The 67,777-nt window shown below is 30.4% G+C and overlaps 12 protein-coding genes across 20 annotated transcripts; 9 read left to right on the top strand and 3 right to left on the bottom strand.

Moving 5' to 3' along the window:
- The first annotated feature begins 3,266 nt into the window (after positions 1-3,266).
- LOC106786687 (60S ribosomal protein L22-like) lies at positions 3,267-4,583 on the top strand. Its single transcript, XM_014748341.1, has 4 exons — positions 3,267-3,358; positions 3,623-3,763; positions 4,080-4,201; positions 4,367-4,583. Exons 1-4 carry the CDS (start codon positions 3,350-3,352, stop codon positions 4,512-4,514), a joined length of 420 nt encoding a protein of 139 aa, XP_014603827.1. The 5' UTR covers positions 3,267-3,349; the 3' UTR covers positions 4,515-4,583.
- A 791-nt stretch (positions 4,584-5,374) lies between these two features.
- LOC106786705 (gamma-aminobutyric acid receptor-associated protein) lies at positions 5,375-7,985 on the top strand. Of its 2 annotated transcripts, XM_014748384.1 has the most exons (4): positions 5,375-5,550; positions 5,726-5,972; positions 6,831-7,028; positions 7,163-7,985. In XM_014748384.1, exons 2-4 carry the CDS (start codon positions 5,883-5,885, stop codon positions 7,226-7,228), a joined length of 354 nt encoding a protein of 117 aa, XP_014603870.1. In that variant the 5' UTR covers positions 5,375-5,550; positions 5,726-5,882; the 3' UTR covers positions 7,229-7,985. The 2 variants fall into 2 exon arrangements, with proteins under 2 accessions (XP_014603870.1, XP_014603868.1); XM_014748382.1 differs by having other exon boundaries at positions 5,375-5,972.
- Positions 7,986-8,084: 99 nt separating this feature from the next.
- LOC106786702 (putative ammonium transporter 3) lies at positions 8,085-10,815 on the top strand. Its single transcript, XM_014748378.1, has 11 exons — positions 8,085-8,363; positions 8,459-8,744; positions 8,806-8,963; positions 9,037-9,148; positions 9,229-9,434; positions 9,505-9,636; positions 9,723-9,818; positions 9,911-9,999; positions 10,065-10,154; positions 10,227-10,314; positions 10,402-10,815. The coding sequence occupies exons 1-11, from the start codon at positions 8,225-8,227 to the stop codon at positions 10,560-10,562; spliced, it is 1,557 nt and encodes a 518-aa protein (XP_014603864.1). The 5' UTR covers positions 8,085-8,224; the 3' UTR covers positions 10,563-10,815.
- Positions 10,816-11,234: 419 nt separating this feature from the next.
- On the bottom strand, positions 11,235-13,846 carry LOC106786704 (origin recognition complex subunit 4). Of its 3 annotated transcripts, XM_014748381.1 has the most exons (7): positions 13,767-13,846; positions 13,492-13,616; positions 12,796-13,025; positions 12,382-12,708; positions 11,802-12,299; positions 11,576-11,728; positions 11,235-11,505 (listed from the first exon to the last, which is right to left on the bottom strand). In XM_014748381.1, the coding sequence occupies exons 3-7, from the start codon at positions 13,009-13,011 to the stop codon at positions 11,344-11,346; spliced, it is 1,356 nt and encodes a 451-aa protein (XP_014603867.1). In that variant the 5' UTR covers positions 13,012-13,025; positions 13,492-13,616; positions 13,767-13,846; the 3' UTR covers positions 11,235-11,343. The 3 variants fall into 3 exon arrangements, with proteins under 3 accessions (XP_014603867.1, XP_014603865.1, XP_014603866.1); XM_014748379.1 differs by lacking the exon at positions 13,492-13,616; XM_014748380.1 differs by lacking the exons at positions 13,492-13,616; positions 13,767-13,846 and adding an exon at positions 13,248-13,483.
- Positions 13,847-13,861: 15 nt separating this feature from the next.
- Positions 13,862-15,361, top strand: LOC106786685 (RING finger protein 113A). The gene is made up of 6 exons (XM_014748339.1): positions 13,862-13,970; positions 14,109-14,182; positions 14,340-14,512; positions 14,693-14,838; positions 14,915-15,107; positions 15,184-15,361. The coding sequence occupies exons 1-6, from the start codon at positions 13,862-13,864 to the stop codon at positions 15,359-15,361; spliced, it is 873 nt and encodes a 290-aa protein (XP_014603825.1).
- Positions 15,362-15,415: 54 nt separating this feature from the next.
- On the top strand, positions 15,416-29,140 carry LOC106786701 (synaptic vesicle glycoprotein 2C-like). 3 transcript variants are annotated; one of them, XM_014748377.1, is made up of 15 exons: positions 15,416-15,545; positions 15,703-16,703; positions 17,054-17,306; positions 21,281-21,566; positions 22,294-22,441; positions 22,515-22,695; positions 22,782-23,103; positions 23,183-23,341; positions 23,437-23,525; positions 23,606-23,770; positions 23,852-23,971; positions 24,050-24,270; positions 24,364-24,526; positions 24,615-26,528; positions 28,527-29,140. In XM_014748377.1, exons 4-14 carry the CDS (start codon positions 21,297-21,299, stop codon positions 24,793-24,795), a joined length of 2,019 nt encoding a protein of 672 aa, XP_014603863.1. In that variant the 5' UTR covers positions 15,416-15,545; positions 15,703-16,703; positions 17,054-17,306; positions 21,281-21,296; the 3' UTR covers positions 24,796-26,528; positions 28,527-29,140. The 3 variants fall into 3 exon arrangements, with proteins under 3 accessions (XP_014603863.1, XP_014603861.1, XP_014603862.1); XM_014748375.1 differs by having other exon boundaries at positions 15,703-15,897; positions 16,017-17,306; XM_014748376.1 differs by having other exon boundaries at positions 15,703-17,306; positions 24,615-26,002.
- A 7,104-nt stretch (positions 29,141-36,244) lies between these two features.
- On the top strand, positions 36,245-37,954 carry LOC106786725 (translin). Its single transcript, XM_014748430.1, has 5 exons — positions 36,245-36,425; positions 36,745-36,844; positions 37,018-37,233; positions 37,308-37,387; positions 37,462-37,954. Exons 1-5 carry the CDS (start codon positions 36,354-36,356, stop codon positions 37,696-37,698), a joined length of 705 nt encoding a protein of 234 aa, XP_014603916.1. The 5' UTR covers positions 36,245-36,353; the 3' UTR covers positions 37,699-37,954.
- A 254-nt stretch (positions 37,955-38,208) lies between these two features.
- On the bottom strand, positions 38,209-40,075 carry LOC106786724 (glyoxylate/hydroxypyruvate reductase A-like). 2 transcript variants are annotated; one of them, XM_014748428.1, is made up of 4 exons: positions 39,754-40,075; positions 39,028-39,417; positions 38,575-38,939; positions 38,209-38,489 (listed from the first exon to the last, which is right to left on the bottom strand). In XM_014748428.1, exons 1-4 carry the CDS (start codon positions 39,848-39,850, stop codon positions 38,358-38,360), a joined length of 984 nt encoding a protein of 327 aa, XP_014603914.1. In that variant the 5' UTR covers positions 39,851-40,075; the 3' UTR covers positions 38,209-38,357. The 2 variants fall into 2 exon arrangements, with proteins under 2 accessions (XP_014603914.1, XP_014603915.1); XM_014748429.1 differs by having other exon boundaries at positions 39,028-39,402; positions 39,754-39,884.
- LOC106786722 (enhancer of polycomb homolog 1) lies at positions 39,630-48,767 on the top strand. The gene is made up of 11 exons (XM_014748427.1): positions 39,630-39,714; positions 40,486-41,185; positions 42,314-42,452; positions 42,616-42,857; positions 43,121-43,377; positions 43,461-43,596; positions 43,684-43,986; positions 44,193-44,344; positions 44,422-44,556; positions 44,674-45,642; positions 45,857-48,767. Exons 2-11 carry the CDS (start codon positions 41,033-41,035, stop codon positions 45,972-45,974), a joined length of 2,604 nt encoding a protein of 867 aa, XP_014603913.1. The 5' UTR covers positions 39,630-39,714; positions 40,486-41,032; the 3' UTR covers positions 45,975-48,767.
- A 3,291-nt stretch (positions 48,768-52,058) lies between these two features.
- On the top strand, positions 52,059-56,764 carry LOC106786726 (fanconi-associated nuclease 1-like). 2 transcript variants are annotated; one of them, XM_014748432.1, is made up of 8 exons: positions 52,059-52,418; positions 52,636-54,143; positions 54,220-54,351; positions 54,477-54,926; positions 55,007-55,421; positions 55,509-55,631; positions 55,702-55,813; positions 56,018-56,764. In XM_014748432.1, the coding sequence occupies exons 1-8, from the start codon at positions 52,308-52,310 to the stop codon at positions 56,047-56,049; spliced, it is 2,883 nt and encodes a 960-aa protein (XP_014603918.1). In that variant the 5' UTR covers positions 52,059-52,307; the 3' UTR covers positions 56,050-56,764. The 2 variants fall into 2 exon arrangements, with proteins under 2 accessions (XP_014603918.1, XP_014603919.1); XM_014748433.1 differs by lacking the exons at positions 55,702-55,813; positions 56,018-56,764 and having other exon boundaries at positions 55,493-55,625.
- A 128-nt stretch (positions 56,765-56,892) lies between these two features.
- Positions 56,893-59,154, top strand: LOC106786727 (methionine aminopeptidase 1D, mitochondrial). 2 transcript variants are annotated; one of them, XM_014748435.1, is made up of 6 exons: positions 56,893-57,298; positions 57,381-57,626; positions 58,016-58,207; positions 58,291-58,441; positions 58,621-58,680; positions 58,753-59,154. In XM_014748435.1, the coding sequence occupies exons 1-6, from the start codon at positions 57,236-57,238 to the stop codon at positions 58,941-58,943; spliced, it is 903 nt and encodes a 300-aa protein (XP_014603921.1). In that variant the 5' UTR covers positions 56,893-57,235; the 3' UTR covers positions 58,944-59,154. The 2 variants fall into 2 exon arrangements, with proteins under 2 accessions (XP_014603921.1, XP_014603920.1); XM_014748434.1 differs by having other exon boundaries at positions 56,895-57,298; positions 58,570-58,680.
- On the bottom strand, positions 58,712-60,389 carry LOC106786728 (proteasome subunit beta type-4). Its single transcript, XM_014748436.1, has 6 exons — positions 60,201-60,389; positions 59,773-59,979; positions 59,554-59,700; positions 59,274-59,472; positions 59,090-59,187; positions 58,712-58,857 (listed from the first exon to the last, which is right to left on the bottom strand). The coding sequence occupies exons 1-5, from the start codon at positions 60,332-60,334 to the stop codon at positions 59,092-59,094; spliced, it is 783 nt and encodes a 260-aa protein (XP_014603922.1). The 5' UTR covers positions 60,335-60,389; the 3' UTR covers positions 58,712-58,857; positions 59,090-59,091.
- Positions 60,390-67,777: the final 7,388 nt, after the last annotated feature.

Raw genomic sequence — 67,777 nt, forward strand, 5'->3', positions numbered from 1 at the left:
TTATTAAAAATTGTCAGTGTAAGAATAAACAGATATAAGTATATAAATTTAACAAATATTAAACGAAAGAACGTGTGTTACAAGAGACACGTACATAACGAAAAAAAATAATGGGTGAAGAGTTGTTAGTGTTAAATTTATTATATCCTTCATTATTATATATATAAATACATAGTAATAGTTGTATATATACATACATAAATACAACTGTTACTACCTAACAAATTATCTATACACGTTGTACCGCCATTGTCATCGGAGCTCGACATTTTTGCGCGTCTGAAAAATAAATATCACGTCAAAGTAGAAAATTCGTTATTGTCTATAAGGCACGTTTTACATAATTGTATTCCTTTTTAGTTCCTCTAATTCTTTTATTCTCGCGAGCCTAAAGAATATATAAATATATATTCTAATGAGGAGGATATTATATATATTACGAAATAGCCAAAATCTATAAAAGCTTCTTTTTTTCTGATCTATAATTTATATTAAACAAAATGTGCGATCGTAATATTTGCCTTGAGATCGCAATGTATTTCTACCAATAGAAACATTCATTATATTCATTTAGTCTCTAAGAATTATTATTATTATTTATTTATTTCGTTTACACATTTCTACGTATAATTCGCGATAAATAGAGATCTTGAAACTCGAATAATTCAATGATCCTTATATCCAGTTTCATATTGGCCTAATTAAGCTTGAACGTACATAAAAATCTAAATAAAAACGATTGAGCGTGCAATATACTATGCGAACAAGAAGTGAAACTTCTTTTTCTTTTTTAAATTAGTGTAAAAATAAAGATAAAAGATTAAATTATTATTATTATTTTATTGATTCAAGTATTCGAAAAAAAGATATATAATAATATATTATGTTCGCGTGATACAACGAGGTTCATACGTCGTCAATTATTGATTCTTAAAAATCAGATACAAATGTTTAGAAATCATAGTTGTGAAGACACAATTAAAAAATTCCATTTGCGGACTCTCTAATTTCTTTTACGAAAAATGCTTTTATTGTGTAGAATATGAATCACTCGGTTTCTAAGCAGGTTATTACTGATCGAACGTATAGAGGATTTAGTCAGGAAAATTTGTACGAAGCATAGATGAAATTGATAAGTTGTTTGCTAGCAACTGCGCTCTCCAAATATTTCAATTTGAATTATAAAAATCAATAAACGACGACATACGATATTTGCTAAGTTGCATAAACATGCTGGGCAACATTTTTTTATTGCTTTTCCATGGTTATACATTTTTTGTGCGCGTCGTTTCCATTTTCCTGATGATATTGAAAAATCACACTCAATGCGACTAAAGAAATTTCACTTCGACAAGAAAAAATGAAAAAGAAAAAAGCAAGAAAAACGTTGTTGATCAAATAAAAAAAGTGTCGTGTGTATGTAGTTGCATTTATGACGGCGCCATTAAACGATGTTACGATTAAATGTCCTCTCCTCATATTGTATGATTGTACACACATACCACATACGTGTATACATGTACAAAAAGCCTATTTATTGTTAAATGGTATTGCCAGGACGATCCTTTGATTCCTACATTTTCAGAATAAAAAAGAATAAAATAAAAGGTTAGTAAGATATATATTATATATAGTATATATAATATATAATAATAATAATAATAAAATACTAAGAGAGACATCACGTTATGCTTATGCCAAATTTTCGAAAATTAATGAGCGACAGTAAACCGATTGAAGAATAAAATCTTTCCAATTTACGTATTCTTCGCAAAATGAAATATATAAAAATATCGTTAAATGAAATTTTATAGAAAAATCTTTCTTTCGCTGACACGTGCGATGATCATTCTTCGAAGAAAATCAATTTTTCCTATCGTAGTAAATGGAAAGATTTGGAAATATCAAAATTAAGATACTTTAAATTAGTATTTTCGAAAATTCTGGCTTCAAAAATTTGCTTATTACACTCTATTCACAAGAAAACATCATATACGTCCTCGTACACCCACACACACATACACACATTACATTATCCCCTCTACTTTTATTATAATCTTATTATAGTTTTAAATACACACACACACACGATTCTATATATATATATACATACATACACGCGCGTATGGCGATAAAAATAAAAAAAATAAAGAGAAACCAATAAAATAAACAGATTTGTAAGTATAGTTAGAATAATTATGTAAGACGAACTCCAAAAAACTTAGGCAGGTTAACAGATTATTGTGTATAATTGATAGAATTATCATCGCAATATTTATTGAGTTAAATGCATCATAAATCTGCGTTGATCTAGCCATATTTTGACGTAGATGTTATTGTACCTTAGGCTTAAATAAAGTTATGAGGAAGATTAATGTACAAATGATAAAGTTAACTTTTTCCATTCATCCTCTGTCATGTTTGTGAATATATCAGGGTAAGTTGAAAAGTTTAGAACCTTAGCAAAAAGAAACCTTTTTCTTTTTCAAGTTATACTTCTTTTAAATAAAAATGAGTGTCGCCAATAAAAATTTATTTCTATGTTAAGTTTAGAACTTTTCAACCCACCCATTTATAAAAATTGATAATTTTACCATAGGTAATTGAATATCTATTTATTGCTTAACAAGTTGAACAAAAAATCGTTTATTAAATTATATTATTTAAAACTATATCATTTATATATATAATTCTTTTTATTACTAGTGACCCATATAGGTGTCGTATACCATGCAACAATATGTATGTATAAACAAATTTATATTAAACGATACCGCGCCAAAGTATGCTATAACGAAAGGGTTAAATGTGGAAATTTCTTAAGGAACTTGCATTATACAGAGATCTACTGTACATATTTATAAAAAAAATTGATAACAACATACCTATTGTCTAGCATCTCAGTTCGATTCTTCAACTTCCCGCGAAGACACAAACGTAAGTACGTATACACCTGTCCAAATATACACACACTAACAATAAATGATATCATTCGAGAAAAGAAGTTAAATTTTCCTAGCGCACTTTTAGTTCCTTCTTATCCGCATCTGGCGCTGAAGTTCCACATCTTGAGCGATATGATCAAACAGTAAAAAGATTTTATTTTTTATATCGCAAATTTAATACCTGCATTTTCTTTATGTATTATAAAAAGTTGATTAACTAATATAAACTTTTTTACTTATATACATGTCGCTTACAAGTAATGCTTACATTCAAATCTTAAGAGTTGGCAACCCTTTTTTTTGTTGTGTTTTTTTGTCTAGGGAGAAAAGTTAGCAACCCTGATACAAACGACAGTGTCGCAACGAAGCGGAAGATTCTTTTTAATTTCTCTTAAACTGGAAATATGGCTTTGGTAAGTTTGATCTTGAACAAAATAATAAGTATAAGGATTACATATGCTATTTAATGATAAAACTATAATTGCAATGTAAAAGATTTAATTGTACTTTAACGTCGTGCATTAATTAACGTCGATTATTTGGAAAGATGACGTGAAATAAAATCGATATACTTTTGGCTATGAAAACACTTTGATGGCTTTATCACGTGTTACTTCAGAATTAGTATGTCTTTTTAATATTAATAAATCCTGTTTTATTTGATATTTTTATTTCAGACGGTTGCCAAAAAAGCCAAAGGCTCAAACAGCAAAAAGCAAGCCCTTCGGGGTAAGGGCCAGAAGAAGAAAGTGTCAGTCAAATTTACGATCGACTGCACGCATCCTGTGGAGGATAATATTATGGATGTAGCTAATTTTGTAAGTTTTATAATATCTATTGTTATGTATATATTTTTATAAGTCTATTATTTAGTCAACAAACATTTAGATTGTATCTAACCTCAATTTCAACTACAACAATTATAACCTTTCATACCTTTAGAGAATCATAATTTTACAAATATGTTTTAATTTTTATACATTACTAGTAGCCTACTATCGATATTATTTGTTCTATTTACATATTATTAATCATACATTCATGCCTACTATATTCGTTGTTCAGTTTTGCTTAGTTTTTATTTATATGTCTGGTAAAGAAGTTATTAATCGATCACAAATTTTAAACTTTTAGGAAAAATACCTCCAAGAAAGAATAAAAGTAAGCGGGAAGACAGGTAACTTTGGAAACAATGTTTCCATTGAGCGTAACAAAATGAAGCTTTCAGTTAACAGCGACATTGATTTTTCTAAAAGGTATGTACTATATATAAATGAGATATTCTATAGTGTGTATATTTAATAATTATTTATGTGAGATTAAGCATCTCCATTCCAAATAAAGTAGACATTCGTAAGGAATATTTAATATATATATATATATATATTTATCAATTTACACTAACACATTTATTAACACAGGTATCTTAAATATTTAACGAAGAAATATTTGAAGAAGAACAAATTGCGTGACTGGTTACGCGTAGTGTCTCAAGATAAGGAGACATACGAATTAAGATACTTCCAGATTAACAGTCAAGAAGATGACGATGAGGAGGATGCAGAGTAAAGTTTTTATTACAATCTATTGCAGATCAATCTGTATATATTAATTAAAATAAAATCAGCAAAAAATTCATCGCATTTTAATCAATATATAAAACGTATATAAATATTAATTAGTTGAAATTCAAAAAGACTATAAGATATAGTAGGATAAGCAAAATGGGATAGAAGTCGTTCTATTTATTTTAGAATTTTTTAATATTAAAAATAATAGTCAACAACTTTGTCTGATTGAAAAAACTAATTCTTGTTCAATAACTAAAGATAAATGATTATGGTTATGCTTAGTATTTGGATGGATGACTATTTTGAAACAGTGTATGTGTTAACTTCAAAGAGAAACATAAAGGATGTGATGATCCCACTACACAGTGATTTAATTAAAACACATTTCTTCAGTTCAGTCCTGAACTGAAAAATTGTTATAAATTTTCCAACTAAGGCATATTAAAGTTTTAATTCGTTGGAAAGATGAAATAAGACTTACAATTAATAGTAAAGGCCAGTTTTCAATTGTATATTTGTAATAATAAGTAATAGTAAATTCCAATCATTTTTTTAATTATTTAACAATATATTTATATTAAAATTGATTATTTTGTTACAAAAGTTTATGAAACAAAAAATTGAATCTAGAGTACATAACCTGTATCATGAACAAGAACGACTTAATAAAAGGTAGTTACACTTACTTAGCACACACCTAAAAAATAAGAATAGATAAAAAACAATCTATATAGATATATAACAATAATTTTGCTAAATTGTATATTTACATTAAAAAAAGTCCTATGTATCTAAAAACAAAACAAAAACCCCCTAAAAAAAATAGTTTCGTTAGAAGTGAAGTTGGTATGAGTGTCTGAGCCTAGTTTATCCGCTTGTTCATTTACAGGCGATCTTTATATCGTTGATTCGTATTCGGTAATACGTAAAACGTGACTCTGCCAATTAGATACAAATCGTTCGAAAAGGCGATCGTACGGTGATTCATCGTGAGATCGTAGAATTTTCCTATTAAATCGTCGAGTATTATTAAGGTAATCAAAAGTCAGACATTAAGGCGCAGTCCAAGTGGCGTACAAGAATTGTTGTGACAGAAGCGTTGTTGAAAGTTGTCTGTTTCGTCGTTGCTGTCGTATTTCCTTCCTGTTCTCTTTCCTTATTTTTTTCTTTCTCTAGCGATCTCCTATTCTAAACCTATTCGAAATTTAGTAAAACAGATATTTCATCCATCGACGTGCAAAAAGTATTAGAGAGAAAGAAGAGTACAACATACGCGCATTTGTAGCGAAAGAAGAAGGAGGAAGGGAAAGAAAGTCGCTGTGTCAGAGGTTTTACGTCTCGTGCCGTTCGCACGAGAAGAAGAACGATGAAGTTTGAATACAAGGAGGGCCACCCTTTCGAGAAGAGAAAGGCAGAAGGTGAAAAAATAAGACGAAAGTATCCGGACAGGGTCCCTGTAAGTACATTTATTTAGGTATTAAGAAGAGGCCAAATATTACGTTTCATTCCCAATCTATAGAAAGAGAGAGAGAGAGAGAGAGAGAGAGAAAGAGAAAGAGAAAGGCAGAGAGACAAACAAACAGACAGCAGGACACAGAGAAAGCAGTGAAAAGAAAAGAACTTGTCAAACATTTTTGATAAGATAAACGAGTCTAAGCGATACATTTCTTCACTTCTTTTCTTTCATTACATTGTTCTTTACTTCTTTTTTCTCTCTCTTTCTCTCTCCCTCTCTCTCTCTCTCTCTCTCTCTTTCTCTCTCTCTCTCTCTTTCTTTCTCTTTCCCCATTTTTATTCTTTCAAAATTAAACGCTTAAATACTGCGTCCGATATTTAATATCTCTACGATTTCTTTTCTTTCGTCAAGGTCATTCTATTGCGCCGTGTATAAACATTTTTTTTTTATACCAAGAAAGAATTTCTTTCTTTTTTCAATTCCTCATGAATCGATATCGAGACGGTAAAATGAAGTATCGTTTACCGTCCAGACGACCTACGATTATTCAAGTTTATCGATCCTACGGTTACACTTATTGTTCATTTGCGATAGGCTAAAATTAAAATATTTGTTTTTCTTCTTGATTTAATTAATTATTTCTTCTTTTTCTTTTTTCATTTTTTTCATTGGAAATACTTGGAAAAATATTTAATAAAAGAGTTGTTAATTATATTCTTGATATGCTTAAAATGCAATTGTTGAATCATTTCGAATTCAGGCAACTTGCCAATGATAGAAATGAGTTAGAAACAATAAGATAATGATACAACCTTGAATTTTGTTGACTAAGAATTGACACGATAAATGTGATGACAGGTGATCGTTGAAAAGGCACCCAAAGCCAAAATTAGTGATCTGGATAAACAAAAATATCTTGTACCATCTGATCTGACTGTTGGACAATTTTACTTTTTAATCCGCAAGAGGATTCATCTTCGTCCAGAAGATGCCTTGTTCTTCTTTGTTAACAATATCATTCCTCCTACAAGTGCTACCATGGGATCTCTTTATGCGGTAATAAAATAATCTTTACAAATTTGGATAATATTAAGGCAGCGTTTTGTTTATAGATTTAATTTATTTCTTATCCAAGTAACTACACATATGGTAAAAATAAGTTTAATACAAGTTTTTGAATTCTTTATTAGGAACATCACGAGGAGGACTTCTTCCTGTACATAGCTTACAGCGATGAAAATGTCTATGGACATTAAAAATAATTGGAATCTTGGTTAATGCTGAGAACTAAAAAAAAAAAAATTAAAAAGAAAAAAAAAGAAACAGCAAAGAATCTATCATCTACGATGTAGTCTTCATAGACGCTTTTGAAAGTGTAATCAAATTAAAAGCCCTCAGTAATCTGATGATGTTTAAAAAGATGTTAGCGCTGCACTCTTTGGTCTTGCTTTCTCTACAAATTTTATGCGATTCTCGTATGAAGACAAAAACACTTTACTTTAATTACGCTTTTTTTTAATTTATATATTTATCATTGACACACATTGATTACAAGAAATATTCAATAATCACACCACAATAATATCAGCGCTGATCACACTTGATTGCTCATTTATTTTGTCGAACGATATTAAAGAAATTACTAAATAATCATATTCATGGAAAGGAAATATTCTATATATATACATATGTATTGTGTGATATTAATTTTGTTTTTATAATTACTGATGTTTTTAGTGCAAATTAATAATCATGTATAAACGAAATTTAACTACATAGACATTGTCTAATAATGTATTTTAAAAATATTCTTAAATGAAAAGAAAAAATCGTATATTTACACAGTCTATATGATATCATCATTTTCTTGTATTTAGGCTAGTATTATTATATTGACATAATTTGTTGTTATTTCAGTTAATAAAGAAGGAAAAGAAATTGCTACTTGTATGGTAAGGTGGAAAATTTAATGTAACGGCTGGATGTGGGCCAATAAAAAAAGATTAAAAAGGATCAATTTGAAAACTCAATAAGTTTCATGACCATGCTCTTTCAATGCATCTATCTCATTTCCTGCTTCCATTCTAGCTTTAACATGCAACCATACTTAGAGACGTCCTATTAATATTTAACCTGTTTGTCCAAACCTTTTGAATTTTTAACTTGTTTTTCCTGAAAGAGTTCTACTTAGTTATTTCTTCGGAAGTGAAAAGAAGTCTTTCTTTCAGCATTGAAAGAATCCTTTGCAGAACATGGAGATAGATAGTTATGAACGCAATATTACTAACACTACTACCATTTATGAATATGTAAGTTCGATATACAATCTTACTCAAGAAGATAGTAATTGGATAGTTACCAGTTCTTTTATTATTTTCACTATGCAAACAGGTAAATCATTATTATATTTTGAAGTTATAGTAAACAGCTAATATAAAATAAAAATATCTGTGATTTTTACAAAAAAACAAAAAAAATTCATTTAGGCTTTGGTATGTTAGAATCAGGATGCGTTTCTTTAAAAAATGAAGTTAATATAATGATGAAAAATGTGGTAGACATAGTTCTTGGTGGACTAACTTATTGGCTATTTGGATTTGGTATAAGCTTTGGCTTGAATAAACCCACTAATCCTTTTGCTGGAAGCGGAGGTTTTTTAATTGATCCACCCGTAGGTAGCGAACTTATGGGTCCAATATGTGCTGCGTTCTTATTTCAATTAAGCTTTGCTACCACATCTACAACTATTGTTAGTGGGGCAATGGCTGAAAGGTACTTTCGGTATTTAATATAAATGATGATACCAACATAATTATGTAATATTTATTTTCAGATGTAATTTTAAAGCTTATTGCCTTTTCTCATTTTTAAATACAATTGTATATTGTATACCAGCAGGATGGGTATGGGGTGATCATGGATTTTTAAAATCCTTGGGTGTGGTTGATATAGCTGGATCAGGGCCAGTACATCTTGTGGGTGGAGTTTCAGGTAAAGTGTATTATGTAATTGAACAAATTTAAGAGAGATTATTAATAAATGTTTAAGTATTATATAAATACAGCTCTTGCATGTGCTATCATGCTTGGACCAAGATTAGGTAGATATGATTTCGGAATAGAACCTTTACCTCTGGGCTGTCCTGTAAATGCTATAATGGGGCTCTTTGTATTATGGTAATAGCAAGCATTAATCTATCTTTGTAAATTTCGACTAACTTTATATAATACGATATAAATGACATATATTATAATAGGTGGGGATGGTTAGCATTTAACAGTGGCAGTACATATGGTGTAAGTGGTCAACGCTGGCAATATGCTGCAAGAGCAGCTGTTTCTACGATGATGGCTAGTATGGGTGGTGGTTTAGTTGGCCTTGGATTTAGTTTGACTAATCCGAATGGGATTGATATCTTGAGTCAAATAAACGGAATTCTCGGAGCATTGGTTGCTGTTACAGGTTAAAGATGACAATATAAGAGTGTTAAACTTGAAACAAGAAAATCTTAACTTTTGTACCTTCTTAATAGGTGGATGTTTTTTATATTGCGCTTGGGAAGCAATAATAATAGGGATGATAGGTGGATTTATTACTTGTTTTATGATGCCGATTTTAGATAGAATACACATTGACGATCCTGTTGGAGCATCCGCTACACATGGTATATTTATGTTAATAACAATAATTCCATCAATCATCCATAGAAAATTATACTATTTTATATTATTATAAGAACATTTATATTAGGAGCAAGTGGTGTATGGGGTGTTATAGCTATTGGCTTGTTCGCCGATAATCCGTATCCTCTAGGCACTACCAGTGGCAGAAGTGGTTTATTCAAGGGTTTGTACAGTAGAGATACTTTTTATGAAATATGTATAAGTATGTATAAAAAAAGAAAAAAAAGATAAGTGAATAGACACTCTCTTATTTAGGCGGAGGTTGGTACTTGTTAGGTGTGCAAAGTTTATCTGTATTATGTTTGTCCAGTTGGAGTTTTATTACTTCCATAATATTGCTGTGGGTAAGATATAAAGCTATTTCTTTTTTATGTAGTTTTGACTTAAATAAGTTATATATATGTTTCAGTTAATTGATAAAATCTTACCGATAAGAATGAAAGAAGATGAAGAATTACTCGGTGCAGATCTAGTAGAACATAGAATACGACACATGCAGGTGCATCTTTACAAAGTCAATAATTAATATTTGAAACTATTAATGTTTTATATTATATGTATACATTTTTAGATCGGAGTGAGTAGAGCAATGTCTGCTTTTGATTCTTCTAAGTTAGTTGATACTTTAAGTAAAGTGAATCCTGTTGGAATAAATCCAGGTAAATAAAAAGTACAAATATAACTAATTGTGAACATATTTAATATATTACGTAGAATACTCTTATATGTTATTATATTTATAATAGGTCATAATTCATACATTACAAAAAAACAACGTAAAGGAAATTTGATAAGCATTAACAGTTTAGGTATCAAAAAAAAATCTTTGAATTCTCCAATACATGCAGTGACGAATTCTATGGCACCTATAAGAAATATACCATCACACTTGGCGTGGATCAATTAAAAACTAGTTAAAAATAGATCTTTCTCGTGTGAATATAAATTTATTAAAAATGTATAAACATTTTTTTAAATGTCTATTCATACATGCTTCAAGGTAACGTATACAACCAGCACACATTCTTTAATAAATATTCAAATTTGTTCACACTCTTTCCTATAATATAATTATGAATTACACGTATTAATAATAAATAGGAAGAACAAAGTTCACATAATATTTAGTCTATATGTGATTTCACTTGATTATTTTTGTCACATTTCATATATATTTCAATCAAAATATTTTTCCTGTTTCCAAATTTGTTAGTTTAAATATAATTCAATTATTACTGACGTTTATAATGGACGTTTTTATATTGAATTTTGTGGCAGGAATTGATTGGAAACTGACGAGCCTATATTTCATAAGACTTTAATAGAATTCTTATTGTTAGACAAAAAGATAAACGTACAGTATATTTACAATTGTTAGATATGATAATATTTGATATGTATTATGAAAAAATTGATTTCTATAAAAGAAACGAGTTGAAGTATCATATTGGTTATTTAAAGTCATTATGAAATATAAAACAAGAATATACATTGTTATAATGTTGTTAATACGAATGATACATTAATATATCATACATACCATCTTAATCTCCTTTCTAAAGAAATTATTTTTACACGATGCGAAAATTTACTAAAGGAAACAATATGTAAAGTACATTAAAATACAATGAAATTACAGATCTGAAAGTCTTAGCGTATGCAATATTTTGTACAAAGTCATATTTTCATTATAGACTGCTTAATGCCCATTGGGAGACTTCTGTAGGAAGTCCTGGATAATTTTTCACAGCATCCATTACTTGTTGAGATGTCAAAGAAAATTTATACCTTTGATATTCTTTATCGATTCTTGTATTTGCATTACTTATAGGTATTATAAATTCTAAATTCTAAAAAATGTATGCAAGTTTATATTGCAATGTAATCGTTATAATAATTGTCTTTAATAGAATAGCTTACCTTAATATGTTCAAAGGCTTTCATGATGACTGGTCTTTGAACAGAATGAATGAAAGAATTTTGATTTGTAAATTTAACATATCGATTATAGACACTTTCAAAAGTTAATGGTTCACCATCATATACTTCTGTTTCGTGTTTCATAGCTATGATCTGTAATGATTGTATTTTAAAATCATATATTCTAATTTATCTAATCTATAATACTTGTAACATTGCTACTTACTAAACACATTTCTAATACAGATAAACCTTCAAGCATTAATATTTTATCATCTTGAGAAAACATTTTACTTGCTTCTACAAAATCGTTTACTTCTAATTTTTGATGCTTTTCTGATAATGTTGAAACAGCGACTGCTAAGAAATTTCTGAAACTTCTCTCGCTAATATCAATCTGATACATTCTTTTCAACAAGTTTACCATTGTAACATTACTAATTAAACTTTTAATATATTCATTCCACATCGAACCAAAGTGTGGATCTATTGTACAGTCATCATATTGTTGCTCTATTTTATTTACATTTTCATCATCAGGTAAACTAAGAAGATGTTGAAAAAGTTCTAAACGATTATCAAAAGCAGACGTTGGTTGTTCAGCAGAGGAAGTGTCACCAGGAAAAATAAATATTTGCCTATGCGAAAATCTTGATTTTACTCTTTTCTCTAAAAGTTCCATAACATCCAATCTACATGTTATGCCTAATACGCAGATAGGAGCCTAAAACACAATTATTTGTAAATATTTAAGAAAAGATTTTTATACCAAGAACATATGCATACATTATTTCATTTATACTCACTTGGACAGACTGAGCAACATCAAAAAGATTATACAACAGAGTCTGATTATGATGCTCGCAGAACAAGTCAAACTCATCTAGTATGAAAATAACCGGCTTAGTGTGTTTCTTGTCACCAGATTTTAAGGATTCTAATAGAAAACTTAAATTTTCTGCAAATGTGCCAAATACTTTATCATTTACTACATTTTCTAATTGCATTTGACGCGTAGCATCTTTCAATGCTATACGATCATCGGTATGTACTAAACCATGCAGATTTACTATTAGAGCATTGTCTTTAAAAAACTTCAAAGTGGACAATTCTACTAATACGCTGTTGATGAGCTAAAAAATGCATAGATATCTATAAAAGAAATCTATAGGATTGGCAATCGCTTGCATAAATATATGAGGAAACATTAAAATACATACTGTAGTTTTTCCACTGCCTCTTGGACCGATCAGTAGCGCAGAATTACTTTCACCCATTTCTACAGTTCGTTTCAATAAATCCAATATATGTAAACGTTCTTTCATGTGATGTCGAAATTTTGTTTCAGGACACATTATTTTGCGTTTCAAATATTTTCTTGTTAACAATATCATATTATCTTGGAAATCAATTGCCATGTTCTTCTTATTACTCATGATTTTAAGGGAATCTACAATAATATTAAATAAAGATTAAGGTATATTTAATTATACACTCTTATAACTGCCATTATGAAATAATATATGTATGTAGGATTTGGTTCGGTGTAAAGGTGTGTAGTGAACCTACACCCCCGCCCCCCGAGGTTAATTCTACTGTAAAAATATTTAATAAAACAGAAAATATAGAAATAAACGCTACAAAAATTTTTCACGATCATTAGACAACTTACGTTGTCTCGAAGTGATTCGATTTAAATTCAACTTCGCTTTCTGACCGACCCGATATACGCTCGTTATATTACTCTCTATTACTCTTTTTACTCTTGTCAACGAACATATCTTAAATCAAACGTTATCCTTCACCTTACACATCTTGTAAATAAAGACATTTGAACTAAAACGTTATCCTTCATCTTATACATCTTGTAAATACAAATTTTTAACTAAAACGATCTTCTTCATCTTACAACGTACTTTTATACACATACTCTTTTTCCCCAATGACTGTCAGCTCTTTATCTCATGTTCTTTCTTTTCCTCATGAATCTTTACCGTTTATTCATGCCGCTTTATTCTTAAACTACTGTTACCATTCCTACCTGCATGTATATAGAAACATAATATAACCTAATAAGAATACCGCATATATGGAATGAATTGAAAGATACTTAATTAATGAATGATAATAAATACCTTTAATTAAGAGTAATACTATCATAATTATTTTATAGAATATCGGAAATACATACCCTGAGTTCTCTGTGAAATATCAACTAATTAATATATATATATAAGTAGCGTCTGATTAGAAAGACGCACGACCACAGTTGTTTACAAAACAAATATGGAAGACGTGCAGCAAGAGGTAGACAAAAAGAATTGTACTTTTTTATTTAAAAAAAGAAAAGTACGAGGTAAAGTGTCAAGAAAGCGTAAAGGAGACGAAGAAGATGGTAAGAAAATATTTAAAAGATTAAACGTCACTTTCAAATTGTTTTAAGAATCTTTTAATTTTATTACGTAAATTCGATTAACTATTTTATAGGTTATGTGCGTTTTCCTTATTTTAATTTCAATATTTTATCTTATAGAAAGTAGCGAAGATGAAACTACGATTGTCAAAAAAGAGAAAAAGTTCGATGAACGTAATCCGATGAGACAAAGTGTAAGTAAATATTAAAAGGATGTATTTAAGTTATTAATCTCAATATAATATCAGGAAGTATTAACGTCATGCCTTAAAGACTTTTAAAGATTAGTTTTTTATTAAGTTCATATTATAATAAGGATTAGGAAATTAGTATAATCGTAGTAATTTACAGACAAACACAAAGCGGTATCATCAGAAATCTACCAATGATGATAGTAGCGAGGATGATAGTGTAACTGTTTCTTATAAAAGCAACAGGACGCCTATGCCAGCAGGACCAAGCGATCAGGGGGCAACTGCTGTTCTGGAAACAGAAACCGAAAAGGATAAGGATGCTCAAGCTTTGTTCGAGAAAGCTCAGAAGATTAATGAGGTCATTTTTATATAATTCTTTTTAGTACTCCATTGTAACTGTTAACATATTGTTAATAGATCGGTGTAATATCTTTTTTAGGAGCTTGAAGGAAAAGAAGATGATAAAATTTATAGAGGTCTTAATAATTATGCAACGTATTATAAAAAAAGAGATACTGCGGCAGGAAATGCATCCAGTGGTATGGTTCGCAAAGGACCAATCCGTGCTCCGGCTAATCTCAGAGCAACGGTTAGATGGGACTATCAACCCGACATATGCAAGGATTATAAAGAGACTGGGTTTTGTGGATTTGGAGGTTGGCAAGAATTGCTATTAATTTAAATGATTAGTTACGTTTATAGTTATCTATAAAACTATATTATTATTCGCAGACAGTTGTAAATTTCTTCACGATCGTTCGGATTATAAACTGGGATGGCAATTAGAAAGAGAAGCAGCTACCGGAGAATACAACAACAGCGGAGATGAAGATGACAAGAAATATGAGATTGATAGTGATGAAGAATCTCTGCCATTTAAATGTTTTATTTGTAGAAACAGTTTTACCGATCCAGTTATTACAAAGTACTTATTCTAAAATTTATAATTATATATTTCAATTGAATGACGAGAGATAACTAAATGATTATTTCTTTTACAGATGTAAACATTATTTCTGTGAAAAGTGTGCTTTAGAACACTATAAGAAGACTACGAGATGTTATATTTGCAATGTACAGACAAATGGTGTTTTTAATCCAGCTAAACAGTTAATTGCACGAACTAAATTAGAAGAAAAGGAAAAACTGCTAGAGGAAGATAGTATGTCTGACGATTAATGGGAATATATATATATATATATATATATATATATATATATATATGTATGCTTTTAATAAGGATTTTTATGCATAGTTTTATCATCTATCCTCGTAAACAAAGTTTAATAGCCTAAAGAGAATGTATACAAGAAGAATGTTTTTTTTCGACGTAAAGTTTTAAACAATGGATTAGCATTCCACGGTAAGAAACTTCTATCGAAATAAAATTTTGTAAAAAATGTATTACTCGACAGGGGAATAGTTCTTATTTATCGTCGATGCATATTAAAATATGCACAACTAAATTGTTCGTAAATACTAGTGATTAGACTAGAAAACAATTTTCTATCATAATACAGGGATCGTATTTTGGGAGAAGGGCGATATCGACTTTCGGGTAAGTCGAAATTAAACCTTCAGCGAAGAGCCAAAGACGATGATTCATCCGTCTACTATGAATTCAAGATACCGGTACTTGGCTCTCGACTAAAAACGAGCAACGCGATGAAAACACGTCCAGAATTATTTCTTAACGACTTTGAAAGGAGAAAAAAGTAAGGATTTGTGAAGTACGAATTTAAAATAAAAAAATAGTGCTATTAATTAGAAAGAAAAGGTGTTGAAATAATGAACATTACTAGTTTCAATTTTTTTTTTAAATCGTTGCATAAAGATTGAACAGCGAGTCGCAGAGTGGGGGAAGCAACGAGAGATACTGGTGGGGATAACAGGAGGGCGCCAGAGTTCTCTCTCTCTCTCTCTCTTCCCCCTTGGACGGGTAGGAAGGTGATCTCGTCGGTTTCGTAGGCGTAGCGTCAAATCGATACGCACAGAGTGTTGTTTCCTTCCTAGCGCGAAAATGTCAGCGAGTCGCGAGCTTTTCACGGGTAAACGAAGAATAAGCCGTAGTTAGCGTGTTTGCATCCTCCCGCCAACGGGTTACCGCATAAAAAAAACTTTCAAGGTTCTTCTCGTGTCGTTAACAAAGAGGAGAGAGAGAGAAAAAAGGGCTAACTATCTTTCTCTCTTTTTCTCTTGAGTATATTCCTACGTCGCTTATCATTCGTAAATCGTCGGCGTTTTATCTACCCTTTAATCAAAATTATTCCTTAACGAGACGGTGTATAACTGAAAGAAGAAGAAGAAGAAGAAGAAGAAGAAGGACAGTGTTAAGGCAAGTGTTTAAGTAGTACAAGGATATAAGTAAAGAAGAAAAAAAGAAGAAGAATTGTCGAATGAGAAGAGAGGAAATTTTGTAATATAATAAAGGAAAAAAAAGGGGGAGAAGAAAAATGCAAGAAAATCCTTAACTCGATCAGTAAAAGAAGCTTTCGTCCTTGCACAATAGGGATGCCTTGAGGTAGGACAATGATTGGACGGGAAGCGACCTTCAAAATATTATCCGTAAAAAAGTTTCTTTCGCGTAACGATGTAACGTAGTTTCTTTAAAAAAAAAACAAAACATAAACTACGATAATGTTCTCGTATCTCGTGTTTATCTAATACTATAGGTCGTATTTCTTTTTCTTTTCCTTTTCTTATTATTTTCTTTCCTTTTTTTCTTTAGTCGTAAGAAAATACGTGAAAAATAGGAAATTCGAATAAATATAATGAAAGTTTGATTATCGCGTAAATGACGAAACACACACACATTTAAAACGTGAAATCGTAGTTATAAATAAGGGTGAGTTATCGTGTTCGGTCCATTAGGCGATTGGAAGCTACGAATTCTCGTTTGGGTTGTGTTTTATCGTCGATCAATAAAAAGGAGTGCTGTAAAGAAGGATCGACGACTGTTGTACGAAGTAGTCAGTGGAATTGATCAACGCTAGAGCCGTACACAATTTCTACTTTGTCAGAAGAGAGGTGCTTCCTAGAAGAAACAAGAGAAAACAAGAAAGAAAGAGAAGAAAATTGTGACGTGTTCGGTGCCGGTTTCCGCAGACGACTTTTTATTAACCAGGTAAGAATAACTCGGATCATCAAATTGTCTTATTTTCAAATAGTATTCTATTGTCTTATTTCAAATCAATCTCGTAATTGGAAATATTTATTCTTTCATTTATACGTCAAGTTTATTAAACAAGAGTCGCAAGTGTGCGTTAATATAGAAAGATAAACGATCGTATCGAGGCATGATGTATGAGATATTAATGATATTTATCTTTTCATCTTTCTTTTTTCTTTTTTAATGGGATTAACAAAAAGAAAAAGTAGCAAAGAAATCGTTAATAATAAAGAAAAAAGAAAATACGAATAGAAGTAATCAATATGTCGTAGCACAGTGGTAGATAAAGGTATGAAAATTGATCTAAAGTGTCGTGATAAAAAGAAATATTTATCATGTAAGTACGTATACAAGTGATAACTGGCAATTGAGTCAGAGTTTATCGCGTCGTCGTAGTTGCACAGGTGAAAACGTGAGTTTTTGTTTAGGACAAAAAATGAGTTAGTGTTAGACGCGTGCGCATCTGCGTCTCGTGTGCAAGAGATTCGTACAATATTTGAAGTAGAACGATCGTTATAATAAACAGAAATTTATATGACCGTATATACACATACATACGTGTGTAGTGTGGTAGATGCACACACGCGCATACACACATCCAACTAACGTAGGAAGAAGAGATGAATGCATCATCTGTAAGTACGACGAGTATCGTTAACGAGAAACGTAGGCCGGCATATTTGATAGCGTTGCCAGCAAATGAGGGGGAGCTTGCTTTAAAACAAGGAGGTTATCGGATTATTACGCTTAAAACATCGTCGCGTTTTTCAATGTCACGCGAGCTTTCCTCTTCTCGAAACTATTTTATTATTTTACACTTGTATTTGATTTTAATTATAATTAAAACATTTGTTTTCTTCGATCGATCCAAATTATTCGAATAATTTCTTGTAAATCATCGTTTTTCTTTCCCCCTCCCAAAATTCTTTTGTTTCGTTCATTTTTTATTTAACATTGAGCAAGATAAAAGATATCTTTGGCCAACGATATTTTTATCGCTTGCGACTCTTTAAATATTTGCGCGTAGAACGATATCTCGAAAGATCTTCGTCTCCGATGCCACTTATTATCGTTAATGATCGATATGCGTCAAAATAATTTTATTTATACGATGTCTATGGTACAATTCTGCGTGATAAACGATTCTTATCAGATTATATCGAGACGGAGGGAAATTTAAATGTATCGATTGTGAAATGCATTTTTCCATTTGTCACGAACGATACTTTCTATGCAAACATGTGTGTACGCATGTGTCTGAGTATAAAGTTGAGAGTGTGCGTAAAACTATAGAAAAAATTAAAAGTTCAAAGGAAAGAGCGATGTTGAAGAAGTTTCATTAAAAAAAAAAGAAGGAGAAAGGTAAAGTCGAAGTTACAGAAAAAGTTAAAGTTGACGTTGAATTCATTATTCTCGTTGTATTTGGCTATTTTGACTTAATAAACAATACTAAGATAGAAAAGATAGAACAAGATATACTTGTATAATAATAAATGTTTCGAAAATATATCCTTCATAAAATATTTCGGGGGTAGAAAAGAAAAACTTTGAACAGTGTTCGTACTTAAGCACAACCATACCGCGATTTGAATTACAATTAACAAATGATGTTACTTTTATGTGTGTATAATTTGACAAGTATTTTTTATTTCTTTTTCTAACTGTTAAATCTTTACAAAATTTCTCTTTCTCTCTACAATAAATGAATCGTTTTCTTTATTATTTATAAATTTTTTACTCGTATCTTTTACTCGATAAACTTGTGTATGTATGCATGCCTATTTATACGTGTGTATATATATTTTGCTCTTTATCGATCGTATAAAGTATTGCCAGTAGCGAGCTAAGTTTGTCAAGATAGTCTTTATGTTCGAAACTTTTCCGAAGATGGAAATTTAGATGTATGAGTAACAAACTAGAATTCGACTTCCGTATATAGAAGATTAAATAGCGTCGTAGTTTATACGTTGCACCTATTTTTGTCATCTCTACTTGATCTCTACGCGTTCTCTCTCTCTCATAGTTTGATTTTATTAATCTTAAAATTCAACTACTGTATCTACACTCTTTTTACATTATTTCAATTATCTCTTTATTTCTAAAACAAAATTCAAACAAAGATGTAACGAGCATATTGTTATATGAACTTTTTTCTTATTTTAGTATCCTTGAAGTTATATTCCCATATTTGAAAACATCCTGTGTATACATAAACGAATCCTTTTTTCTCTTGACTTGAATCTATTTCTATCTATATTCATTATCAGTATGTCTAATAATTTTGCACTTCCTTCTATGCGAACTTGAGGAGTTTTTTCGTTACTGAAAAGGCATTCACCAAGGAACGGGAAAGCTGCGCGTTTGTAGGATCATTACTAGCTTAAAAGAAGAGAAGGGTAAGATTCCTGCAACATTCAAAAATAACTTCTTCCTCTGAGAAGAACCCCATACTGATATTCTTCATCATAAGTAAAAGTCGTTGATCTATAATATATATAGAAATATATGTGCCGGTAATTATGACAGTAGACTAAGTTAACAAATCTTACATACAAATTTATTTTATAATATAAATAATTTTAATATGAAATATATTTCTTTTATGTTTTGGACTTATTGTTTATTAGTTTATTATCATAAATTACCGTTGTGTTCTTTCTTTAAGATCTTTCGAACTTACTATTGTTTTTGAAATGAAAGAAAAATGAAATATTATCGACTATCTCGCAATTAGAATACACAGCAATGTATATAATTAGTATCTGGAGCATGCGCTATTTAGTTAAATTCTTTTCTCTCTTCGTTTTATGCCATAGGTCAATTCAATTATATCGCCCATGTAACCTTTATTCGTCTCGGAAGAGAGAATCTAAATGTACACATACATAACATAAATCCGATAAAAATATCGATAACGGGTGCGCCAAAGTTAGACGTCAATTTGGTCTTCTCTGTTTTTGTTCACACAAATTTTCCTACTGATCGGAATGACAAAGAGATAGAGGGAGAAAGAGTTACTCTTTCGACCCAAAAGGGATATAACATGTATCAAATGTCTAGAGCGATTTAAAAATGACGATAAAAGTCTACTGTAAGGAAGTGAAATTTGTTATAAGCTCCATTCCGTAAATCTAGGTAAAAATAAATTTTATTTAATTTATTACTGGTAATACAATAGGGAGAATAATAATTATAGGTTTTATCTGAATCTTTTTGTTTATATATAGAATCATTATTAGTCAATCGAACATTGAATAATAAAAAACATTACTACGTGATGAAATTTCCATATTATTGAACAAATAATAAGTACATATAGGCTGTAAAGTCAGACATCATTTCCCTCCCCTATCCTCTCGTTTGCTTGCTGCTGGCCTATTCGGCATTGATGCAAGGTTGACACGTGTCTTTCGTGCACGTAGTTATGTATAACACATATGCCATTACGAGAGAAACGCGTCACGCTTTCGCGTGTGCGAAGAACGTAAATACGTGCGACATTTACGTGCAAAGGATATCACTGCGAGAGAGAGAGAGAGAGTGAGGGGAGAAAATTTGCATACGTAAGCTAATGCTAATCGATGTGGAGAAGCATACAATAGGGTTGACTGCCGTATTAAATACGTAACACGTTTCTAAGTCGAAAAATCCATAAGCATGGTATTAATATAGGCAAGTTTATGAATGACGTAACATCAAATTACTATAATAATTTTTGTTTAGTTTATCTATCGATTATATCGTATTTCTTCATGAATTCATATCTGGCGCCATTTCTAGTCTCCATTTTTTCGGCAGTATTATCTCATTGATTGGTTTTTATCGTTATCCAATCAAAAAGAGGATCGAAAGAAAAGGATAAAAAATATTGTATCTTTATTTTTTGTATTATATAATATTAAGGATTTTTGGAATGATATGTGTTTTAGATGAGTTGTGGCAGTAATGCCCCCATCGGAGGAGGAAAGCCAGTGGCTCGTTGGCAGCGGGGGTGGTGTAATGTCCTCCTCTGGTGGCGTGATGACAACCGGAACTGGAGATCGTTCCCTGAATGCTAGGGGTGGCCTCTATACCGAAGAAATGACGACACAAACAGCTAATTCGGCCAATGCCAATGCGAACGCCCCCTCGGCCGATTCCGCCGAGCATGATTTGATCGATTCCACAGCCGATGCTACGCTCCTCGCACAATTTCACGAGGATGCGATTAAGCAGGTACAAAATCGATATCTATTTGTAAATACTCCATTTTTATTATTCGTCTCATTCCAAAAATAATAAATTGGGCGGCATCGATTGGCTATCAGCCAATAATAAATCAGTAAGCTCCATTCCATTTTTTTCATTGGCTATTCGTTCGTAGTTCTTTGTACTACGAATGAGTACGAAGAAAAACGAACTAATACGAACGGTACAGCGGCGCGCTGTATGTTTCTTTTTTTACGGGTGAATGAACTGAGATAAACACTATCGAATCGAACTAATGGATTAACTAAACTGACGTTTGCGAACGAACGACATCGTTTCTGTCTAACTGATCACACATTTTTTTTTATCTATAGAAATAATATAGAATTTTTCATTCGGTTTGACGTGAAATTTGTGACAACGATATGGATAAAGTTTTAGATGAATCAATCGTTAAGACGAAATATACGTCGCGAAGGCTCGATGGTTATTTACAGGATATCCCAGTAAATATCTTTACGTGAATTACAAAGATATCGTATAATTATTATCTCGATACAATAATTGCATATAACAAATATGAAGAAAAATTTCTTCAAATTGTTTTTATTCATTCCATCATTGTATAATTGGTTTCACAAATGTTTACATAGTGCCTTTTATAAGTGAATGCTTTCCAATTCATTTTGAAGGTGAAAATTTGCATAAATTTTCTTTCCTCCCTTTTTTCTATAACATTTCCATTTTATTTTAGGCTGGCGTTGGTTACTTCCAATTATTAGCAACATTATGTACAGGTCTAAGTCTTGCTGCTGATACTGTTGAATTTTTTGTTGTCCCATATATATTACCAAGTGCTGAAGTTGAATTATGTATTGAAGATAACGAAAAAGGATGGCTCGGTTAGTGAAGTTTAGGTTTCATATTGATTCATTGTGATAATCCTAATTTCATTAATATATGTATATATCATAGGTAATATTACTCTCATGGGTCTCGCATTGGGAGGATTGTTTTGGGGAGGTCTCGGGGACAGAATTGGAAGGCATAGGTCATTGTTATCGGCTATGTCTGTACATGCTTTATTTAGCGGAGTTGCTACATTTATGCCAACATATGGTACTTTTATGACAGCAAGATTCTGTTCCGCCATTGGGTGAGCACGAATATATATTTCTTTGAATAATATTTTCATTTAATTTCTGTAATATATTATCAATATATTTTGTTATCTCATTATAGAGTCGGAGGATCTATTCCCTTAGCATTTGCATATCTCGCAGAGTGCTGTCCAAGATTGAGTAGAGGCAAATGGACAGGCATACTCGTAGCAGCAGGAGCATTAGGCGGCGTGTATGCTGCTCTTCTTGCATGGACAATTGTACCAACGACCGGTGAGATGGTTGTTCTGGAAAATAAAGAACACTTCAGTGCCTGGCATCGTTTCCTGTTATTGTGTTGTTTACCTGCATTATGTTCTACTGTTGGACTTATCTTTCTGCCAGAAAGTCCAAGATATCTTGTTGAGGCAGGAAGAGACGTCGAAGCAATGATGGTTTATCAGGTAGTCATTAAATTATTATATTGTATTTTTTTTTATTTTTATCTATTCTTATTCTGAAAATCTTTGATTTTTGATGTAGAGAATATACAAAAAAAATAATGCAAGAAAAGGGGCTGCGGGTGCGCAGTATCAACTCTCCGAACTAGAACTTCCAACTAAACGACCACGTGGTTTGGCACCTCCGTCGCCTAGTACTCATACTAGCGTTTTGGCAGATATAATGTATTCCATTGAAATGGTAAATAAATTAGCATAATTACTTGCATAATTTTTCTTATATACAAAGATCTTAATATCTTTAATATAAAATATGATATTTTGTTATAATCTTAGTTTTGGAGTTCTTTCCTGGAATTATTTGCAACGCCACATTTACGTGTGACTATAGTACTTTTAATTATTTGGTCAACCGCATCATTTGGGTAAGATTTCTCCCGCTGATTATAGTCTTAATATCTATCTTTGTTATGAATATTTTTAATCGATATCATTTTTGTTTAAGTCTATATGGTCTTATGGTATGGTGTCCAGAATATCTTAAACTTTTAAGATCCACGGAATATGAAGCTCAAACTGCACAAATTTCTGGAAAGGATTTTAATAATCGTATATTTAGTGGTTCTATGGAAAATTGTCAATATAAAGATTCAACTTTTTCGTACTGCAAGTAAGCTGGCGTTTTTAAATCTTTGACGAATTAAATATTTAAATGTCTTATGTTATATATCAAAATTTCTTTATATTGTAGGTTTACAAAAATGGTACTCAGTCATGTGGACTTTGACAATTGTACTTTCCAGTTTGTAGAATTTAGCAGCATCAAATCTAGCAAAACACATTTTACCAACAGCATTATCGTGCACTCCAAGTATGTTTATTATCAAAACATTAGATGGTACATCATAAAGTGTTAATATTTTAATATATCTTTTTGTGTTTTTCGAAGATTTGTAGATACAGATCTGTCAGCCCAAGCTTTTACAAAATGTAAAATGGAAAATAACACAAAGTTGAGTCTTAGTGGTCCATGTCCAACTCTTGATCTTGATTATAATATTTATATCGAAGAAGCATTACATGGTCATCTGGTTGCTCAACTAGCTTTTATACCTGCAGCCACATTAGCAGGACTTGCACTTACAGTTTTACAACGGCCAAAAATGATAGGTTTGTTTCATCTTTTACCTTTTTTAACTTATTTTAAACAATTTAGTATAGTTGAAGAATATTAATCATTTGATTTTTCACATCTGTACACAGGGATCTCTTTATTTTTCTCTTCCGTTACGGCACTTTGCCTAATACTAGTTGGTACAAATAGTTCTGCAGTTTTAGGATTTGAAGGAGGATTTATCGCAGTTTTTGCGGTTGCCTGGACATCACTTACTTTGGTTACAGTTGAAAGTTTTCCTACACATTTAAGGTAATCCTTTTCTTTTAATTTCATAAAATATTCTGACATATAATTAAATATATATTATGAAAATTAATTAATTATATTATTTATACAGATGCACCGGCTTTGGCTTTATCGCAGCTGTTATAAGAATATCAGGTCTGATAGGGACTATAACTTTTCAAACGTTAATTGGTGCACCTTTGGTTGCTCCAGCATTACTCACTGCTTTGACATTGCTCATAGCTAGTATTACAACTTTGGAGTTGCCTCATACTCATTCGGTATTTTTATAAATACCATAGACAGTTAAATACAAAATGAAAAATAGAATGGTAAATATAGAAATAGAATATATATAAACAGGAAGGTAATAAGTGGGATGCATTGATACTTGTGATTATTAGTATCAGCATTATAAAGTAAAAACAATTTTGGACACGACGATACCTTGACGATATAATATTTATTTTATTGAAATTAAAAGATATAATGAAATGAAAAGACAGATAAAATCATGTGAACATAATGTGGAACACTGAAAAGCACTTTGTAAAAGACCACGATTTTTACAAAGTCAATTATATATGGCAAGAAAAAGATATTTCTTTCTTTGTAATCCAGACTTCGTACAAAGTGACATATCTTAAAGCTATAACAAAGTGTGTGAATGTTATATATGCAAATGTTTAAAGTACCAATGCGCACAGAAAATTAATGGCAAATTTTTGAATGGTAACAAAGAGAGATTTTCCATGGAGTAAAGTGTGTGTACTTGTATGTATGTGCATTCAAGAGATCAATCAAACTTTCTATATTGAAAAGTTTCAAAAAAATAAGAAGTTTAAAAAAAGTTACTAATCTAAGTGACATAATGCAAATAGCATAAAAAGTTGGAAGTTAATAACAGTCCTTAAGAAAACTTTAAGGCAAAGTTTCAATATCTTGATGATAAATAAAATTATGCTATTTACAGGCATGTATTGACAGAAGTGTTCTATTAAGGCATTCCTTGCGAAAAGTGTCAATTCTAATGGATAAAGTTAATTGAACATTAAAAACTAACACTTAGCCGGGCAAGAAGAAAAGAAGGGAGAAATAATGAATCACTAAATACTGAATATTACGACATGTATTACAACATCTATCTAAATGCAAAGAAGATACACGAGTAATGTTGAATTTCACTAGTCAAACAAAAGAAAAATGTACAATATTGGAAACTCTGCAGTGCTTTATTGGCGCCGAATAGATGAAAATGCAGACTTTGACATTCGCATGAAATTTTGTTCATATTTTTCATATAAAAAATGGGTATATATAATAATATTTTTGTTTGGAAAACTGTGTTATTTCTAGTATGCCAAAAGAGTTGTATGATGAAAAGTTATTATCGACGAGAAATCTACATACAGCAAAGTTCTCCATGAAGAATATAAAATGTATATCCAGTACTTCCGCTTCATACCGATTACTAGTTCACAGTAGCTGTATAAGCAAAAGGTTAGTTAAAAGTAATCAAGAGGCACATTATCGATATAATAAAAAAGCTGCCGCATAAATCTTACATTTCTAGCTAAAGATTTCAGTCATGAGCATTATTAGTATAAATCCAAGAGATTATTGCCTCTAGTCAATTTTCAATCTTTATTGAAAGCAATGATGTATTAAATAATGAAGTATCTAATTGTCCAATGCGTAGCATACATAGTCGAATGTTTTGTTCGAAATATATCTCAATTATAAATAATATCAACGAGTGCTCTATAATAGAGTTACGATAATTACTTTTCTAGTTATTTGTATTTTGCAATCTTCGTATCGGCATGAAGTATAACAAAGATAAACATAAGAATATGACGTTCCTTGGAAAAAAAGTACACGTTATTTCTAGGTTATAAGAATTTTTCAGCCTGTCGAGAACAAAATAAAAATATTCTGTTAGGTGTGAGAATTTCAAATATTTCCATCGAGTACTAGGAGAAGTTTATTGAGACAAAAGAAAACTAGACATTTACGTCCCATCATGGTTAGTGAATTTTTTCATATCAGATTATTGTCTTGTAATTTATGCGAGATTATTACCAGACCAGGTTTTGCAAATAATATTATCACGATATGGAAATGAATATTTCAGTAGGATAAATATTGAAACATTCCATTTTAGCGTTGGAATAATATCGTTTTGAATATTACATTATTATTTCGATCAAGAAATTCATTTCCATTTACAAATATTACTATTCTGAACCTGGTTGTGAAGCTTGTGTTGTGTGCATGATGAGTATAATTGAAACGGTTAATATTAGCACAAGAATAGGAAATACAAATAAAATATAGAATCCCTTTTAATTGGCACGTGCAGTTTCACATAATTATATCGATGCTATACCATTAAAGTTTATCATTGCCTATAGAATAATATACTTTGATTGACATATCACATACTTACATGCTAGCACTATAGATGAGTAAATTTTCGATTAGTCTGCAAATCATAATGTATAGAAGTATGTACCAGTAATTACATGACACCAATCTTTAAATTTATAAAAATAATCAACAACAAAATTTAACTGGTATAATATTTTCTAAATTTACACTTTAGATATTTTCTTTAGTAAGGAATATATATATATATATATATATATGTTACCGGAATAGTGGGAAATCAATGTTAGCAATACCCCCCCTCCCTCCCGGCATTGTCCTCAATGCAAAACGTTTTTTGACAATGTAGGAAACAGAAGAATTTTCCTATTATGTTCAATGCTTAGGAAAAGTCCGTCAAAATTCGGACAATACCGGGGGGTGGGGGGTATTGCTAACATTGTTTGATTTCCCACTCTATTCCAATAACATATATATTCTTTTTTACGCAGTTAGATTATCAACCGGTCAATATGTTGTAACAATAAATAATTATTAAGTGTTTTAATCTGTTAAAAAAGTTACATAAATTGTTATTGTTAAAACAGCAATCAAGTAAGAAGAAGAATCATTAATTATACACACACACGAATCATAGTAAATAATTTAATAATGTATTATTTATACATTGCCACGTGCAATAATAGGTTAACATTGAAAATATTCATACTCTGTTAGTCTAATCATAATAACTCATATAAATGCATTTACGTCGATAATTGTCATATACCTATTTAAAATAGACTGAAAAATCAGGATCAGTTGATAATCACTGTGAGTTGCGAAGAGACTGTACTTTAAAGTTTATAATAGTTAATAAATATAAATTAAGACTTCGCGCGTACATACATAGGTAATATTACTAGCGTAATTAGACCAAAAATACTGTTTTTCTAAATTTGATCCTGCTTGCATTATCTGTTGAATATTTAGACGAATATTTTAAGATATTCATTTATCACATATAAACTTTATCATATTTAATTGCAATATGTTAATTAAATGATAGAATTCGTGACAGTTGTTCTATTGCAACGAATTAAATAGATTATCGATAAAGAAAACTTTTGTAAATAATAACGCAATCAAATTTTTAAATAAATTCAAGTGGCATTGTAATAGAAGATATAAATATATTCGGCGGATCATGCAATCAGTATATTTTAATTAAATTATTCATTTTAATTGTATGATAAATATCAAAATTATTATATAATATTAATATTATAAATATTAATTATTAATATTTTTAAAATGCATTTTTTTTATCGATTAATTTTATTTATGATTTTAATGAAAATTATAGCATGCGTTGTTGATATAAAGTTTTGTACACATTGCTTCTATAAAAGCATAAATTTGAACGTTGTAATCTTTTGGTCATTTTTACAACAAGTTCTCAAATTATACTCATGTATTTCTTTTGGCAACGATTAAAAGGGTCGTGATTGAATTTTCGAATAATTATACTCTTGCAAAGAACATCAAATTTACATTGCTATTTGAACATAAATAGTCAGCTTACATTTCTACAACCAAGTAATTTCTCAATTTAAAATTAAAAAAAGCGTAGCAATAAGATTAACCCTTTTTGCAGAAATCGATGTAAATTATTGAAGAAAGAATAACGAGAAACAAATGTGAGCATAATGGAGTCGAAAAGAAGCGAAACTGATCCGATCATCTTGCTATTTTTTCCTAAACAATCGCACAATTACTATTTCTGCATTGATTCTATATACCAGGTGAGACATTAAAAATAGGCCATTTGAATAATTCGATTGCTATTGATAATAGAAAAAAAATCACAATCAATTTATTCGGATTATTTGTTTTAAATACCTAACCCGGTATATGGCTATATTATAAAATCGATCGAATAGCAAATATATATATATAAATAAATGTTTAGAAATAAAAGAATTTTTAATTACAATAGATCGATCGCTTTTAAAAAAGCAATGACATTTTAAATGGCTCACGCCATTATACAAAAATATTCTTATAAATATGGCAACTAATTGGTTTATAATATTGTTAATTTTTACCACCACCGTGTACATACGAGATTTTACATATGGTGTGACGTTAATTAACTTCAAACATTTATTTTATAAAAAAAAGAGAATAATGCATATAAAATACTTTTATATAGTTAATTATTTGTAATATTTATCGTCTTTATCATCGATAAAATTCAGCTACAACTTATTAACGTTGTATTCTTGTTTTTTATTTTCCAATCTGTTAACTATAAAACTATAGCTTTTATTGCATTAAGTTTAAATTAAAATAAGAAAGAAATACGATGATTTACAGAGTGGAAATATATTAAGCCGATAAGTTAGAGAACTTTTGATCCCATCGTTGATAATATAAATTTCTACCAGAAATATTTAGTTGTGAAAATGAAGAGAGCGCCACTTACATCAAAGTTGCAAGAATCGCATCAGCGATTGTATCGAATTCTTGACACGATTTATTACTTCCGTAAGTTCAAATTTATTAAGTGAATTCATTTTGATTTGTATAAGTGCTAAACAAATTTAGTATTATAATGATAGATATTTAATCAATCAGTTTGAGACATCAAATTAAATCATAAAATCGATATTTTATTATAGCAAATATTTGTGAAAGATAAAAAAGAAAAAAACTCTGCGTACGCTTGCGCGCACATACCATAACACCTTGTTCAACGTTCTGTGAATTAGTTGTCGACAATTGCATTGACCTCGAGCTTGTCCTTGACCTTGGGCGTGTCTTCGACGTACGAAGAGAAAATGACCGTGTCGAACGAGCCCTGACCTAACCTATTCTAGGCTATGTCTCTGTCCTTTGCATACAGACAAAGCCTAGGAGAGGCTAAATCAAATTACTCGGTGTTTTTTTTTCACTCTATTAGTATATTTTACACAAAATGTCTTTATATATATTGGTTATAAATTAATATTTATCCGTTAAATATCTTGTAAGTAACTGAAGAACGTAAAAAAAAGCACTATGTAGCACTGTATTCGTGAACGGAATCTCTTTTTTTATTTTAATGTCTTTCCAATACGTAATCTTTGATTTACCTTACTTTATTGAAATGATCAACAACAATTGAATCGGAATTATAATAAGTTTATCGAGGAGATTAATTAATTGCATTGCTGAAGCTTGAAGAAGCGTTTAAAATAAGATAATATGCAAATTGGTAGAATAATGAAATTGCAAAGATATTTGCAATGATAATATCGATATGGATATTATGCCTGTTGATTCAATTTATAAATTGTATTTTACAGTAGGTTAGTCGCCACGAATCGCAAGGAAATTGTGTCATGCCTAAAAATACGCAAAGCACGCAGGTAAATGTTAAAAGGTCGTACGGACAAGGAATAAAAAAAGCTAAAGGAATTGCACAAGAGAAGTTGATTTGGTATTCAAATCACCAGGTATGCGCCCGCCTCTCTCATGGTAGATACCGTGTGGTAGTTGTAATATGGAGGTCTCTTTCCTAGGAGTACTTTTTCTCTTCTTCCTTTAACTTCTACCTGCTTTCACTCGTATTGTAAGCTATCTTAACTATTATTATCCGTTTCTCGCACTGCTTTTGAATTCTTTTCTTTTTATTACATCACCTATTGCAGGATACCTTTTTAGAAAGTCTCGACACAAAAACGAAGAAGTAGACAAAAAGGAAAAGAAAAAAAACAGATAGCAGACACGAAAAAGTTGATCGACGGAGAATTTGAATGATTTATATTTTATCTCATTAACGACGATTGTTGATAAATGATATTTCCGAAAAAAACTTGGAAGAATGTCATTTCTCGAAATAATATAAACAAACTTTTTCCACTAAGCAATTCAATGAAGCACACTTTTGTAGACAAAAGAAAATAAGAATTTCGATCAAGAGATTTCAATGCACGATTATGCGATGTCTCTTTTCAAAGAAGACATCAACGGCCGCATAGAAGATAATCCGAGGTTGCGTATCATATACATGTCATACGACGAAAGCATTAGAAGTACATAAATATATAAAATATGTGTATAATAAAAAATCACTAATAACGTTTTTCTAACATTCTAGAAACTATTACTGTTTTTCTCTTAACCGTTTGGATCCCACGTAGCGCAATTGCGCTGTTTAGTTTTTATATTGAAAAATCCCAATATATTTGAACGATATGGACAATATGGTTTTCTCAAAAACTTCTAAGGTCCAAACGGTTAATTAACGTTTAAACGTATTAACATTATTTCGTAATCAAAAGTATAATGAAACAAAATGTTAATGAAAGAATAAGAAAATGATGAAAAAACTGATTTATTTTCTCCCATTAAAGAACACTTGCGTAGCAGGATCTCATAAAGTAATTTGTTTTGTTGATAGGTAATATCTATTTGGAAACACAGCGAGAATCGTGCGATGTAAGAAAAAGGATTTAAATCAGCAGACCGTTGTTAATCCCATCTTGGAAATGAATCGAGACGATCGATATTAAAGAATACGTCAATGATTTACATATTCGACAAAAAAGAAAGATAAGCTTGGAATATTTTCTCGAATGATAAATTAATATACGTATTACGTATTTGAAAGAATATGAATTTGATTGTACCCGCGGACGTAATTTATTTCTCACAATAATAGTTTCTCTCTGTTATTGTCTTCTTTCTGTAATTTCTTTGTCCTCGTTTGGAAAGGGTAGACGTATTGCGTGTAAGAATAAATAAAATATCGGTTACGTGAAAGAGAGAAAATGACGAATCGCGATATCGCTCTTAGCGCGTGTTGTCACGGAAAATACGCGTAACGTGTGCGCGCACTAACCACTAACCGACGAACCGCGGGAGGCCAAGGTATGTTCGCGAGCGCAACTCAGACGATATATACGTATCTCTACTATATGCGCGCGTTAAACCACGTGAGACTGGCCAACGTCTTCCATGGGAACGTTTGGTGGGGGAGGAAGATAGAAAGAAAGGAGGAGAAGCTCAACCTACAATTCGTTCTGTGCTTCTCTCTCTCTCTCTCTCTCTCTCTCTCTCTCTCTCTCTCTCTCTCTCTCTCTCTCTCTCTTACGCGAATTAACCATCACCACCCGCGATTCGTCACAAAGAGGAAGGCCACCACCTTAGCTTGCAACCTTTTCGCCAAATCTAGTTTCACCTCGAACGGTTGGATGGGACCATCTCGTATCGATACGATCATTTGCAATCGAGTCAACGTTTTTACAAATACATATACGACATTCATTATTTTATTATTATTACTACCAATCGTCACATTCTGTTGATCACATTCTGTTGATTTGATTTTACCTATGCATACAAAACTCTCGTTGTCCCTTTGTTATTTACTCTCCTTCTTCTTTTCCCGTTGTTCAATGTAATTTATTTGTTGTTATTGTAATTCAGTGCTTTCTTCGTTTTCAGTTATTGCCGATATAGTAGGTAGTGGCGTCTTGTTCGCCGAGAATAGACATCCGCTTTTTTCTTTGCCACCCCATAGATGACGGTGAGTTATCACTCGGCATTCTCGGCGATCTTCGATCGACGAGTTTTTATGAAGGTCGTATGAGGTACTACGGAACGTAGTCGTTGTCGGCTGGGCCGCTTACCTTGCTCAACTCACTTTTATATGTAGTTAATGCACGTGCTTGCGCCATTCACGGATATACAAGTAGGCCGACACTAGGTATCTATTTATCTATCTCTGTTACAGGTCCTATCTGTAAATTTGTACGGGAGTAAAAAGAGGAAACGTGCTCGTCTATCCTCCTTCAAGGACGTGCCGAGAGTTTCATGACGAAGAAGAGAAGAAAAGAAGGAGAACGCACCTCGCGGTTCAGGATGTCTTGTCGGCATGCATTTTGGGCGCCGGCTTGAATTCCATTTGTCACCTTTTTCCTTTTCCCTGAAAAAACGCATCGTATATATTATACGGTGTATACAGGGCGGATCAATAACTTTGATCGTCTTCAATATTTCATATAAAATGTAGAGTTAGTATTAAAATGTATAAAGAGTAATACCAAGTAATAGATTTGTAACTTACTTTGCACAATGTCATGATGTTGTCAATAATAACATGAACTTATTTCTATAGGGCTTCATGTATAAATATGTATATTCCTTAAAGATTTTCTACCGGGTGATCTTCAATCTTTTATTACAGTAATATTTCGTGATAATAGGATAGATAAGTAGATGTTACGATAAAAATCGAGATATCATTTACCGATCATCTTTCCTATAAAATCTCATCATTTTTTTCTCCTTTTGTTAGCTACTAATTACTATAATTATTTCTAACAGCGTAAATATCCTAATCTTTGTTTTAAGTAATTTTTTATGCATATGCCGACTCTTAATAAGAAGGTTCCTTTTCAGCTTATCCATCCAACGTCTGGAGATACTTGCGATTGTGTCGAGTAGTATTCCGAATTCTCGTTCGCGACTCTTTCATGGAAATGGAGATGGCGGCAACCTACGATAATTTATTAACTAGTCCAGCGAGTCAAACCTGTTGCTCTTCGAACCAGCTTGTTTCGTTCTTCGTCACAGCACGTTCAAAGAAACCGTATTCTTTAATATCTTTCCGTGTACGAGTATCGATAAGTCCGTTTTATTTGTATTTTTTTGTCCTCTCAATTATTTATAAAATTGTGAAATATATAAGTTCGAGTTGGAAAGATTCCTGAGAGAAAATGATGACTTTTGACGGACACCAACCGAGTCGAGCGTAGTCGAGAATATGAAATCGCTATGTAAGATCGCATCATTTTCAAGAGTAATGTACGAACGATCATCGTTCATTTAATTATGGTTATACAGGCATATAATTCAGTAACATCCACCGACATTTCGTGGTACATATTCTTGTATGTTCGTAAGTCATTGTCGTATGAGGAATTAATGATTACATGTTGCACGTTAATGAATATGGTTACTTATAGCATGCACGCTTGCTCGTTAATTTCCAAAGGCCCATTTTGTGCTTCCTTTATTTTATACCTTTATTTATCTTCTACGAAAGCAAATGAATTTTTCTTTCCCATGAAAACGATGATGCATTTATTTCGACCATAAATCTAAAACGTTGTCATCGATACGTCTCTAACTCTGTACTGTAATGTAACTCGTTCGTCTTTTACAAAGATTTCAAATTAGACTTAACTACGGTTGCAAAAATGTTCACTATATTTTCAACGAAACGAGTTAATTCATTTTTATTGAGAAAAAAAGAAAGCGGCTCTCTTTGACCTCCTCCGACTAAAGGACACGTTTATTCGCCAACTGTTCACACGAAATACGAGCTATACCACTTGGAAACGCGAATCGTCCAAAAAACGATTATTTTATTATTTTTCTTAATAATAGAATATCTTCTAATTTTACTTGGTAATTTATTTACAAAAATTGTCATTGTTACGTTTTAGCATATTGAAAAGGTCTCAAAAATCTCTTTAGAAATATCTCAAATTCTATTCCTACGTTCACACGCTTGCGTGCGCGTTCAACGTTATGATATTTACTCAAACTCTTTTAAAAAGCTTGCATACCGATTTAATGACAAATATTGAATCGCTAATAGTTTAGTAATTATAGCTTGAAAAGTCTTGTTATAATAGCAAATGATTGTAAACAAGATTTTCTTCTCCGTCTGTCTCTTTATCTTTAGACAATTTATATACATTCGAAATGCAAAGAGAAAAATGGTCCAATCGATAGGTCGAACAAGTGGCCATTTATAAATGCAGACGCGCGAAGAGTACCATCGTACCGTTGAACGTGTTTCAAGCAAACGAGGTCTTCTTTAGAATACACTCTTGGTGTGTCCTGCCCTGAGGCCTTCGTAATTTTCTTACCAAGATAAGATCGCCCTGGCTAAAAATACTTTCGAGTATCCGCTGTCGTTTGCGCCATTGCAAGTTACCAAAAGTTTACGATTAATCTGACGGTATCAGAATTTTATTAACATTACTTCTACCCCAAGATGTTTAACGAATTCTCTCTCTCTCTCTCTCTCTCTATATATATATATAGAAAGATCTTGTAACCAAAAAGTTAAAGATGTAAAGGATGATAACATTATTCAAATAAAAATGAAAGCAATCTAATTATTTTCAATGAAAAAGTAAACATTTATAACAGAACTACTTATAATAATTTTACATTAGAACGGATAAAATAATAACTTAACGATTGAATTTTCCGTATATAAATGAAACAACGCGAAATAAATGCATAATGGTTATTTACTTCCGGTTTTTCATTTGCAATGCGTACTTGAGACCACTTGCCCGGAGCAATCGACGCGTCTCTTGCAAACGTGGCGAACGTGGGCGTGAATTTTTTTCATAAAGCAAGTTTCATGGATGCTTGAACGCGTATTGGGATCAATGACACGCCCGCAGATATCCTCGTGGTATTCTCTACGACCTACGTAGAGGAGGCATCATGTAGAATTCCAACCACCTTCCTCGAGTTCGCAGCAGGACCTACTGGTTTCTATTTATATACCGTGCAAGACCTTGCAACGGCGTTCGTGCTTACAAATCTTCTTTCCTTCTTCTTCTTCTTCTTCTTCTTCTTCTTCTTCTTCCTTCCTCTCTTTACTCCTCTCTTTACTCCCCCCTTTTACGCTCTCTTTTTCTTATTCTCTATTTATTTCTCTCTTTCTCGCTGCTTTTACAGCACACACACACACACACACATAACGCGTGCGTATTTCGCAAAGTTGAGAGTAGGAAGGTCAGCAACGTTTGCAAGATTTTAGATGCATCCAAACGCACAAGTAGCAACGTTCGCGCTTTTTCTATCTCTTATGAAAAATCAACATTATGTTTTTTTTTTTATCTAGGATCATAAAAATAATAACATTTTTGCGTTATTATTTTTTGTTTCTCTTACGATTATTTTATCAATATCAAATAGAAGTATACAATACGAAAACTCAAGACTAATTTTTATTTAAATATATAATAAAGGTAACAAATAATTTACTTTTTTCTTTGCAAATTAATAATTTGATTTATATACTAAAGTATTTACAGTTATTTTTTATAAATAAAAAAAATGCTGCCATTTTTTATGCGCATTTTTCCATCATATTTGAAATTCACGATATCTTTCTGTGTATGTTTCTAACTAATGTTTAATATATAAAATTTTATTAACAAATTCTTTACGCGTTGTTCTCTTTTTATAAATATATGATAAAAATATGAAAAAAATATAATAAAAGATCGAATTTGACGAGGAAGTAAGAACTTGATAAATGTATCGTCGCGCCATCTGTGGGAATAATTTGTTATTAACAATCAATACGAAGCACAACAAAACAGATTTGTACGTAGAGATTTTATTCTGTTGCTGATATTTCATATAATAATTTGTTTATTTATAACGTATTGGCAACGAAATGGCCAAAGAAGTATCACAAATTTTTAATGCATTTCAAGATTATTTAAATAATGAACAAGAAATACGCGAGGTTTGTATTAATTATATCTTTATCCAAATTTTTGAGGTTACGCGCTAAGTACAATTTGTTATCTTCGTTTATAAATGTTTTTGTTTGTGATAAATATTAAATTATTTACTACATTAAGAGAAAGAAAACAATACATTTTTGTAATAATTTTCATAAATTATCTCTTTATTTTATTTTAAACCGTTTATCAATGTATGAAATTATTTTAACTTTGTTAATGAAAGTGAAAATCTGTGCGAGAATTAAATTAATTCATTAAAAATGTTTATTTTGTTAATATGGACTTATTATAATTAAATTAATAATTGTTCCATGGAAGGAAATTCGTCTTATTGTGAGAGAAATTGAGAAGAGTGCCAGGGATATTCTGATGATACTACAAAATATTCATAATGAAAATTCTATGGAAGAGAACATAAGTATGTGTTTTTTTGTACAATCTATTTTATGTCAAACGATAAAAATATCACATTCAGAGTTGATACATTTCAATTGACTTCGTCAATCACATAATTGTTAGTAATTGAATATTTATATTTTGAAACATTGATGTTAATTTAGAATTAAACTACTTACTGTTTTGTTATTTCAGTTGTCTCACAGTATTGTGCAAAAGCCAGAGAATTATTTGAAGATGTACGCAAGCAATATGCTGAACTTGCTGAAATTGTTCCAAAGGATCAGTATTATCGATTTAATGATCAATGGCGTTTTGTCACTCAACGATTATGTTTCTTAGCTTCATTAACTGTATATTTGGAAGTTAAAATATTGGCGACTAAAGATACTGTTGCTGAAATATTAGGAAGTATGTATCGCAAATTTAAATTATGCTTTAAAATTAATATCCTTATAGAGATTTAATTTCGGTCATATTTTCAGTTAAAAGTAATCGGGAAGATGGCTTTCATTTAGATCTAGAAGATTTTCTGATGGGTTTACTTCAATTATCAGCGGAATTGGTATACTTGTAATTCTATATCTATTTCTTACTTTGTTCGTAAACAAATTTAATTTTTTCATTCTATTTTTGTAGAGCCGCTTTGCAGTAAACAGTGTCACAAATGGCGATTATAACCGGCCCATAGAAATAGCCAAATTTGTGAATGAACTAAACGCAGGTTTTAGACTTCTAAATTTGAAAAATGATGCTTTAAGAAAACGATTTGATGCCTTGAAGTATAACGTAAAGAAAATTGAAGAAGTAGTATACGATCTTAGCATTCGTGGTTTAAAACCTACTACACAGCCAAGTCCTCAAGAAATTGAGTAAGTGGTATGCTTAATCTGAATTATTTTACACTAAGTTCTTTCGACGTATATATGTAAAAATAAAAAAGAAACAGAGTAAGCAACACTATGTAATTTTTTTATAAATAACGGAGTATATATAATAATACTGCAAATTATTATGTACAGTAGTATATTCAATTAACGATTGTCTATATGCCGCAATTGGTACATTTCTTTACATCCTGTAATATTTACTTTACAAAAGTTATGAAAAAGAAGATTTCTTTTCTTCTCTATATTTATTTATTTATTTATTTGTATTTAATTCATTTCTAATGCATTTATTTTATTACATTGCGACACATTTAATATACAGACAGCCATTAAACAATTGTAGGGACTACGCAGAGATATTTTGTAAATTATGTTTGCACAGAATAACTACATTATTTATTTATAATGTAATATATTCATACATTAATATATATAAAATAACGTTTAATTTTTTTTTCTTTACAAAGTGTTATATAAAAGTAAGTATATATATATATTACAGAAATATTATTAACAAACATGATCAATGATATAAGAAATATTTTGGTCATTGCCATGTTTACTTATTTTGCCAATGATAATTATTTTTATCCACAATAGGAGTTTATTTTATTACAAATATGTATGACAATTAATTGAAAATAATTAATAACCCGTTTTATAATTAAAACTATTCGGTATAGGTTCACCATTTTTGTATTTTGTATAGTTTTCTGCAAACAGTCTAGCAACATCTTGTGGACGTGTCACACCGGAAATATGTGGTGAAATAGTTACCTATAAAAATCAAATAATAGTATTTATGAAAAGTTACGAATGTCTCGTAGAATAAAGCATATTTATTTATAGAAATAATTCTAACATTTGATAAATGCCATAATTTACTGCTTTTTGGTAATGGTTCTTCTTGAAAAACATCTAAAATTGCAGCGTGTATCCATTTGCGTTCCAAAGCATTTATAAGATCTGCTTCATCAATAATCGTTCCACGACCGATATTAATAAATACGGCCTTGCGATCCTTACAATGTTCCAGAATATTCCCATTTAAAAGTCCAATTGTATTTTTAGTAGTAGGTAATACGTTTATAATGTAATCACAGTTTTTTAATATATCAGGTAATAGATCTGTTGTTCTATGTTCGTCTATGTAGTTTAAATGTTCGTTTAAAGGAGTGCGTGTCATTCCCCAAACCGTGGCCCCAAATATTTTTAAATTTTGCGCAACTGTTGAAATTATAAATTACTATTTCATATAAAATTAACACACTTTATTGTTACAATATCGACTAAGGAATATAAAATATGTCCTTACTAAATTTTCCGATATTTCCCAATCCTAAAATGCCTATATTTAAATCACGAATTAATCTATGATCATGTATTTTGTCATCTCTTTTCCAATCTGCCTTTTTTTGATTTTCATATTGCTGTTTTTGATCTCGTTCAAAGTTCACAATTTGCGCTATTACATATTCTGACATAGCTAAACCAAAACTTTGATCAGTAAAGCGCGAAAGAATAAAATTCAATGGTTTTTCTTGAATAAATGGAATTAATTTATCCAATCCTGCCCACGTTGATTGTACCCATTGAAGTTTTGGTAATTTTCCCAAATATGATATTAATAAATCGCAATCGCTCACCAATATTTCTGCCTTGTTGAGTTTTGATAACGTATTGTCTTTTTCTAAATGAACACAATCTATTTTTATCAAAATATATTATAACGACATGAATGCTTTTATCAAATTATATATGCATTTATTTATCAAATATAAAGAAAAGAAAAAGAAAGTGAACGTAAAGTCATAAAAAAATTAAAAATAAAAAACGCGGCAATATTTGAATTGAATACAAATGGATTCCCGCCATGCGTAAATTTGGAGTGGGGGAATATGCAATTTCATGTTGTGACGATTGGTGGATTACTGTGTTTCGTAGATTTTGACACGTGCTCGGAAGAGCTGTCGTCGTACGCATAACATAGCAAGGTGCAAAGGTAAGTTATTATAGCAATTATGATCTATCTTTTGAATACCTGACAAAACATCGTAGATAGTTAGATTTGGAAGACGAGTACGAAGATGATGTGATAACTTTGGAATAGTGGATAAAACTGCTATAACCTGCGCCATGTCATATGCACGAATGCCTGTTCCACCTTCCTGAATAAACTACGCAAGTCAACACACATACAAACAGGATATTTGATAAATGATCTGAAACTTTTATCAATAATTTCTGTTTACATCAAAGTATACAATAACAATTGTCGTAGAATAACAAATTTATCTTTTTTTTGTACAATTTATCAGAGAAAGTATTTGTAAATGTTCAAGATATCCACGTACTTATGGACACATGCGCACAACTTAAGAACAACAAATTTGAATTTATTCATAAAACCTTATAGAATACATTTTTCTTATTTGTAATATCTTCGTGCGATTGGCTTTAGCAATTATTTTTCATAAATATAAATTTAAAATATATTTAGATTAAATATAGAGTTTAGAAGCAAATCAAAAAATTTCAAAAATAAAAATTAGGATACCTCATTTTTCTATTGCGGAGTAACGAAAATGTAATGGAAATTAATTTTATCATATTTATCTTTGTTAAGTATTTAAAATATTTGACTTTAAAAAAGAACTGTAATTAGTTGTAAACGACGAGAATCGATACATAGATCATCTTAGTTCCCATTTCTAATAAAAAATAAGAAGAAGAAAGAAAGAAAGAATGTAACGTAACAATATTATCATTACAGAGTGGAAAGGTGAATCACATGAAGTAGGAAGCTATTAAATTGTTCATAAAGTAAGAAGGATCTACAGTGATACGAGCGCAGGAAAAATTCAAAGAAAAAAAGGAAAAATCATAAACGACGCGTATATATATTCGCGATTAATGTGAATGGAAATTCGGCTTGTGACAGAGCGTACTTCCAACAGACTCGTGGATTCTCGACAGGCCGATTCCCGCGCGACTCGTGTCGAATCCCGGAACTGTTTGGGCTGAACGTGTTAAATGGCTGTGCGTCGGCCATGATGGCTTTGAGCAGGGACCGTGTCACGCAAACATGTTTTCAAAGTGATATATTTCGTTTGGTGACTGAGTGACCGTGTTCCAGCGCGATGGCCGGAGAACGATGAGGCCCTGAGCGCTCTCTGTGCCGGGTAATACGGCCTCTGGGCCCCTAAACAGGCCCAATTAAATTCACGTTCAGTAAGCCCGAGGCCCGAACCAACCCGACTGGCCTCACGGTACGAGCCAACCAATTTGGTTGTCAACACGCGAGAGTCACTCGCCTCAAGATGAGCAAGCTGTCGTTCAGGGCTCGCGCCCTGGACGTCTCCAAGCCAATGCCGATCTATATGGCTGAAGAATTGCCAGATTTGCCTGATTATTCGGCCATTAATCGCGCAGTGCCCCAAATGCCCAGCGGCATGGAAAAGGAGGAGGAATGCGTAAGTTGACTGTCCAGCCCTCGTTCCAGTATGTTTTCCACAACGGCCATCTTACATTCGATTGTGCTTTCATAAACAACCGCAAGATGGCATTACATATCGTTCTTCTATTCTTTCATTAAAAATTTCTACTTTTTTCCTTTTATTCGTTATTGTTTACTTATTTTTTCAAGATTTTTATTTTATAAGAACATTTATTTTTCTATCTTTCCATGATTTGACAGTTGTCATGCAATATTTTTTATGAAATAACATTATCAGTTCAGATGAAACTGATGCAGATACTTGTTGTCACCAAATTTTTATTATTTCTTTAATTTATTATTTCCAACAGTTTATTTAGAAATTCTTCATCTTTTCTTAACTATTTTATTATCTTACATATTATTTAAATGTAGAAAGAGTTTATACTTTTATACATTTATAATAGGTCTGCTCAATTTAATCACCAAAATGCTTAGTTTTATTGTCGTCTCTGTAACTTATATCTTGTATTTTATTTATCGAATAGCTTAACAAGATGTCAATATCATCAAAATAAAAATGAATTCTATTTTAAAGTTTGATAATACAAACTAATCAATTTGACGCATTGCATTTCTTTATATTGATAAAAGTATCGTCATAAAGTAAGAAGTTCCGCTGCTCAAAGTTTCTACTGTAATGTTAACCGATATTGATCTTTAGCAGTTATTTAGCATAATTTATCAAATTACAGTTAGATAAATTATTTAAAAAAAATGTTCTGGTTTTAACACAGAATGTATCTCGTATGTAAGTTTAAGTTACCCTGATTTTAATCGATTATATTTGTATTATTGTGCAATACAGTTTTTGATTACATGCAATAGTATTTTCAGAGAATGCACTTGAAATAAATATCACAAAATATACATATTCATATATCTTATAATATTATAGTAAGAATAAGATGATAAATTCATATAAATCAAATGTTTTTTTATTTAATATTTGGATATATTATTATTTCATTTATATTAGAGAAATTCGTACATATAATGTGAATAATAATGAACATTTGAAAAACATCGTATACTAAATATATATATGTAACTGTAATAATATCTATATCAGTGCATATTGATTATTTATATTTTTTATGTAAAGGAACATCATCTTCAAAGGGCAATATGTACGGGTTTAATCATTCCTACCCCTGAAGTTACTGACTTGGCAGATGTTGAAGCTTATGACAAAATATATCCTGCTGATTGCAAGTTGCCTCGTCAACTTATTCATATGCAACGTATGTATGGTTGAATATCGTATACATGTATCTAGTTATAAGTATGTGTTTATATGTATGTATTTATAAGTCAAATATTTTTATTTGTATAATTTTTCGTTTTATACTTATAAAGCAAAATACAATGAAATTTGTTAAAAATAATGTTTTTTTTTGTTGATAGCCTTTGCAATGGAGCAAGATATACCAGATTATGATATGGATTCAGAAGATGAAAAATGGGTTGCTGTTCAAAGTCGTAAAATGGATATAACTCCACTTCAATTCGAAGAGATGATGGATCGATTAGAAAAGAGTTCAGGCCAAAATGTAGTTACCCTTAACGAAGCTAAAGCGCTCTTAAAAGAGGATGATGATCTTATTATTTCAGTGTTTGATTATTGGTTAAACAAACGACTTAATACAGTAAGTTTATATAATGTTTTGAAAATAGCAAAGATATGATTATATTTCACAGCTTATAGAGTATTAGCATATAACATATTATTAGAAATAATAATACTGTCAATGAACTAAATGCTATGCCAGTCCCTATGTACTGGCCTTAGACTTTCTGTCCAGACCACGTTGGTTGCTAATGGCCAACATTCTTATGTTTTTTTTTTTATGGTTAATAGATGTTGTATTATAAACAACAAATATTTAATAAAATATTATCTAATTTGTAGCAACATCCTTTATTATTAACTGTCAAAACGGAGCATCGACTAGGTTCAGCTGCCAATAATCCTTACTTAGCATTTAGACGTAGAACAGAAAAAATGCAAACACGTAAAATTCGTAAAAATGATGAAACAAGTTATGAAAAAATGCTCAAGTTGCGAAGAGATCTTAGTAGGGCTGTCACGCTACTCGAATTGGTGAAACGTCGAGAAAAAACGAAACGAGAACATTTGCACCTTACAATAGAAGTTTACGAAAAGAGGTTTGTTTCTTGTATCCTGACATATTGATTCTTTTTTTATATCTAACGTTTAAACTAATAAATTTGTTAAATATCATACGCAGGTATCAAGCGCAAGATTTTAATGGTCAGATTTTAGCAGAAGTATCTGCATTAAAAACTCCAAGACCAGCATTCACTCCGCTTTTTACCAATCAATTTGGAGTTCATCAAAATTGGGCAAATAAAGTTAGTAATAAAGTGAGTAATTTTTTTCTTTAAAAAATATTTTTTTCTTTAAAACACTAATCATTGAATAATAATATTTTGTATATATTATTTCATTAGGATGAAGTTGTTACTAGAAAAGAAAAGAGGCAATATAAGAAGCGGAAACATAAAACAGATAGTAGAGGAGGTAGCCTCGACGAAACTGGTATACGTGGTGGAACAGGCAGTGGAGGAGGCCGAGGAAATCGAGCAGGAGTATTAGGAAGTGGACTGGATCCTTTACTAAGTTCAGACGAAGACAGTCCTATTCCATCACATTCTCATTCTCAACCTTCTCTTCCCTCGGATAGGGATGACGAGGATACTACTGATGAGGGTCAATACGTCTTTCGACGAAATAGAAATAGCACTTATCTGCCTGTTAGTACAATTAATTATTTTGAAGACTATAATCTATACGAAAATATTCGAAAACTTGTTTTACATTACGTTATGTATTATTCATAATTATTAACTTTGCGAATTTATCTAACAGTCAATTTCTCCTTGCAACATACTTGTAAAATACGAAACAGTTTCAATGTTCGTTTTTTCAGAATTGTAAATATAGAGCTTTTTCTTTACAGCCTGTATTAGGTGGATTTGGAAATTGGCCTTGGTGTGATAAACGTGAAGGAGGTCTGGCTGATAAAAAGTATAGGTTCGCTCTCACCAGCATTAGTAAACCAGTACCTAAGTGTATTGGTCTTGCTAGAAGAAGACTTGGTCGAGGTGGCAGGTGCTGTTATAATGATTCATTTAAAGAGATACATTTTTTGTTCCTTTTCTGATATTCATTTGTACAATACATTTCAGAGTTATACTGGATCGCTGTACTTCGAATTTGGATGATATGTGGTCTTCGTTAGATTTTACGATACACGAACAAAAACGTGAGGCTACAGACTCAAATACAACTGCCACAAATAGTACGCCTATTAAGAAAGAATGGTACGAGTCAATTACCAATTCATGTCATAACAATAATACATTACTTGGCTTATTAATGTGATATACTAATACTACTATATTATTATCAAATATTATCGAATATTTATTAACAATCAGGCTACACTTTCGACCAAAGACTCCGCCTGAGTCGGTGCACAGTCCGAGCGAGGAAAGTAGTGACACAGACTCGGATGGAGAACCAGTGTTATCTCCATCGAAACCACTTCCATATCCATTCCCACCTGAAGCAACGTCGATATGCGTGGAAGTGGAACCTGAACGTGTGGGTGACGAGCCACCATTTACTTCAGAATTTAACATTGCAGATTATTTCTCAGTGGATGCTCTATCAGACTTTGATCTTGCGGTAGCAAGTGTAAACGGTAGTGCGTGCGTTAGTGGGTTGTCGGACAATAGCTCCAGCGATTTGCGGACAGACGAGCTGGGCAGCTCACATTTTCTAGTGACACCATTATGCAGCAATCTATTTGCGCAGCCTGTGACACAACCGAGCCGGCCTCAGTGCAGTAGTGGTGGTTCTAGTGTTGTAAATACTTCAAGTTCTTCAGTCCCATCGTCTTCTTCGTGTGTGACCAATCAAGCAATGACACTGAGTACCGTATCTACGCAATGTACAAGTGTTGCGATAGAGACACAGTCGAATAATCAGTCCAGGCAACACAGACAATTACCTTATAACAGTAATGCTGCTTCTTTATTATCTAAATCTCTGACTAGTCCAACAAATAATAGAAATGGCGGTAATTGTGGAAATGGTGGAAGTGCAGGAGTTAGAGTGTTTAGTGCAGCCACCACACCTAGTGGTACCGTTACAAACTTTGGTAATGGCCATCAAAATGGGCCTTTATCGCATATAAGCAACTCAAATAACCTGCCAAACAGTACTCATGTTGTGAACAATCAGCCGACAATAGTTCTACCACAGAAACATCCGCCGTCCAATCTGTTGCCTGGCCTTATTTCGCAAAGTAAATTAGCAAGTATTGCAAGACAGCAACAGCAACAAACGCAAAGTCAGGCACAACAAATCCCAACGTCCGGGGAAATTACGCTTAATAGTAATAGGTAAGTCTTTATCAATCATTTTATTTTTACTTCTAATATAGTTCTTATTATAATACATTTTTAGAGAGCCATCATTAAATTGAAATATATGTCGATTCATTTATTTATTTACATGCGATGATAATTATTGTCTTTGAAGACAAATTAAATGCATATAAAGTTCTCAGTATACATATACATATATATACTAGATTATCCCTACTATGTTTTATAGTGAAAGTTTAAATCTGGAGGTGGATGGAGTGGAAAATTCACCCTGTGAGACCAAATCACAACAGCAACAACTTGTCCGGGCAAACAAAACGAATTCATTGGCAATGGAAGTGACATGATGCCTACTGTTGGCACCCCTGTTGCTACCAACACGTTATCAGGGGCTTTGCTAACTTTATCTTGCCCATGTCTAGCTGACAATGGGAAATGAATATTGATGTCTTGTTTAACGCAAACAATGGTACGGCTGAGTACAATTGCAAAATTGTTTTGATCAGTTTTCTCCTGTGGTGAAAGTATGATTATCGGAATAGTATAAATGTTATGAAAAATATTGCCTTTAGCTCTGGCCTGAAAAAAGATAAAAAAAAACATTTTAATTAATTTATTTTTTTCTTCTTTTCTTACTATATGAACAAACGGTCAGTGCTATGCATGTTAGTCCGTATTATGCAAACTATGGTTTAATAATCATATCATAATACACATGTTCTTTTTTGGAACAATTAAATTATATTAGACAAATTTAATTTTCTAAAATCATAGAAATTTCTGTGGTAATTTCCTATGCTTTTAATGCAAAGAAAGAACGTTCAATAAATTACGATACACATTTTCCTTTTTCTTTTTACATAAATATGTATTTATTGATTGTGCAAGTAGTGCATTCTTCTTCAAATAATTTCAAATAACAAATTATCTTATAATTACAATTTATCAAACAAATGCAGAATTTAATTAAATTCATTCAAGTTTATTAGTGCTATGAAATTGAAATACTATAAGTATAATAAATAATAAACTCTTAATTTATTTACTTATACACATGTTTTCAAAGGATCATAATATTGTTGATATTTTTGTGCGAATTCAATACTCTAAGATTGTAAGCAATGCAATCAAAAATAGTCATATATTAGGGTTCATAGAAACTAATATAATTTTGCAATCTGATTGATAAAACCATTTGTGTATTAAAAAAAAGTGCTAAAAGTGTATCTTATAATCACTGCTTATGTCACAAGCTTTCTCAAACACAGCATTCATTGAAAAGAGATGATACGAGGGGCAATATAATATACCACAGAAATAATAACGATCAGTAGAGTTATTAATATGTTTCATAAATAATTTGCATATATGGCGATAAATTCTTAATATCAAATCTTGTGGAAATCTATTGGCAAATATATTTTGCTTAGTTGTACAATATACATAATCTCTTCAGACTTCAAGTTTGTCATTCATAAAAATAATAGTTTTGTAATTACTTGTACAATTATAAATCCAAAACTAATCATTTTATTCTACTTACCGCAGCTTTAAAAAAAAAAAGGAGGAAACATTTAGAAACAGAGGAAGGAATAATTTATTTTTTTATTACATTGTATAATTACTTCATTGCTGTACATAGAATTGTTTTGAGTACCGCGTTTTAAAGAAGGTGTGTGTTTCTTCATATATATCATAATATATTAAAGCGCTTGAAGGCTGTGAAATATTAAAGCTATTACTGTCAAGTCATTTAAAAGAACATTGAAATCTTTCTACGCAAGATGCATTATCAATGAATATATTATGTATGAAATTTTTGGTATTACTAGATGACAATGGATTATATTGAAAAATAAGTAGATTCTAATTTTATTCAAATGTTGCGTTTGAGAAGCTTGTATTACACACAACTGTGAAAGAATGCTATCTTTAGAATACCTAATACAATAAGCCTTTCGTGTTAGTAATTGCAAATATGTATATTGACCTATAATTGCAAAATTTAACAATTAAACACACTAAAGAAAGGGTTGTTTACGAGTATTCACCTGTTAGCAGCAAAACATGAGAAATTACAAGAGAAAAATTAATTTACAAAAAATAGAAGTTTTTCTTTCAATCATTTACATGTATATTTCTTACATATGATGACTGTAAATTCTTGCTAAGGAAAATTTCTTATCTATGAGAAAAAATCAATGCATAGATAAAAAGTTTGGAATTTCCATGTATCACAAAACCCACATTTGTGATGCTCTCTTCCTCTTAGTATATTTTATATGACTGTCTCCCTTTCTGTACAATTTTATTGATGTATATCAAGATAAAACGTTAAGGGCAAATATTTTTTATAAAGGACAAGAATAGAATTAAACGTATCTTATTTTGAATGTAATAATTTTAAAAAGAAAAAAAAACATTAATCGTGACAGTGACAGAGAATCATTTAATCTCTAGGTTCTCGTCCATTTCTCTAATTTAAAATATCAATTTAATTTACTTTGCATGTAATTATTTTTTCAAAATTAATTTTTTCTATTTTCGTAATTTTACTTTTTCAACATCTATTAAAAAAAAACGATATAAAAAATTCAAAGTAAACTATTATATTTCTCAACTCATAATTGTAATAATATTTGCTATGTAATCTTGTGTAAAATCAAATAGCACTGTATTTTATGATACTGTAAAAAAATATTGTGATCAATTCGAAGCAACTTATGCAAAATATTATAGGCCATTGCTCAACTAAAATAATTTATCATCATTATTCAAGATATAGAAGTATGTATCAGATAATCTCATGAACTTTTCACATATTTAAATATTGATTTTTGTTCTTAATGGTCAATAAAAATGCTTAGTGCCAGCCGTAATGCAAGACAGAAAAAGTATGATTATGGTGCAAATATTTCGAAATGTAGGGAGACTTATTAAAAATCATAATAAGAAACAAAAATAAAAAAAAGATATATTGTAAATATAAAAATAATTACGCTTATTGTATCTCTTACTTTTAGGTAATTAACTAAATAATTGTAATTAATGTTGTTGTGGTAGGCACACAGCGGATGTGTATGAAAAATTTATGAATTTAAAACAATTTTAGAGAAGGAGTAATAAAGAAATTTTATCCTGGATAGAATTTATTATTTTGTAAAAGAACACATTGCCTATTATATATTATCTAACATTTTCTAAAATTTCATTTCTGCTCCATATTTGTACATATATTTTTAGAAACATGATTATTTCTCTCGTTTTTCTCAGATTTATCATTGAGCATGAAGGTTCTATTCTTTTGTACATCCTCGTCTTTTACACGGTATACTATTAAGTAATACGGCTAATAACTCATTGTTAATTTTTTGCATTTTCTTCTGTTTCAATTTATCATTATATGTTAGGAATCTTCCGCTAAATGAATTGATGAGAAGAACAAGCGATGTTTGAAGAACTATCCAAAAAGATTCTTGTAAAATACTAATTTGTTTATTTAGTTGAAAACGCTTTAAACGAAATATAGTGGTACATGGATTTTTATATAAAATTTATTAATGTTACATTTACCCAATAGTATCTTTGAATAAAACATCAAGAATTATCGAAGTTTAATCGCTCAAACCAAAGACTGAGTTTGCTTTATATTTCTGGTTTGGTAAACACGAAATTTCACAATAATGTCAAGGCTGATTAAATTGTTTAATTAAAGACAAATTAAACAATTATTCATTACAATTAATAAAATACATGTGTATATGCATAAGCTATATTTTCATTTTATTGAAAAATTTATCTATAAATCCATAAAAAATTGTTTACGAAGTTGGCATTATAAAATAGTGAAATATCGTGTTCCCAATTCGCTGCATTGACAAGATATATAATAGTAGATTACTTAGATTTAAGCCAAATCAATGCAACTTTACAGAGCGATTGGATGATTAAAACTAATTCATATAAATGATTATATGAAAAAATAAAAGGAACTTATAGTTAAACCGTCTGAAGAGAAGTTCCACAAATTTTATGCATTAACTTCTATAATAATGCTGGCAGGCATCAAAGTGCAGTGTATCCACTATATATATATATATATATATATATATATATATATATGTATATATATGTATATGTATATGTATATGTATATATATATAAATATATATAAATACATATATATGTTTGTGTGTATATAAATATATATATTTATATATATAATTTTATTCTATGAATACAGTAGAACTTCTATGTCGCTGTGCGACAGGAAGATTTTATTGGAAAGTCTCTCCTACCAAAGCTCTGCTTTGAACAAAGTTTGTCAAGTGTATAGAGAATTCTTCTCAAAAATGTACGGTTGGAGGATGATGTAAAAGGAAAATACTAGATTCTATGTATTTAGAAAATTTATTCCAGACAACTTTCAACTTATTCAACATAAACATTTGTACTCGTACTATCTGTTAACACTTCTTTCTATATATGCACGCATACGAAGTAATCTTAATAAGTTCAAACATAATGAAATTAAATATTCAGTACAAACAATGCAAGAAACGCGATTGTACATTATATTTTGTTAAATTTTCCAAAATGTTAAGTCAATTTAATATTCTTTAAAATACATCAGTCGTAATCGTAAGTTTCTAGGCGACTGAGTTAAGTGACTTTATCGTGGATAGATTAAAATAAGTAATTTTATTATTTTTCAATTTACTCCGTATAATAGCATTAAGGTCGAGGTGTTATAAGATAGATGAGTTATATTTCCTACGAAATATGTATAGAGATTGAAACTTAACTATTGTTTAGTATTAATATGCATAAGTATTGTGATTAACACTTGACTCTAGTAGGCAATGTAACTAATTGAATGTATATAAGTCAATTTACGGGTTGCATTTTGACTATTAAATATACTATAATTGTATAACTCTCAAAAATTGGCATAACCATAACATACCAATTCTTGTACATATTCATACATATATATATATATATAAATACATGTATGCATACGCATAATTATAAACCTGTGCATAAAGATACAATACATTAATATATTTATGTATGTATGTGAATATATTAATGTATATTATATTTGTTATGTACAGATATCTATGATTATACTTATGTATACGCACACATTATACAAATAAACAGACATCAGACATATAGAAAAATCAGAAAACGAGAGAAAGAGTGAATGAATGAGAGAAAGAGTGAATGAATGAGAGAAAGAGAGAAAGAAAGAGAGAATGAGTGAGTGAATAAAAGAAATAGAGAGAGAGAGAGAAAGAGAGGAAGAGAATGAGAGAGGAAAAGAGAAAATGGAATATATTAGAATGAATTTTTGCTATAGATTAATTTTTTTGCATATCCACGTCAATAGGTCTTATACCTGTTTCCTTTGCCTATTCTATTTATAATGCATCATGTACGTTTTCTATGCTGTACAATGTTAAAATGTTACTTCAAAGTGAACGGTCTTTCTTTTTTTTTCTTCTTCTTTATATTACAAAATGCAAAGCTTCTCTTCTTAAAGGGAGAGTACATTGTTATGTTTTAATTATAGTGATCATGGAAAAAAGTGAATATATATATTGCATATATACATATATATATTGCAAAATAACAATTGGCAAAGCGAATATTGCTGCAAAATAAATTCAGATTATATCAGGCTTACAATTCTTTTTCTTATTCTTTTTCTTTTTTAAACCAATCCACCAAGGTTCAAAATATAATTCTTTTTTTTCTTCTTTTTAATTTACTCCTAAAAAAAATAAATGGAGGTAAGTTTACGTAGAATTAATAATCATTGTCATGATTGTTTACATAATTAAAAAAAAAACAATAATAAATCTTGTAGAGTATTTTAATTAAATCTTTTACCTATTTATTATAATTGCATGCATTTAAATAATGAATACACTTATTATGACATCGTTAAAGGCGGGAGTAAAAAAAAATGTTTAACACACTCACTGTTGTGGAATATATAAAATTATCTAATTGTGAATATTAATTACCTGTTACGTGAAAGTTGCTTTTCTTTTTCCGTAAATACTAAAATGATATGATGCCAGGAAAAAAATTAAAAAATTAAAAATAAATTTATTAAAAAGTTCTGATAAAAGTACAATAATTCAAACAGTGGGAAATTTTTAAATGTCCAAGATATATTATTGCTGCCAACCATATTTTTTCGTTAAATGGGCGATACTGGTTTAGCAATCAATTTTAAATAAGAATTAGAATTATTTGGAAATTTAATTGCATAGATTTCAAAATTTCCTAGTATTCTTTGGTAAAAGTTTTGTTTGATCTACAAGATAATAAAAACAATTATTTATAATAAATAAAAGGAGAAGATGTAAATAATAATTCCCTATCATCGATAAGGTTGGTACTTCTACTAGTGCATTGTCTTAGGAATTTATTGTATATTTCGAATTAGATAGTATTTATGTTTGTAAGAAAACATTTCTGTATTTATCCTAAATTAGTGACATATTTAAAAGATTAATATGCTATCTATATCCGTTCATAGAAATTGTGTTATCTATACGCATATTTACTCATATCTCAAACAATTGTTTGAATATTATCTATTACATGAGTAATGATTTGTTTCATATTATAAATGAATCATTAAATACCTCGAGTTATTTAAGATGTCAACTCAAACAAATCTTAATCAATTTTTTCGAAAAGTATCTAAAGGCAATCGCAATGTTAAATCAAAAGATCTCGTTGCCTTGAAGGAACTTAAAAGACCAAAAGAGGTAAATATATTTTATTCTAGTATATAACCTTTTATTTTGAGATATTTGATTTAACCATTTGCGCTATAAAGATGCTTTTGTCTCAAAGCCGACAGCGATGTGTATACCACGTCGATAGGCATTGTCGCAAAAACAAAAACGACGCGTCGTCGTTAATCGTTAAATAGAAGTTAAATCGTAGCGTACATGGTTAACATTTAACGTCGATTTCTTGTAGCCATCTACGAAAACTATATCAAAAACGATGTCACGAAAAAAATCAAGACTAAGTATGAAAAGAAAGCGATCTTCAGAGATGAATGAATTATCATTTAATAATAATGATTCTATAGACAATGTACAAATGACAAATATCAGTACCCATTTTGTGTTGGATACGAATGAAACTTATTGCACATCAGATAATCTACAAGATGCTAAAATAGATTCATTGTCGGATTGCTCTATAATATATGAAAAAATAAATACGTCGAATAATACTATATCAATTGACAAGGAAGTAGAAATGGTGTATGGAAATCATGCAATAAAAGATTCTGAAAAATCTTACATTGATAGTCAGTTGCAAGAATATCAGGAACAAGTATCATTGTGTTGCAACGATATTGAATTTATAAAAGAAGTAAATTTATCAGAAAAAGAAAGTAATGAAAGTTCTTCAATAAAAGAAGCATCGGAAAGGATGGATATTGAATATTATGATGTAAATAATGGAAAAAGCGACCTTTCTGTAATGTCGAGTAGTCCTGTCAAAAGTGTACCTTCTCCTTCCAAGCAAAGAAATCTAACTTTCACTCCAAAAAAAACTTCAACTAAAGAAGTTTCATCACCAAGTTCTAAAAGTCCAAAGAAGCTGAATCTTTATTTTCGACAAATAGTTAATACAGATCTTACACGTACTGCGATAGAAAATATGAATCTTATAAAAGAAGGCGCTATTCCAGGAAATAATTTTAATCTTCAAAAAATATATGCTAGCAGTTCATTTACATTTAGGTACAATTGCGTTGATACAAGAGTATCTGAAAAATACGAATACAATGATGTGGCTATACCAACTGAAACCTATGCAGCACATTTATTTATGATAGCAGTAAATGTTTTTTCAAATCCTATAAATTGTGGTTACTTTGATAAGGAAGAGACAGATTTTATTTTTTCTATGCTTACACTTTCCATAGAAGCACAAATATTATTCGCGCGTATTTTAAAAAGAAAATATTCTTGGCACAGAGTGGAACATTTAAAATATCAAAATTTAATCAACGATTTAACGTCCATTTGCAAGGAGCTCGTGCTTAAGTCATTTTTTATTTCTGATATAGAAAACGAAGATTTATCTGTTTCCTTAACAATGCTTGAAGCCGATGAAGTTGGTGCAATTTGTAAGAATTTTAAATTAACAAAATGTAATAATAAGAAGAAATCAATAGAGAAATTATTGGAAATAGCGGCCCAAAAGCCTCTCTTTCCTGGCATGAAAACTACAGGTGAAAAATTAAAGATGTTAGTATCAAATAAGTTGGGATATTGTGTACGTTTGAGTCAAAAGACAATAGATATTTTTGACAAGATATTAACATTATTCAAACCTGATCAGAAACCTGAAGAAACTTTATCGGATACATTTAATATGTTATTGAACATCGAACTTGGGAAAATATGTTATCCTATATATTCGGATAAAAGATATCCTATTTTTAGCGATAATAACCATTTAATTCAGTAAGTGCCATATAATTAGTTCATTCTTCATATAAATTTAAACATTTTTATAAAAATTATATATATTCTTGTATAGATATATCGAAGCAAAACACGAAATGACTAATATAATAAATGCCATTGAAAAAAAGAAGTGGGAAAGTGTAAGGAAAATTGGAAAGTTAGCTTACGATCGATGGCTAATTATTATGAAAAGCGAATGCGCAAGGTAATTATAGATATTAAAGAAAATGCTCTATATATATTGATAAAGTAGCACCAAAGTTTATGCATGTAATATACAGTTTATGCATGTATATATTATAAATAATAGAATTCTGTTTCATTTTACAGCTTAAAAGACTGCGTGCTTCCTTCGCATTTATTTCTTTTTAGACCAGGTTATTTCTGGTTAAAAATATTATCTAAAAGTATAGATTCATTTAAGAAAGACAAAGACACGTTACCATTTGCCATAGAAATATTAAGTACATTAATAAATCAAAATTGTTATGCGCAAAGAAAAAAAGAAAGCTGGTATGCCGACTTAGCATTAATTGAAATGCATCATAATAAAGATTTAGAAGCAAGTGCAAAAATAATATTACAGTCATTGAAAATTGAGACTACATCTGAAGTTGGCATTGCAGTACTTGTAGAAAGAGCAAAAATACTCGTTAAAAGAAAAACTGGCATTAGTAAAACTACATTGATGGATATTAATACAACCATACAATTTATAGAAAGCAAATTCCCAAGTCCAACGTTATGTTCAACGACAGTTGAAGCTGCTTTAATGAAAGAGTAAGTTGTAGTTAATTTAAATAAATACATAGAAAACGAATATGTTAAAAATAAACTCATAATTGTATATTTATTTCTAGTCTATTTGGAATGAATAAGAGGAGAAGTGTATGGTGCATCGATAATAGTACAGATAATAAATTGTATAGTTCGGTGGAAAATGTTGTATTAAATTCTTATTATAATCAAGGTTTTAATGGTGGAGTGCATTGTGAAGGTGCTCTACCAGTCACTCTATTTTATGCATTATTTTGGGAAGAACTTTTTAATATTGACATACCTGGAACTTTCGTGTCACTGTACCAAATAGCTCCCCTAGATTTATTTACCAAGGATTTTTACAAAAATAGAAAAGTAGCAATTGATAATAAACTCAACTTGTTACGCAGTTTTGATCGAGAATCTTTTAGCAGTTTAGTGGAAGATAACTTTATATTGTACAGTCGTTTTACATCTATGATGCATGTTAATATGTTCACGAATAATAATATTAAAGTAAGTAATAGATCAATATATATCATAATTAATAAATTTCATTATCAAAGTAGATTAAAATGAATTAATAGAACTTTATGATTATAGGAAATAGTATATTGTTTAGGAACTGAATGTGTTTTAAAAATTTGTGAACGACTTATTTCTAATTATATTTTATGGAAAGCTGGTTTTCCTGATTTAATCGTGTGGAATTCAAATGATAAAAGAGTAAGTTGCACGGCCATACATTTTTATTTTAACGCTTATTGGACCTTTGTCACTTTAATTCTTTTTGTAGTGCAAAATTATTGAGGTGAAAGGACCTCGTGATAAACTTTCAGTGAAACAAACATTGTGGTTACAATATTTACAACAAATAGGAGTAGACACAGAAGTTTGTTTGGTAAAAGGTAAATTTTTTAAAAATTAATCTAATCTGTTTATTATTTTCTCGTTGTGAAGTTGATATAAAATAAGCTATATAATTTATGGCCTCAATACTTTCATTACGCTGTTTGCGTAAAGATTTTTAAAACACTATTTTTAAAACAATAGAATTATTTTGTAGTCATTTCTATTTTACATTAAAATAATTTGCATTTTTTTCTATACAGATAATGAACACGGTAAAGTTAGAACATCGTAGAAACGCTCATAATCATAAGAAGAAATGTGATATAATATATTTTGTTTTTAAAATCAAATATAATATAGATCAAGACGGGATATATAACTTATTTAAAAGTTTTTATATATCGGAGATGGATTAACATTGAATTCTACGAATTACCTCAAACTTTTTAAATTTATTACATATTATATTATTATACATACAATTATTAAGTAAGCTTTTAGTTTTTTTTCAGATTTTTCCACCATATTGCTTGTTGATTATTTTTAAAACATTTACTGTCAAGAAAATTAAACGAATTTTACTGTGAATGCCAAAAGTTAGTTTAAAGAAAAGAGTGTAAAACTTCTTTAAATTTAATATTAATTAAATTTCCAGAGAGAGAGAGAGAGAGAGAAAGAGAGAGAGAGAGAGAGAGAGATGTAGTTTTACAGTAGTGACATTTATAATGTTGGAAAAGAATTTAATATTATGAGATATCTCTTAGTTGACTCTCACGGTACAACTAATCATATACTGTTTTAAAGTCATTAGTCTTGATCGAACTCTTATTGTTTTTATAGCAATAATAACATATATACACACGTTCATGATGAATTGAATTTCTTATAACGCTTTGAGTTATAAGAAAGAGCGAGTCCAAAATGATCTTAACACTCTTCTCTATTCTTCAGTATTCTAATAGTTAATTAATATACATATATATACATATATTCTTGATACCAACTTTGCATTTTTATATTAAGCAATTAAGTGTGTAATATTTTTATTTATATCATAAATATATAAATTACATTAAATTACATTTTTAACTTTTGACTACACTTTGAAAATTTCCGTCTAATGTACGGCAGTTCGAATGAATAGTCAGTGAATGAAGCTTGAAGTGTGTTGCACAGGACTAGACAAGAATATTTGAAATAAACATTTCGAAACTTGTCACCTCTATGAAACTTCTTTCATCGTATATAAAGATTCTAAAGAACATTTTAAACTACAAAAACATTTTCAATTTTTTGAAAATTCTACAGTTGCATTATTTCTTAATTTAAATACAATATTTGCTAAATATAACCTCTTACATTTGAAAATTGGTTGTTTTTAATTGTTGAATTTTAAACGAAATAAATTATAAACAGTTACGAATAACTTTTAAATTCATGCATTTCTTATATTTCGACCAATTATAAGAAGTATTAACATGAATATAAGGAAATATTTATTTAAACATTTTATTAACAATTTCTTTAGACGCAAATCGCACGTACGTATTTTTCAAAATAATCTTTTTCTTCAAATATATAAATTAAATGTGTCTCGATCAAATGAATAATTATTTATCAAAGGGAGAAGAATTCAAACCAAGAGTTATAAATAATTCATTTGGTAAATACGAAGTTGTAGAGCCATTTCTTGTTTCCCAAAGAAGATATGTGCCATCACATATTCCTAAGCCAGCTTATTATTTAACTGGAATTCCACAACCAGGTCCGATAAAACCAGAAATTAAAGATAAAAACCAAATAGAATGTATGAAAGAAAGTTGTGAACTTGCACTGCATATTCTTAGTCAAGCGAAACATTATATCGAGGCAAGAATACTAAATGATATCTTTAATACAGGGTGACCTATAATTGGTACCATGCACTTGACTGAGCTTGCAACTTTTGAAATAAAATTATTTAACAAGCATAAGATTATAACCGATACAAGAAATATCACCATATTGACATTGATTGCAAACATAATAAGAAGCACAAAAATGTTCTCCAAAATATCAGAAAGTGAGATAGTGAAATCCATCGAGCTGAAATTGAATCAAATGCATGCGTACTCTACAAGTTTTAAAAATTTATTTTTCTTGTAGAATCACTCCCTACTCGCTTGTATTACCAGTTGCAGGAGACCCTGTAAATCTCATGTCAATTTATTAAATAATGCAGCTTTATCAATATTAAGTAGTAATCTTCTAATTCTTAGCCTGGTGTTACTACAGATCAATTAGACGAAGTAATTCATGACATGATTATAAATAATGGAGCTTACCCCAGTCCGCTTAACTATAAAGGATTTCCAAAATCTATATGCACTAGTGTTAATAATGTTGCGTGTCATGGTATTCCAGATAATCGTCCGTTAAAACATGGAGACATAATTAATGTAGACGTGACCGTACATATAACTTTTTTAATTTGATCATTGCATTATGCTACTCATTATTATATTGAACTATTAAATCTTATGAATAAACGTAGGTCTATCTAAATGGCTATCACGGAGATTGTTCTAAAACATTTGAAGTAGGTGAAAGTGATCCAGAGGGTAAAAGATTGATACAAGTAACTGAACTTTGTCTGCAGAGTGGAATACTAATCTGTAAACCGAATGAAAAATTTTCTAGTATAGGTAAGTGGTAAAATTATTTGTATATATATATATATACAGTACTATATATATAGTTATATATATAATATAGATACTATACAGTATATATATATAGTTATATATTAAAATGTTGTAATGAAATATTGTAGGTAATATTGTGGAAAAAATAGCAAATAAGCACGGATATAATGTAATTCCAGCGTTTGTTGGACATGGCATAGGAACTTATTTTCATGGACCACCGGACATCTTACATTACGGTATATTCATACAAATAAATAAATGCGTGTGTACATAGAAATTGGAATGACATATTTTTTTATTGCATTTAGCACACGAATCTGCCGAAAGAATGCATCCAGGTATGACATTTACTGTAGAGCCGATTCTTACTCAAGGTGGACAGGAGATTGAAATTTTAGAGGATGGTTGGACAGCTGTAACAACAGATGATGCTAGAACCGCACAATCGGAACATACTATTTTGATAACTGACACTGGTTATGAAATAATGACAAAGTAGTCGCTGTTAATATTTATAAAGATGATAGAAAGTTAAACTTTATAAACTTCTGAACAAGCTGTGCAGTTTAGAATTTATTTTCTTTAATGAAATAATTAAATTTTATTTAATAAAATTAATTGTAAATATTTTAAATGAAAGAGTACGTTTATTTAGTTAGAATAGCAGCTTCCCAGTTACTGTCTAATGTTATTGGACCTTGAATTTCTACACCTTCATCTTTAGTGATTATACCAAGGTGATACTAGAAGAAAAAAAAGATAGAATATATCTTAATAAATTATAATTTTTTAATATAATCTTAATTTGTTAATCTTTTACATAAATTACCTTAGGGAAAGAACGAGCGTCTCTGTAAAAAAGAACTTGCATTGCTTTGTAAAGAAGTTCTTTCGCTTCTTCCTTAGTCATTTCACTATTTTCTTCATATGCTTTTCGCAACAATGGCGTTGCTATATAGGCACCATAACCAGTTGAAATCACTGGGTCAATATAAGCTGTTCCAAGCTTATCTACTGTTCCTAAGAATCTGATAAAACATATACAAATTAATACATAGTTTATTTATTCATATCATATATAGATTTATAAATGAACAAGAAATATCTACGGTTTGCCATCATCTAAGCCTGCGATTACAAAATTATTCCAAAATGGATCGAAGCTTGATCGTCTGTTATACATCACACGAGTTAACCAACAATAAAGTGCTTTTGGTTTTAGAGTAAATCCATCATCTAAGCATTGTTCTTCTAGACTGAAAACAATATAAACAAATAATTATATTTTATTCTTATTCTATTCTATTCTTAGTAATTGCATAACTTACATTTTCTTTTCTACGTTACTTTTAATGCACTGATAATCGCCATAATCACCACTGGCACCAAGAAGAATATTATTGTTGACTTTCATGATACGCTCACAATTTCTATATCTAGCCAATGAACCATATGATGCTAGGGTATCAGCAGCAATCATAACTCCATCTTTAAATTGTACACCAACAATTGATGTACCGGTTGTCATAGGTGCTCTGCAAAAATACATTAAGTATAGTACAAACTGTTATACTCTTAGGTTAAAATTCACTTTTGATATAAAGATCATGCTATATTACAATTGAGATTCTTTACTATTAGAGTTAAAACTGCATTTTTTAAATGTATAAAACAAATAAATTCTAAATAATAATCTAATGTGATTTGCAGGTTATATCCTCTATAGTCAACATTTTCATAACGAAATTAAACTTACTGTGATCTTTGACGTATTCCTTGATCGACAGATTGATTGATGTTCCCAGGAAAATTATAAAAACAGCCTGGTGAAGGACCATTTTGCCAAAAAGGTGCAGGAGCAGACCAAGCGTTATTATCAGAAAGAGCCATTTTTAATACAAGTCACGATACTTTGAATTGTCATGTTCTAAAATCTAAAAACGCCATCTAAAATGCCATTTTTAAATTAATACATATGCATTATTACTGTAGGTAGGTAAATTTCTTGTTTATCAACGATAAGTAAAAATGTTCTCAAACTCTGTTAATATCAGCACAAAACTTTGATAGTATTGTACCTACTATCGTCCAATGGTGGTCCCATTAGTGAGCAATTAACAGCACCTATTCATTTTTTTCTGCTGTTGCGATTTTATACCTACTTTTTTGTGCTGTTAATATTTCATTAATGAAATTATTACTTTTAGCATAGCATGAATTAAATTTATGTTACACAAGGATGAAATAATAGTAAAATTATACTTCTTTTTTTTTTTTATTCGTAGAACTTGTCATAAGAATTATCGAACTGATTAATGATTTCTAAAGTTTAAATATAATAATGCAACATGTTTTGCAAAAGGTAAAAAAATTAGTCTTTAGGTAACAAGGAATGTAGGAATAAAATAATGCATTTATTATAACGTTGTTCACATTTGAACAAATGTAATATCAACATTTTAATCATATTTCATTAATACACAAGTAAATTTTTAGTTCAGTAAACAACTATCGATTAAAACTATTACTTATGATAAATATGAATAAGACGCAAAGCAAATTAATGAAGATTTTTTCTTATCTTCTCTTTTTTCTCGTTTAACGCCTGATAATTATATTTATATGTACATATAAATATATAAATATTAATCCTTTCGTTCCAGTGATTCATATGCGGGTCGTTGTTCATGCAAAGGCCCGTACAAATGAGTGACCTCTATTTGGGTCGTTCATGCAAAAGTCCCACCCCGACCCATGTAGGGATCCTACTCGCGCCATTACATTTCGTAACGAAAGGTTTAACATCATCATTTTAACAAACGTCTTTGCTTATCACGAAAGAAAAACTCAATGAAAAATAGATTGTGCTTTGATTTTTGCACTTTCGTTTGCTTTTATTTCTGCCATACGTGCTACGTTGCTACTTATTCGTTCACTCTTTAAAAAGACAAAAAAAAATAAAATAAATGAATAAAAATAAAATAAAATTAAATTAACAACAGAACGTCACGGAAGACGAACGTTGAAGATAAACAAAATGGGGATCGTTTAGATGATTAACATTTGTACACGTAACAACTCAGTCGATGTATAGAACTTTCGCATAAATTTAGGCTCACGTTTGCGTTTCGTTAAAAAATGAGACGAACGACATTATATTGGAAAATGAAGAAGAAAAAAAGGAAAAGGAAAATCTTATTTCCTTTTGAAAAGAATATTTGCGTGATAAATATTCTATACCTGCGTGGGTTTTAGAGATCTTTCGATTTTCCCTAACATAGAAACAATTTTGTTCTTTGATCTATCTCTCTTTTATATAAGATAAAATAAAAGTTATTTATCGAGGGTGAAAACTTTTCAACCCCGACGTTTTATGTACAAGACGACGCGAGCTTATGCTACTATGCGAAAGTTTAACATAAATATTTCTCCCTTCCTTTCTTACTTTACTATCCTTTTTTAGTCGTATATAATGGCATACTCTATTTTCTTTTTATAGTTAGCACCGCAACTTCTTTTTATTTATATGTATATAACTATTAATTATTGATTTATTTTAAAGACGTAAGAGATAAAGAGGACGAAATACAAGGTGGATTAGAAGAAGAGTAAAAGTCTATGAAACACGAATCACAACGATCAAAGTTTTTTTTCTGATCGTTATCAAGAAGAAAAAAGGGACATTGCGAGCCGGTTCCATTTTTACATATTATACGTAAATGCATACGCATCAAATAACCGTGTAAGGAATAAATTGTAAACCTTACTATAATACATATGTATTAGGTACAGAGATGGGGTAGAACATTTTTTTTAAGTTATATCGTTGAAGTTAACAACAGTAAAAGATAATCGTATTTATAGTAATCATGCATAAATAAATTAAGCGTGATAACGTATAACCCTTTTGTTACTAGCAACCCGTATAAGGATCGTCGATGAAACAACCAACATTACATTACACCAACCCATATACGGGATCGTATAAGTATGTACAAGCGAATTTATACGGAACAATTGTCATGTCTAACAGTATGCCGTACGAAAGGGCTATTTTCATAAGAAACGTGAGAATTTTAGACGAAAGAAGAAGAAAACCTCGTAGTTATACTTATTCATATATATCGCTATGCATATTGACAATTTTAAAGGGACGTGTTTTTCTTTTTTTTAAAGAAAATCAAAGGTGGGTCCAAGTTAATAGCAATTCTTGAAAATATTTCTAGTATTCTAATCGTAGGGAGATCATTATCATCAAGGTAGCATATTGAAAAATTGATAAACGTCAAACTCTTTTCTCTTTGACTGATCGTATTCACCTATAGACAAAATATTGATGACGCTAATTCATGCACGTTCGATTTAATATAGCGATAGGAGAATTTATTGAATAAGTTTTAACGAGTTATAAGATACGAATGAGCTTATATAAACTATGTGCGTTTAATTTGACGTTGTTACTTCGAAAGCATGTTATTTACCAAAGAGGAAGGTAGATAATTAGATGAACAAATCATCGTCCATGCAAAGGTCCCGCCGACCTATATAACAGGGGTCGTTGTATTACGAGCTCTGTTTGAGAATGTATATTTAAATAACGAAACACAACGTTGGCAAGTAAATCAAAATAGATTGAAACAACGAAGAAAAGGAATAAAAGTAGAAAGCAAGTCAATGACAAAATGCAGCTTAATCGATGCAATACTTATTGTTAAATATAAACGAGATTTCTCTTTTACCAATAATATTTCTATTTATTTTAGCGATCGTTTAAAATAATTTCAAATCCGAAGATAAACTTATATTCTTTTCTTTTCTTTTTTTGTTCTCCCATATAACTTTCTTATTGTTCGAAGAATAATTTTTATTATTAGAATTAATTCCATTGATTATGCATTAATTATTATTGGAAAGAAGTAAATAAATCGCTTCGAAATGCAATGTCTTTCTTTCAACGAACGATCATAATATAATATGTTATAAAGCTCGTTATATGGAATAAATGAAATAGATAATTCTTGTTTTTTTTTTATTAGAAGAAGAAATGGAATTAGAAGAGGAAGAGAAGAAGAAGAAGAAGAAGAAGAAAAAGGCGAACAAGCTTAAAACGAGCAGAAGATCATTCCATGATATCGAAAATATTTGATGATAGTACAATCAATATACTCGCAAGATGATAGATTGCTTAATTTGTTCATGCCAATTAATTGTCTTCTTTCTTTTTGCATTTATATATATATATATATATACGCGCGTTAATATACAGTATGCAACAAAACAAACAGTATTAAGTGTACGATACAATACCGACACAACCCTTTTTTTTCCTCGGAGAGAAAAAACAATCTTATGCACCTTTATGCATTTAATAGTATTTGTTTTGCCACATACTATATCTTTCTTAATTTACTGTCATTGTTGTTGTTCCACACTTTTCTCTTTGAAACGTTGAAGAGATAAAATTGATCTCTACGTGAGTAATTAACACGCTTTCGTAGTACAAACTGCACGACGTTGGATCTATAAATGCGATCTATTTTTGTCTCTCATAACTCTTTTACTTTTCTCCTTTTATTTTCTATATTTTTCTTTCACTATTATACTTATATCGAAGTTTAATGATCGATTTGGAGAGAACAAAATTAGATCGCGATAACGAGCAATATCGTGCTTTCAATGAGTGCTATTTTTGTGATAGATCTCCGATAGAGGTTCGATTAGCTCTTAATATCTTTATCGGCAAACTAAATGCCGTTTTGGGAAAAGGAAATAAACTATATACGAGAGTTTATGTTTCCAACACGTCTTAATAGATAAACAAATCCTAGGACGTCATAAATTCGCGGAAATCGAGAAAAATTGATTTTTCTTTTTCTTCGTCATTACTATGATTTAACAATCGTGTGCTTAGATAGAGCATAAAAGTATTTATAGGATATATATATAGAAACATCATTTATATCACGTTTACGTTTGGAAGAGCGATCGCAAATAATAATTCCGACGCACAAGGAATAAAAGGCGAGGGAGAATCTTTTGATCGATTATTGAATAAAGTCTCGAAGGAAAGAAATTGTCTTCAGTAATTCGTATTAGTCAGAGATAGGAATGAAATTGTGTGAATAAAGGTTTAACCTTTTTGTGATTGGTGACCCATATAAGGGTTGTTTGGACAAAAGCTTTGTCGACCCATATATGGGTCGTTTCATACGATAATACTTGCGCCAAAGGTTAAAAGAATATATCTAAAGAAAGAGAAAGAGAGAGAGAGAGAGAGAGAGAGAGAGAGAGAGAGAGAGAGAGAGAGAGAGAGAGAGAGAGAGAGAGAGAGAGAGAGAGAGAGANAGAGAGAGAGAGAGAGAGAGAGAGAGAGAGAGAGAGAGAGAGAGAGAGAGAGAGAGAGAGAGAGAAAGAGAGAGAGAAAGAGAGAGAGAAAGAGAGAGAGAAAGAGAGAGATGAGATATCTTTGACATTTGCATAGAACAAAACTGTCAATCATTTGTTTTTCTTTCATGATTTTGGATGTACATATATACATATATTAAGTATGCTCGTGTACGCAGTCTCTTTACACAATATTACGGAATGTTTTTAAAGTAACTGCAATAATAAATGAAACATTTTTTAAATCATTAGCATGATAGTTCTAAATCAAATAGATCTATTCTTCTTTAAATGTAAAGAAACAAAATTCGATTCATTTGTGAATTGCTAAATTTCTTATTTTTTTTTACTCCTCTATGCCGCCATAGTTAATTGCATACTCGTTTATTCGCGTATTAAAATTAAAAATGAAACTTATTTCTTTTTCTCGTCACCAAATTAATTGCGAATCCCGTAAAGTAATAGCATTAGTTTCGTATTATCTAGATTTTTGTATGTTCTTGTTTCTCAAAGGAAAAGTTATAATAGAGGGTAAAGATATTTCTTCCTTCGACTCTCGTTTACTCATTTTCTTCGTCTCTTAATTCTCTCTCATATTAAAAACTATCAAAGAGATCACTGTGCGCGCTGTGCCGTCCCAATTTGCAAACGCTCGTCGTTAAATAAACAATTCTCTGGTCGAATTCCGTGCGACGTATAATAATAGTCCTCTACGTTTGATAAAAACGAAACTACGTACATCGTGAAATCTATCACAGCCATTTTCACTTAATCAGGGCGATAAATGATCTCGCAGTACTCGGTATATTAATTAATTTTCTTGTTCTCGTTGTCTCGAAAACCTTGGAAAATAAAAATATTCAAACGCTTGTTTTTCCCTGCATATGCGTATTATTATTATGCGTAAACATTACATTAATGTAACACGAGCACGGTGAGGTTCATTAAAACCCTGTTCGGTTGGAACACATCGTTCTGAGATCTCATTCCTTTAACCGCCCGAGTACGCGTTGGAGTATTATAATTGTTTCATTTCTTTTTTTCTTTTTTTTCAAAGAAAACGTTACGAATCTTGCAATTTTTACGTTAAACGTATTTCTTGGATCGTTGAATTTTCATCATTAATTGATTTATCGAATTACAAAAGGAAAAGAATGAAAAATTCTATTGAAACTTTTCTCTTTTTGTTATCGTCTCGTCGTTGTGTTAAAGGAATGAAATATATTATTATATCGGACGTTACGAAATGCACCTAATTACTATTTTGACGTATCGCACAAGGCGATTTATTTAATTGCGTTAATTGCGACCATTTATTAACGCGTATTTTAACGTTGCGGTAAGCTAGAGTATCGTATCGTATCGATATCTGACACAAATCGGTCGGGTATTCAATTATTATTTTTTTTCTTATCTTTTTTTTATATACATATATGTATATTTTGTTCTTCTCTCTCTTTAATCGAATCGGATTAAACGTCGGACATTGACGATTGTACGAAATTAAACGATTCTTTCTTGTGTATGGGTGTGTATATACATTCATACATACATGCATACATACAAACATTCATACCATACATATATACATACGTACCATACATGCATACATATACGTTCAAAAGATCGTCTATACAAATACGAATTTTAGTGTTAACCCTTTCGTTATTAGCGACCCATATAGAAGTCGTATACTACGCATATGCACAAACGAATTTATACGGACAAATTTTGGCGTTTAAGCATGCCTTAACGAAAGGGTTCAAAATAAATAAAGAAAAAACTAATAATACCGATGTATGTTTTATATATACACACACGTATACATACACATACACGTATTATATATATACATACCTACACATATAAAAAGTAAACGTCAAGTAACGTGCGTCCCGTCGGATTTGTGTTGACGTTGTCTACTACACGTGGTAAAGCGCTTACGCGTAAAATACTTTTATTTTTGTATAACCTTCATTTTACAATTAGACTGAATTAATACATATGCAAGCTGTTTGTTTGGCGCTTTCGGCACTTTCATGAAACTGCAACACTCACTTTCCTTGCACTGCTTTACCGTCAAGATTTCGTTCAACGAAAAATTAATTTGTTTATTGTAACACATAAAATTATTGTTTTTCTTTTTCTTTTTTTGATAATAAGTCAAATCACTTTGTACGATTATCGTATAAAAAAAGGAAGAAGTTTCAAATCATTTGATATCGTAATTAATTATTGTATACTTTTCGAGATATATAAGAAGAGACAGACGAGTTTTAGATTAAAGATGGCCATTCCATTTTGAAATCGGTTCTTTATACAAATACAGGAAAGGGTTTGAATTTCATGAGAATACTTGCATTTAAGTATGCACACTTTTTCTTTCTCTCTCTCTTTCTTTCTTTCTCTCTCTCTCTCTTTCTTATTCTTTTTGCTTTATTATTTTTTTTTCTTTCATTCCTCCTCTCTTTCTTTCCCCTTTTTCACTCGTTCGACTCTCTTCCCTTTTACTCATTCACGCATACATAAAAACTTCCATACAAATCGGTGTATATAATTAAACTTCCAACTTATAATTAATACTATGCAACATTTAAATACTATTTGATTGCGTGACTAGGAAGAATCGTGGTCGATGAAATAACATACAACGATGGTTGTTTTTTTCCCAAACGACGACTTCATTCTTTTCTTTCTTGTTGTTGGTTGTGTGTCGTTGCATCGTAGCCGCGATCATTTAATATATGTATGCTTCTGCTGACGATGAAAAATGAATTGATTGATTTTCTTCTTACACGTACATACTGCACGAAGAATTTTATTGTTATGTGTGTTGTTCTTATTATATTATTTATTTAAAATAATGAGATTTACGTGCACAACGTAAACATATATATATCAACGTATCACTGAATTATTCTTCGTACATTTATACGTATTAATCGATTT

Source organism: Polistes canadensis, unplaced genomic scaffold, assembly GCF_001313835.1.
Source record: "Polistes canadensis isolate GaletaPanama2010 unplaced genomic scaffold, ASM131383v1 scaffold_80, whole genome shotgun sequence".
Lineage (NCBI taxonomy): Eukaryota > Metazoa > Arthropoda > Insecta > Hymenoptera > Vespidae > Polistes > Polistes canadensis.

What these genes read in the sequence shown, in the direction of transcription:
- LOC106786726 (XM_014748432.1), top strand. Translation starts at nt 52,308, where the DNA reads ATGTCAACTCAAACAAATCTTAATCAATTTTTTCGAAAAGTATCTAAA. An exon ending in GGAATTCAAATGATAAAAGA is followed by an intron (nt 55,632 to 55,701) that starts GTAAGTTGCACG and finishes TTCTTTTTGTAG; the next exon opens with TGCAAAATTATTGAGGTGAA. An exon ending in AGAAGTTTGTTTGGTAAAAG is followed by an intron (nt 55,814 to 56,017) that starts GTAAATTTTTTA and finishes TTTTCTATACAG; the next exon opens with ATAATGAACACGGTAAAGTT.
- LOC106786724 (XM_014748428.1), bottom strand. Translation starts at nt 39,850, where the DNA reads ATGGCGCAGGTTATAGCAGTTTTATCCACTATTCCAAAGTTATCACAT. An exon ending in TATCTACGATGTTTTGTCAG is followed by an intron (nt 39,418 to 39,753) that starts GTATTCAAAAGA and finishes TGATAAAAATAG; the next exon opens with ATTGTGTTCATTTAGAAAAA. An exon ending in GGGAAATATCGGAAAATTTA is followed by an intron (nt 38,940 to 39,027) that starts GTAAGGACATAT and finishes TAATTTCAACAG; the next exon opens with TTGCGCAAAATTTAAAAATA.
- LOC106786725 (XM_014748430.1), top strand. Translation starts at nt 36,354, where the DNA reads ATGGCCAAAGAAGTATCACAAATTTTTAATGCATTTCAAGATTATTTA. An exon ending in TTCTATGGAAGAGAACATAA is followed by an intron (nt 36,845 to 37,017) that starts GTATGTGTTTTT and finishes TTGTTATTTCAG; the next exon opens with TTGTCTCACAGTATTGTGCA. An exon ending in TTCAATTATCAGCGGAATTG is followed by an intron (nt 37,388 to 37,461) that starts GTATACTTGTAA and finishes CTATTTTTGTAG; the next exon opens with AGCCGCTTTGCAGTAAACAG.
- LOC106786722 (XM_014748427.1), top strand. Translation starts at nt 41,033, where the DNA reads ATGAGCAAGCTGTCGTTCAGGGCTCGCGCCCTGGACGTCTCCAAGCCA. An exon ending in ATAGAAGTTTACGAAAAGAG is followed by an intron (nt 43,378 to 43,460) that starts GTTTGTTTCTTG and finishes TATCATACGCAG; the next exon opens with GTATCAAGCGCAAGATTTTA. An exon ending in GAAATAGCACTTATCTGCCT is followed by an intron (nt 43,987 to 44,192) that starts GTTAGTACAATT and finishes TTTTCTTTACAG; the next exon opens with CCTGTATTAGGTGGATTTGG.
- LOC106786701 (XM_014748376.1), top strand. Translation starts at nt 21,297, where the DNA reads ATGCCCCCATCGGAGGAGGAAAGCCAGTGGCTCGTTGGCAGCGGGGGT. An exon ending in ACGAGGATGCGATTAAGCAG is followed by an intron (nt 21,567 to 22,293) that starts GTACAAAATCGA and finishes ATTTTATTTTAG; the next exon opens with GCTGGCGTTGGTTACTTCCA. An exon ending in TAATGTATTCCATTGAAATG is followed by an intron (nt 23,342 to 23,436) that starts GTAAATAAATTA and finishes TTATAATCTTAG; the next exon opens with TTTTGGAGTTCTTTCCTGGA.
- LOC106786687 (XM_014748341.1), top strand. An exon ending in TTATGGATGTAGCTAATTTT is followed by an intron (nt 3,764 to 4,079) that starts GTAAGTTTTATA and finishes TTAAACTTTTAG; the next exon opens with GAAAAATACCTCCAAGAAAG. An exon ending in GACATTGATTTTTCTAAAAG is followed by an intron (nt 4,202 to 4,366) that starts GTATGTACTATA and finishes TTATTAACACAG; the next exon opens with GTATCTTAAATATTTAACGA.
- LOC106786728 (XM_014748436.1), bottom strand. Translation starts at nt 60,334, where the DNA reads ATGGCTCTTTCTGATAATAACGCTTGGTCTGCTCCTGCACCTTTTTGG. An exon ending in GGAATACGTCAAAGATCACA is followed by an intron (nt 59,980 to 60,200) that starts GTAAGTTTAATT and finishes GTATTTTTGCAG; the next exon opens with AGCACCTATGACAACCGGTA. An exon ending in ACGCTCGTTCTTTCCCTAAG is followed by an intron (nt 59,188 to 59,273) that starts GTAATTTATGTA and finishes TTTTTCTTCTAG; the next exon opens with TATCACCTTGGTATAATCAC.
- LOC106786705 (XM_014748382.1), top strand. Translation starts at nt 5,883, where the DNA reads ATGAAGTTTGAATACAAGGAGGGCCACCCTTTCGAGAAGAGAAAGGCA. An exon ending in AGTATCCGGACAGGGTCCCT is followed by an intron (nt 5,973 to 6,830) that starts GTAAGTACATTT and finishes ATGTGATGACAG; the next exon opens with GTGATCGTTGAAAAGGCACC. An exon ending in CCATGGGATCTCTTTATGCG is followed by an intron (nt 7,029 to 7,162) that starts GTAATAAAATAA and finishes ATTCTTTATTAG; the next exon opens with GAACATCACGAGGAGGACTT.
- LOC106786727 (XM_014748434.1), top strand. Translation starts at nt 57,236, where the DNA reads ATGAATATAAGGAAATATTTATTTAAACATTTTATTAACAATTTCTTT. An exon ending in TGAAAAATTTTCTAGTATAG is followed by an intron (nt 58,442 to 58,569) that starts GTAAGTGGTAAA and finishes GAAATATTGTAG; the next exon opens with GTAATATTGTGGAAAAAATA. An exon ending in ACCGGACATCTTACATTACG is followed by an intron (nt 58,681 to 58,752) that starts GTATATTCATAC and finishes TATTGCATTTAG; the next exon opens with CACACGAATCTGCCGAAAGA.
- LOC106786704 (XM_014748379.1), bottom strand. Translation starts at nt 13,011, where the DNA reads ATGAGTAATAAGAAGAACATGGCAATTGATTTCCAAGATAATATGATA. An exon ending in ATGTTGCTCAGTCTGTCCAA is followed by an intron (nt 12,300 to 12,381) that starts GTGAGTATAAAT and finishes ATTGTGTTTTAG; the next exon opens with GCTCCTATCTGCGTATTAGG. An exon ending in CTGTATTAGAAATGTGTTTA is followed by an intron (nt 11,729 to 11,801) that starts GTAAGTAGCAAT and finishes CAATCATTACAG; the next exon opens with ATCATAGCTATGAAACACGA.
- LOC106786702 (XM_014748378.1), top strand. Translation starts at nt 8,225, where the DNA reads ATGGAGATAGATAGTTATGAACGCAATATTACTAACACTACTACCATT. An exon ending in AGCATTGGTTGCTGTTACAG is followed by an intron (nt 9,435 to 9,504) that starts GTTAAAGATGAC and finishes CCTTCTTAATAG; the next exon opens with GTGGATGTTTTTTATATTGC. An exon ending in TCCTGTTGGAATAAATCCAG is followed by an intron (nt 10,315 to 10,401) that starts GTAAATAAAAAG and finishes TATTTATAATAG; the next exon opens with GTCATAATTCATACATTACA.
- LOC106786685 (XM_014748339.1), top strand. Translation starts at nt 13,862, where the DNA reads ATGGAAGACGTGCAGCAAGAGGTAGACAAAAAGAATTGTACTTTTTTA. An exon ending in GTAATCCGATGAGACAAAGT is followed by an intron (nt 14,183 to 14,339) that starts GTAAGTAAATAT and finishes AGTAATTTACAG; the next exon opens with ACAAACACAAAGCGGTATCA. An exon ending in TGGGTTTTGTGGATTTGGAG is followed by an intron (nt 14,839 to 14,914) that starts GTTGGCAAGAAT and finishes TATTATTCGCAG; the next exon opens with ACAGTTGTAAATTTCTTCAC.